The 72,089-nt window shown below is 40.9% G+C and overlaps 1 protein-coding gene across 8 annotated transcripts; it reads right to left on the bottom strand.

Moving 5' to 3' along the window:
* Window positions 1–16,641: 16,641 nt before the first annotated feature.
* On the bottom strand, window positions 16,642–70,477 carry SAMD13 (sterile alpha motif domain containing 13). Of its 8 annotated transcripts, none has more exons than XM_007524729.2 (4): window positions 70,364–70,477; window positions 64,731–64,815; window positions 45,116–45,227; window positions 16,642–17,896 (listed from the first exon to the last, which is right to left on the bottom strand). In XM_007524729.2, the coding sequence occupies exons 1-4, from the start codon at window positions 70,371–70,373 to the stop codon at window positions 17,753–17,755; spliced, it is 351 nt and encodes a 116-aa protein (XP_007524791.1). In that variant the 5' UTR covers window positions 70,374–70,477; the 3' UTR covers window positions 16,642–17,752. The 8 variants fall into 8 exon arrangements, with proteins under 8 accessions (XP_007524791.1, XP_060058237.1, XP_060058240.1 ...); XM_060202254.1 differs by lacking the exon at window positions 70,364–70,477 and adding an exon at window positions 69,820–70,350; XM_060202257.1 differs by lacking the exon at window positions 70,364–70,477 and adding an exon at window positions 67,608–67,735.
* Between the last annotated feature and the right edge of the window lie 1,612 nt (window positions 70,478–72,089).

Genomic DNA, 72,089 nt, shown 5'->3' with positions numbered 1-72,089 from the left:
GTGTGTGTGTGTGTGTGTGTGCGCAAAATACCTTGTAAAGATGCTGGTACACACCACTCAGCACACCAATGCCAGAAGTGTCAGCCTATGACGGCTTTTAGTTGTTTTTCTGTGCTAGAGGAAGCTGTCTTTCCCAGATTTACGCTTTCTTTTTAGAAGCAGCTCAGAGTCTATGGCAGTCAGTGTGGAGAATGAAATCCTAGTCTCCTTGCCTCACTTGCAGTCCTTACCTCTGCAGGGCCATTCCAGTTCTAGGGTTGCTGATGGACTGAGGCTGCTGTTATAACTATATCATGGTCCAACTCCTCCCTCTCCCCAGTTCTTCTCTTATTCCTCACAGGCATTGTTCTAGAAAATACTCTTAATAGACCCTGAGTATGAAAATGTCAGGGCCTCACTGTATGTTTCTGGAGGAAGCCAACCTGTCACACCAAGAATGGTTCTAGGGAGGATTTTTTTTTTTTTTTTTTTGGTGCTAGCTGACCCACCAACCAACAAAGAGCAACTGGAAGTTGTAATGCCATTGTTTAAACTTTCTTGTTTTTAATTTTTGTTTATTTATTAGAGACAGAGAGAAATTGAGAAGGGAAGGGGAGATGGAGAGGAGGAGAGACAAAGAGACACCTGTAGCCCTACTTTACCACTCGTGATGCTTTCCCCCTGCAGGTGGGGACCAGGGACTTGAACCTGAGTCCTTGTACACTTTAATGTGTGCACTTAACCAGGTGTTCCACCACTCAGGCCCCTTGTTTAAATTTGCACCAGAAATGAATTGGAATAAAATACTAGAAACGGGAAATATATTGGCTGGGGCATGTTGGTATGCTTCTAATTCTGCTTCTAAAAACCTCTTCTGTTTCATTTGGTTTAATCCACCTGCTTAACACTATTCTATTTACATAACTAAGCACCGTCCTGCCTGCCTGGCATTGATTTAATCCCCACTGGTTCATGATGTCTTTTTGCTCCGCCCCCTCTCCTTGTCACACCCTGATTTGCACCAGTCACTTTTCTCTCCACCCTCTCTACATCACATCCTGTTTACACCCTACTTGGCAAGTATATTAGTTTAGTTTAGTCTAGCTCGGCTGAGATTGTGCTGTGTCCTGCATGAATAAAGAGATACTGTGTACAGCTCAACCATGAGTCCCGGGTCATCTGTCTCCCATCAGTGAAGCTCAGCCCGACGTGCACACCAGATGTTCAGATTTTATGAATGGCTTGTCTATTTTTTTTCTTTCCAAACTCATGGGTTTCAATTCTCTGTATTCCACATGAGTGAAAACATGTAGTACTTATTTTCTATTTATTTATTTATTTATTTATTGTGTCCGGGGTGGATCACTGGGCTTGGTGCCAGCACTATGAATCCACTGCTTCTGGCAGCCATTTTTTCCCCACTTTATCTGATAGGACAGACAGAAATGAAGAGGGGACGGGAGATAGAGAGGGAGAGAGAAACATAGCCATCTGCTGATTTTCTTTACCACTTGTGAAGCATCCCCCCCCCCAAGGTAGGGAGCCAGGGACTCGAACCCAGATCCTTGTGCAGGTCCTCATGCTTCATACTATGTGCACTTATATGGGTGTGCCACTGCCCGGCCCCCATTTGTCTTTTACTATATTAACTACTGAGTTGTTTGGGAGAAGTAATTACTCTGAGGATCGTGAAATTTGAATGCATATTGCTGGGGCCCATTAACACACTGAGAAAGGCAATAAAAGGACTAGTGAGAAGAGGGGTGGGAGGTGACCCACCTGGTTAAGTGTACACATTATTATGAGCAAGGGTCTGGGTTTGAGCCCCACTCCCCACCTGCATGGGGAAAGCTTCACGAGCATTGAAGCAGGGCTGCAGGTGTCTATCTTTCTCTTTCCCTCCCCTCTCAATTTCTCTAACTCTTATCTAATAAAATAGAATGAAAAGAAAAAAAAAACTACTGGGAGCAGTGGCACAAAGGCCACTGAGGGCACAAAGCTCCAGAGATAACCCTGGTGGCAACAATAAATAAATAAATAAATAAATGAAAGAATAAATAAATAAATAAACAGACTAATGAGATAGCACAGGTTGTTAAAGCATAGGATTTGCATGCCTGAGGCCTTTAGAGGACCCAGGTTCAGTCCCTGGTACTGCCATATACCAGAGTTGAGTAATGTTTCTCTCTTGTTCTCTAGATTCCAAATATATACATACAGAACGAGAGAGAAACATTTCCATATATATATGTATTTCTTTATATATAATATTATATATAATATATATTTCTCAATATATATATTGAAATACATATATATTTTTTACCAGTGCATTGTTCAACTCTGGCTTATGGTGGTGCAGGGGATTGAACATGGGACATTGTAGCCTCAGGCATGAGAGTCTCTTTACATAACCATTATGCTATCTACCCCTGCCCAAAAATAAATTTAAGAATAGAAGGAAAGACAATGAAAAGCTGAGGATGGTTAATAACCAATATAAGGCAAAGCTTGACTCTTTGTCAGCATAAAAAAAGGTTCTTCAAGCCAGATGGCAAATACATACACATATACATATGCAAAAAAAATCTTGGAGTTGGTCCCAGGACTTATTTATACAACTATTAGAGTTCCAAAGAAGATTAATATTTCAACTTTGATGGCCCTGACACTCCAAAGTTAAGATTCTTATTTATACCTGAAGTCATGAATAGTCAGATTTCCTGAATTCACTGAGCCTACAGAAGTACACTCCTCTTCCTTGTTAAAAACTACCACCATGGGGCTAGCTGTGGTGCACCTGGTTAAACACACATGCTACAACACACAAGAACCTGGGTTCGAGCCCACGGTGCCCTCTGCAGGAGGAAAGCTTTGTAAGTGGTGAAGCTGTGCTGCAGGTGTCTCTCTCTCTTCCTCTCTATCTCTCCTTTCCCTCTCAATTTCTGACTATCTTTATCTAATATTTATTAGATAATCAAAGACAATTGGAATTGTAAAGACAATCACTGAAAAAATTGTAAATAGATAAAAAAAAATACCACCACCTCCACCTGTAGCTTGAAGATAGTTCAGAAATTTCTGTCTAACAAAGAAGGAGTGCCACTTGACATCTATCCCCACGCACCTCTCTCCTGACTACCGAACTTATGATAGGATCAGGTCACATCATAAGCCGACCACAACCAGCATGCCAAGTCTACTAAGGGTGGCAAAGGACTACATGTCAAAAAGAGTGACAAAGACTCCATCATTATATACAGGAGGTAGGGTCCAGTCTGGAGTAGACTCCCCCACTTCCTGTATATAATGACTGAGTCTTTTTCACTCTTCTGCATCCTGTGGATGGCCCCCTTTCATGCAAAATAAAGGTGCTAAGTTCTTCTTTGAATGTTATTGAAACGGCTTCATGTTGTCAATTAGTTATCTTTATAACTTAAGGTCTGGACAAGTCAATGTGGCAATAGAAATTATATGTAAGGGAGTCGGGCAGTAATGCAGTGGGTTAAGTGCATGTCGTGCAAAGGGCAAGGACTGGCATAAGGATCCCGGTTTGAGCCCCCGGCTCCCCACATGCAGGGGGTTCGCTTCATAGGCGGTGAAGCAGGTCTGTAGGTGTTTATCTTTCTGTCCCCCTCTCTGTCTTCCCCTCCTCTCTCTATTTCTCTCTGTCCCATCTAACAATGACCACTACCACCACAACAATAATAACAACAACAACAATAAGGGCAACAAAAGGGAAAATAAATAAATTTTTTAAAAAAGGAATTATATGAGAAGAGCTTGGTGTTATCTATCTAGCAAAATGTATCCACCATGGAAACGACACTGATCAATTAAGTAAACACAATGGGGGGGGGGCACTGGGCTGGGCAGTGAAACGTGAGATTGAGAGCACACATTACTATTCACTAGGACCTGGGTCCACGGCCCCAGTCCCCACCTGAGGGGGAAGCTTAATGAGTGGTGAAGTAGTTCCGCAAGTGTCTTTCTCTTTCTCTCTGTCTCTATCTCACCCTTCCATCTAAATTTCTCTTATCCTATCAAACTAAAGAAAGGAGAAATGGCCAATAGGTTCAGTGGATTCGTTGTGCAGGCACCAAACCCCAGTGGTGGTAGTAAACAAAACAACAATAACCAAAAAAACAAAACAAAACAGCTTCATTACTCATGAAGCTTCTCCACTGCAAGTAGGGACCAGAGTCTTGAACCCTGATCCTTGTGCTTGCCATTGTGTGCACTCAACTAGATGTGACACCACCCAGTCCCAAGAAGAAAGTAGACATAGTGATTTGACCAGTTGATGTTAGTTTCTGTCACTAGCAATCCTGGTTTTTGGCATAATACATCAGCATCAGTAGAGGCCGTACATAGAGCCCAAAACATGGGATCCTGCTTTTCATTAGTTGTTATAGCTATAGTAACAAGTGCTTCCTTGCTAGAAGTCGAGACCAATATCAAGTGTGAGTGTGTCTGTGTATGTGTAATTAGAGCCTCACATATGTGTGATTATACTGCTCTGGGCTGTTTTCTCATTCAGTTAAAGGAACAAAGATAGAGACCGAGAGACAACAAAACACCACAGCACCGGAGCTTTCTCTGGGGCTCTAGTTTTCCCAGTGTGGTGTTGGGACCCAAGCCTAATGGGTGAACTATCTCTTTGGCACTCAAGTGAAATGATGTAGCACTAATCCTCTTGAAGACTAACCAGCTAGTTGACAGCAAGGTGAATACATTTCTCTCTGAAAATGACTCTGTTGCAGGTTCAAGGCTCAGAGTCAGCCGATGGAGTCAGCAAGGTGGAACTTTCTTTATGTTAAAAAGGTCACAGGAAGAGGTAGTGCTCTTAAAGAATTCTAGGCCCCAAACAAAGGGAAGGTATAGCTCTTACAGGGGGGCTGGGCTACAGGACTGAGGGCAGAGAGCATGCTCACAGAAGCAGAGGCTGCTAGGCTGAGGGGGTGGGACTTGTACCCATTGCTCAGGGTCTGTTTGCCTTAGTGACAGTATGGTTACTGTTATCTTTCCCTGCATAGCTGTGTCTGGGGAAATTTCAATCTCAGGACTTAGAAGCTTCATGACTTATCAGGACAAGATACACCACTGGGGTGGGGGGGGCTTTCCAAGGTCTCTGGTTATCTGGGGTTTCTCTTCTTCCTACAGTTTGGTGAGTTGACTCTTTCTTTGCCTTGACATTCCCGTTTCTATTTCAACCCATCTTAGCTAGAGCTACCACAGATCAGCTATCGCTGATTGTTTGGAGCAGGGAGGCCATCAAAAGAATTTGACAGTTGAGTGGAGAGCTAGAACCAAGCAATAGAAGATGTCTCATCCCCTCCCCTGGGAGTGTGTCTCACGACCTTGCTGTTGATTTCCAACCTTAGTCTTTCTGTGTTTGTGGAACACACTTCAACTTAGTTATTTTCAATAGAAGTGCCTGTTTTATACTCTAGCAACACATGATCTATTTTGGAGAGTGATCTGTGTGCCCTTGAAAAGTCTGTGTTATGTTTTGAGGTCATGTGGGCACATTCTGTTCACACATAGAAGCCTCTGCTAAATTAACCCTGCAAAGCTCAAGTGATAGCCTGCCTTTACCGAAACATTTTAAATGAGAAAAGCTGTCCTGAAAAATAAAATGACCTTGGGCATTATTACTGCCTGGCAGTGAAGCATCTGTGCCATTATCCAGAGAGAACTTTATGTGTTCATACCTGATGAATCGGCTAATATATCATCTTTATTGAACACCTGAGGCTATGACAAATGCCATAAGTGAGTCTATCTCCAGCCTAGAGGAATTAGTAGTTCTGTGGTTAGAATCATGAAACTCTTGGTAGAAACGCCATTGCTAGGGGGTTGGGGGTGGTGCACCTGATTAAGTGCACTTAGCATTCTGCACAAGGATCCAGGTTCAATCCTGGATATCCACCTGCAGGGTGGATGTTTTAGGAGCAGTGAAGCAGGCCTGTAGGTATGTCTCTTTCTCTCTCCTTCTCTATCTCTCCTCCTTTCTCAGTTTTTCTCTGTCCTGTCAGATAACATGGGGGAAAAATGAAATCCTGGAGCAGTGGATTCGTAGTGCTGGCACTGAACCCAAGCAATAACCCTGGTGACAGAAAGAGAGGAAGAAAGAAAGAAAGAAAGAAAGAAAGAAAGAAAGAAAGAAAGAAGCCATTGTTGATTTTTTAAAGAATCACTCTCTGACCCTGTTTTCTCTTGCATGTGTCTGTATTATTTGCCATGAATTGCAGACTCCAGCCTCCAAATAAGCAACCTCCATGCCAATAAAGCCCCTTGAGGGATGCGCAAGGCTCATGACACAGGAGTCTGTGTATGAGATTTCAAGAGCTGAGCACGAGGAGTGGAATTTGGGGGACGGTAATAAAAACAAAGTGACCAACTGTTGGGATAAGAAGTGGGCCCAGATCACTTTCCCATATGCCTCTCCCAATCCATATCAAATAATATTGCATCTGCTGATCACAACCTAACCAACACAACGATTGCCACCTCAACATGCTTCACTTCAGACTGTGCCCAGAGACTACACGTGTGGAATGACAGCCCTTCAGCTTCATTACTCGGGTGAGACCTTTCCTTTCATAGTATACTCTAATTCCATCTCAGGTGGTTCACTTTCTAACAAAGTCCCAAAACCTAGATATACACCAGTTTCTGTGAGAGAGAGCATATGTTCACACGTATCCGTAAACTACTGCAAAATATATACCTGAAAGCAGAAGTACACTAGAGTTTGCAGTGAATATCCCTCTAACACTTCCTCTCCACTATTCCAAGCTTTGGGTCCATGATTGCTCAACAATTTGTTTGGCTTCGTATGTTAACTCTCTTTTCAGTCACCAGGTTCCAGATGTCATCAGGATGCCGGCCAGGCTTCCCTGGACTGAAGACTCCATCAATGTGTCCTGGAGCTCCGCTTCCCCAGAGACCCACCCTACTAGGGAAAGAGAGAGGCAGACTGGGAGTATGGACAGACCAGTCAACGCCCATGTTCAGCGGGGAAGCAATTACAGAAGCCAGACCTTCCACCTTCTGCAACCCTCAATGACCCTGGGTCCATGCTCCCAGAGGGATAGAGAATGGGAAAGCTATCAGGGGAGGGGGTGGGATATGGAGAATGGGTGGTGGGAATTGTGTGGAATTGTACCCCTCCTACCCTATGGTTTTGTTAATTAATACTTTCTTAAATAAAAAAAATAAATAAATAAAATAAAAAATAAAAAGAAGTGGGCCCAGATAACTGGAGGCTTCTCATCTCCCTCTTTTGGGATGTGTGTTATATGCAATTTTGCTCCTTGGAATCATAATGAGACTGAAATCTTGCAACATTCATGCAGAAGAAATGGCATTGTGGAACACGACAATGCAGTGAGTTTTAATTGAATAGTGGAGTGGAGCGATAACATAACTAAAACTGGATTCTTGGGAAATCATGGAAATCAAGTGCTGAAATAAACTTCTACTTTAAATTCATTGTACATGGGAGGCAGTTGAAGTGAAGGGAGATAAGGGACTTAGAACAGGTCTTACAGATAAGCCAGTAGCTGATCTGGGACCAAAGCCTGCTTCTTTTGGCCTCTGTCCCTTACTCCTCAACCACAGAATCACTGCTTCAGTTGTCCTTTAAACTCTGTGTGGATTAGGCCAAGGACAACTTATTCTGCATTCTGCATGTGCACCCAGGAAGCTGATGAACGACCTACAGACTTCCTGGGGACTGGAGAAATCACCCTAACATTAAAAATTCATTATGGAGTCTGCCACAACTGATAATTAAATAGACTGATGTCAGCCTACTCACCTCAAATTAATAAATGTAGATCTACTGAGATTTAAAATTTTTTATTATTATTTTTTTTTTTACTGTTTGTTGCTGACCCACACATTCCTTCATTAAAATCATGAAAGAATCAGAGGTCTCCCTTTCATCAATCTCACAAAACTATTTTGCCTGGCACTGGGTGTTCACTATGGACTAAGGGCAGAATGTAATGTGCTAAAAGCCTCATACTAGCATCTCGAGGTCTTTGGGGACCAATAATACAAACTTTTATGCACTTTCCTGGCACATTCCTCTTAACTCAGCATAACAACTTTTCATGGAGCTAAAATAATGTATTTTTCCCCCTTTATGGGTCCTTTTGAAGATAAAGGACCAATACTACTTTGTGTCTAAGGACCTACAAAAGTGATTCTATGTACTTTACTAATTTACTTATTTTTCTTGTCAAAAGGATTATCACTGGGGCTCTGTGCTTGCAAGATCCCTCTTCTCCATAGGGACACTTTTTTTTTTTATTTTAGAGGGACTGAGAGGCACACACAGAGAGAGAAATAGTTACAGAGAGACAGGAGATACTGTAGTCCCACTATACTGATAGTGAAGCTTTCCCCATGCAAGTGCTCCCACATGATGACATTGGGCTCAAACCTTGATCCTTGTGTATGGTAAGGTGTGCACTCTACTGAATGAGCCATTTCCCAAGCCCTCTATACTCTGCTGATTTAATAGCAATATTAGAATTCATTCAATGAGTAGCATTTGAGTTCACATATTGGTTAATTCAGCTGAGTTCAAAATGAAGATCACTGTAATAAAACCATATACATTAATACTTCATTTATTTTTTATTAGAGATTTAATAATAATTAAATAAAGATGGTAAGATAGCAGGGGTATAAGTCCACACAGTTCCCACCACCAGAGTTCTGTGTCCCATCCCCTCCATTGGAAGTTTCTCTATTCTTTATCCATCTGGGTGTATGACCCAACATTCCTTATGTGGTGCAGAAATGGAAGGTCTGGCTTCTGTAACTGCTTCTCCACTGACCATGGACATTGACAGGTTGGTCCATACCCCCAGCCTGTTTCTATCTTTTCCTAGTGGGGTAGGACACTGGAGAGGTGAGGTTCCAGGAGACATTGGTAGGATAGTCTGTCTGGGATGATCAGGGTGGCATGATAATATATGCAACATGGTGGCTGAAAGGTGGTAAGATATAAAGCAAATTGTTCAATAAACAGGAACTCAAAGGTAGGAATAGAGCAAATGAAACTAGGGATCTTCATGTGGAAAGAAGCTAGGAAGTCTATTTTAGGTATGTTTCATGCGGCCCATGACTTTAGTAGTTTTTGCAGGTGTCTGTCTCTTTACCTCTCTATCTCTCCCTCACCTCTCAATTTCTCTCTGTCTCTATATAATTATATATATATATGTATATATATAGTATATATATATATATACATATATATGTGGATAAAGAAAGAGACTTGGGTTTATGGTTGGAATAATGTGCAGACACCTATCACGGGGGAGATAAGAAATTGTATATAAACCATTATTTCCTCAGTAAAATGATTTGGGGGTAAAGAGTGATAAAATTTTCAGTGCTGTATATAATTTCTCATTAAAGATGCTCCTTTAAAAAAAAAATAGTGTTGGGGAGAATCACCTGAGAACACAACAAGACCAGGATCTCTTCAAAAACCCACCAAGTCACAGAAGGAAAACAAAATAGAGTTGACATAATTCTGGCCCATCCATGATGGGCTAGAGATTGACCCTAGGGCTCCAGGACCTCAGGCGCCTTAGACATGCAAGTCCCATGTACCAGCACCACACTATTCCCCGGTCCTTTATCTCTCTTTCTTCTTGACTGGAATACAACTGTGAGTACTCAATCTTTTTTTTAAATATGTATTTATTTATGCCCTTTTGTTGCCCTTGTTGTTTTATTGTTGTAGTTATTGTTGTTGCTATTAATGTCGTCATTGTTGGATAGGACAGAGAAAAATGGAGAGAGGAGGAGAAAACAGAGAGGGGGAGAGAAAGATAGACACCTGCAGATCTGCTTCACCACTTGTGAAGCGACTCCCCTGCATGTGGGGAACCAGGGGCTCGAACTGGGATCCTTATGCTGGTCCTCGTGCTTCATGCACTTAACCCGCTGAGCTACCACTCAACCCCTTGCCTTATACTTTTTGACATGAGACCTCTCAAGTTTTAATTATGTGTATGACACACATTACATTTTATTTGCACTGTTACAGATTAATGCTGCCTTTCTCTGTCTTAATACTTCATTGAGAGAGAGATGAGATATCCAAAGCTGAAAGGACTCACAGTTTCAGACTAATTAAATGACAGGGCTGGGCTCATCTTCCAATCTAGCTGCTGAAACCCTGGTTTCTGCCACCCATCGCCCTGCAGTATCTCTCAGCTGGTGTCGATCAACAGGCTTTGCAGAAGATGTTAGCGAGTATTCCTGTGTCTGCAATATTCTGGAAGAGCTTGAGGAGAGTAGGTAGTAGCTCCTCCTTAAAAGTGTTGTAGAGGGAGTCGGGCGGTGGCGCAGTGGGTTAAGCGCACGTGGCGCAAAGCGCAGGGACCGGCGTAAGGATCCCGGTTCGAGCCCCCGGCTCCCCACCTGCAGGGGAGTCGCTTCACGGGCGGTGAAGCAGGTCTGCAGGTGTCTATCTTTCTCTCCCCTGTCTCTGTCTTCCCCTCCTCTCTCCATTTCTCTCTGTCCTATCCAACAACAAAGCAACGTCAACAATGGCAATAATAACCGCAACGAGGCTGCAACAACTAGGGCAACAAAAAGGGGAAAAAATGGCCTCCAGGAGCGGTGGATTCATGGTGCAGGCACCGAGCCCAGCAATAACCCTGGAGGAAATTAAAAAAAAAAAAGTGTTGTAGAATTCATCTGTAAAACCATCTGGGCCCAAACTTTTGTTGTTGGAGAGGTTTTTAATTACTATTTTAATTTCATTGATTGTAGTTGTACTATTCATGTTTTCTGCTTCCTCCGGGTTTAGTCTTGGGAGGGTGTATGCTTCCAAAAATTTATCCTTCTCTTAATTGTTCTTTAGCCTCATGGCATATTGTGTTCATAGAAACCTCACATGATACTTTAGATTTCTATGGTGTCACCCCTTTCATTTATGATTTTATCTTATTTGATACAAACAGAATTGAGAGGGAAGCTGGAAAGAGAGAAGGATAGAGACAGAGACATATATAGCACTACTTGACAGCTTGTGAAATTTCCTTCCTGCAAGCGAGGACCTGAAACTGAGTCCTTATACATGGCAGCATGTGCTTTCCACCTGGAGTGTCACTGCTGGCCCCATTATTATTATTATTTTTTAAGACAATAAGTCAACAGAGGGGCCAGACAGCGGTACACCAGGTTAAGCACACACAGAATGAAGCTCAAGGACTCCTGCAAGGATCCTGGTTTGAGCCCCTGGGTCCCCACCTGCAGGGGTTAGGGTGGAGCGTTTCACAAACAGTGAAGCAGGTCTGCAGTTGTCTATCTCCCTTTCTCTCTCTCTCTCCCACTCCCTTCTCAATTTCTGTCTTATTCAGTTAAAAAAAAATGGTAAAGATGGCCACCAAGAGCAGTGGATTTGTAGTGCTCTCACTAAGCCCCAACAGCAACTCTGGAGGCAGAGAGAGAGAAGAAAAGAGTCAATAGGAAAAAGAAAATTCTGTTTTACCTACCTTCCATAGATGACTGAGCCAGAAGAATTTGTAGATCTTTTCCTTGAACCTTGGTAAAGCATTCCAGCTACTGACTTATCTAGAAAATTAAGAGCTCTGAGTGGCGTGACCTAGGATTTTTATGGGTGGCGCCAAGCTGACAGCATGTGCTGGGATGTCTTATTGTTTACAGATCTGTGTAGATATGTTTATAAATATGTCCCGTAGATAAAGCATGCTCAGTATTATTTACATTGTACTCACCGACTCTTCCCCACCTCTGCTAGGATAAAGGTAGCAGGCTTGTCTACATACTTCTTCTATATGTGGAAGAGGGGCATGTGCTTTATTTGGAGATTTCCTGGCATCCCACAGCATTCCTGATTTCTCCCTAACTACCCTTCTGAACTGAGGTGATGAGACACCAACCTGACTTACTGTGTTCAAGAAGCCAATAACTTCTCTTTCATCATAGGGTTCTGCTCCAGTACCCGGCTGGGCACAACTCTTTTAAGGTTCACAAAAATAAGGCTGCCAGACTGACCAAAGAATTTAGATGTGATCATTTTAGTCTGTCTCTCTGCCTGACGTGACCGTTGTTAGCCTAAGCTGCTGAACCGCCTATGGAGCTACAGCAAGAAGCTAGTAAGCTGCTCATTACTGCATCCTCTGCTCTCCCCCTCCTTCCTGTGGCTTCAGACCCTGGTTGAGAGGCAAAATTAACAAGTTTTGTCCTAAGGGGCATATCAGTCCTGCAGCAGTCAGTTCTTTGAACATTTAACTTCACCCTCCAGATCATTCCAGAAAACACTTAATGGCTCTGCACCCAGACCTGACCCCTGCAGATCCCATTTGCAATGACTGTCAAAGACAGATGGATCACCACCATTAAGTACACTTTGCATTTGGCTTCCAAATCTGTGAGCAATTGGGCAACCCTGGCTCATAGTAGATGCTTCCAAATCAAATTCCTTCAAAGATGTATTTCACTGACGCCATGGAAGAACACTGTGCATCTGATAGTGTACTCATAGTTCACAGGGACAGAATGTCTTCTTAGGCAGGGATTTTGTTAAAGACAGGAGGAGGACACAGCCAGCAATTTCTCTCTTGTCCTTCATATTCATCTCATCCACTAGTATCAACAATGATGCTTATAACTACTGTTCATACCTGTGTGAATATGCTGGCTAACTTTCTTTTCAGTAAAGATCTATTTGCAGCCTCCAGTTCCCGAATTAACTTACCTTATGGAGGTTTTGTCTGTTTTTGTTTGTTTGTTTCTTGTGATTTAGGTCAGGAAACTAAATTTCAAATACTTTCAGGGTCTGGACAGCTAATATGAAAGTGTAAAGTTGCTGGTTCTGTGACATCAGGCAATGAAACAGGCTATAAGAAATTGGGAGCTTTCTGCTTGATCTAGAAGAATGCAAATGTAGACACACACACACACACACACACACACACACACACACACACACACACTATTGCACTGGCCAAAGAAAAACACGTCTGGTTAGATCCTACTGAAATGCACCAGTGTGTGACCTTGTCTTTGAATCAATTTATTAAATCTTTGGAGAGTCAGAGTCAGAGGATCAAAGGTGAGGTGGAGAGAGGAGGTAGACCAGCAATTACTTTCTTTATAGCCCTTCATGCTTTGGGTGTCCTGACTACCCATCTGTTTGAAAACAATCAGATTCAACATGAAGCCATTCTCACATCAAATATATTGGCTCAGGATGTGCTCATTCCTACTTACACTCATGAAGTATTTTCCCACCTGGATCATGTATATGCTACTAGGTGTAGACCCAGATCACATTCATAGAAATAGTGTGATCTGAAAAGGAAATCAGACTGCTCTGGCTTTTCTGCTGTCTGAAGACAAAGGCTGCCTACCTGCTGAATTTCAAGTAATTCCAGCTTCTCCCTATGGCCTATTTTGATGACATTTCTTTTCCCCTGGATTTTGAAGGGAGGGGAAAGAATGAAAGAATCTTTTGCTATAAGCAAGGCTCACTCTCAGGCCTACTTGTCATAGGCCTTTTTACTCTGGGTTTAGGAAAGGCAAACCTTTTCATTTTAAACAAATTAAAAGGCAAATCTTTTAATTTGTTAATTTTGCCTGAACAATGCCAACAGAGGCTAAGGAATGATTTCTTTTGGCTTTGTTTTAGTAAGATATTTTTCTTTTTCCCCTAGCAAATGCTTATAAAGCATTCTGGGTCCGAAGTTTGTTATAGGAAGTGATTTTGATTAAAAAAAAAAATCAGAGATTAAAAGGAGTGTGAGTTCAAGTTCAAATTTATAGAACAATACAAATAATGCTTAAAAGTATTCAATGAGGGGGCCAGGTGGTGGCTCACCTGGTTAAGTGCACACAATACGATGTGCAAGGAAGGACCCAGGTTCAAGCCCCTGATCCACCCACAGTGGGGAAGCTTCACCAGTGAACAGTGCTGCAGGTGTCTTTCTCTCTTCCTCTCAATCTTCCTTTCCCCTGTAAATTTCTGTCTCTAATAAATGAATAAATAAAATATAGAAGAAAAAAGTGTTCAATGAACAGTTAACAGTGGTGACAACAAGTTGTTCCCCAATATCCCTTTTTGGCCATCTATATAAGACTTCTGATTTTTTAATATTTATTTATTTTATTCCCTTTTGTTGCCCTTTTGTTTTATTGATGTTGTTGCTGTTGGATAGGAAAGAGAGAAATGGAGAGAGGAGGGGAACATAGAGAGGGGGAGAGAAAGATAGGCAGACACCTGCAGACTAGCTTCACTGCTTGTGAAGTGACTCCCTTTGTGCCACCTGTGCTTAACCTACTGTGCTACCATCTGACTCCCTAAGACTTCTGAATTTTAATGGCATCCATAGCCTCTTTGAAAAAGAGTACTTCAAGCTACTCTTGCAGCTTAAATAGAGTCATGTGACTGAATTCTGGACAGAAAGATATAAGAGAAAGTCTTAGGCATTTTTTTTTTTTTGATTTCTCCTTAAAGAAAGGAGGTGGTATATTCCTTTGACTTCTCCCTACAGTTTGGAATTCAAGTGATGGTAGTGATAAAGATGGACATAGCCAAGCTGAGCAACAGAATGACCCTGAGAATATCGTGCATGGAGGAGTCAAAAAGATAAGCAGAACCCATGTCCCTAACATCATGGAAAATCATCTTGGGACATTTACATGAAGATAAGTCTCTTCCTTTCTATGGTTTCCTGATATGCCAGAGATGAGTGCAGGGGTGAGGTTTATAGTCACTCGTAGTAAAATATTTCGATCCAATACAAAAAGTGCTAGATGGATTCATAGAAGCATGGTTTGGGTCTCCCTTGTGCTATTTTTGAGGTCAGGAAGGTACAAACATCATCACTCTTTCACTTGGGAGAAATTCTTTCAGAGAGGTTGATGTACTTCTTCATTCCTCTCCTTTCTCTTCTCCTAAATCACCTGTCCCTTCTTCCCTACCTATGTTTTCAAGCAGTCCTCAGCTTGTATCATGATCATTCCACATGGTACTTAAGTACTTTCTGCATTTTACTCTTAGATGTTTTGTGTTTGCTGCCTCATGCAGACTGTGAGAACTTGAGAACAGAAACTATCTTTTGCAACCCCTCTCCCACTTACTCTGCAAACCAAAGCATTACTTAAATATCACACACTCTATAAAATTCGTAATTAAATTAATTTGAAACATTTTTTTGAAATTTAATCATTATAACACTTCCTTTTTTTTTTTTGCCCTCTTATCTTTAGACTTTCTGTTCTTTAGAGAAATGATCTCCACAGGGTACTAAATTGTAACACTTAGTAAAAACAGTGACTCGGTTTGAGGAAGGAAGAGAAGAGACATCAGGAAGTTCATTATCTACAAAGCTTTGTTCCTCAATATGAATTTTTGTTTACAGGAAAGGACAGTAACTTTTATCAGAATAAAAAGAAAAGAACCCAAACAAACAACAACAAAACTTCAACTGAGCAACTATGAATAAAGAATCTCTCTTGAAATAATACCGAAAATTGGACTGGGTATGATGTATTTAGTTAAAGTACGGGGGTGAGAGTTTTGCAGAAAACTGAGAAAGTTTATGCAGGTACCAACAATTGTATTTACTGTAAGCCCTTAAACCCCCCCCCCAATAAATATATTAAATTACACAGAATATGAGCTCAGACCTACAGGGATGCAGAGGTTACATAGGCTCCTATGCTGAATATGGGCACCAGATCAAATCGATGGGGTTTACAGTCAACAATATTTATACACTTCTCCCATATCTGGGAGCTACTCTCTTCCTTGCTCCAGTTTTCTAGCCCTTTTTCTATCCATGACATCATCTCCCTAGACAATAACTTGGGTCCACCTGCATATCAGATGTCAGGCTTAGGAAAAAACTAGTAAAGTCATGGGCCCTTTGGAATATACCTAAAATAGACCAACTAGCTTTTTCCAAAATGGAGACCCCAATCTTCATCTGTAATATTCTTGCCTTTAGATTCATGATTACTCAACAATTTGTTTGGCTTTATATATTAACTCTTTTTTCAGCCACCAGGTTCCAGATGCTACCATGATGCCAACTGGACTTCCCAGAGTAGACGACCCCACGAATGTGTCCTGAAGCCTGGCTTCCCCAGAGCCCTGCCAGAGCCCCTCCCCACTAGGGAAAGAGAGAAACAGGCTGGGACCATGGATCGACCTGCCAAATCCCATGTTCAGCAGGGAAGCAATTAAAGAAGCCACACCTTCCACCTTCTGCTCCCCATAATGACCCTGGGTCCATACTCCCAGAGGGTTAAAGAATAGGAAAGCTATCAGGGGAGGGGATGGGATATGGAGTTCTGGCTGTGGGAACTGTGTGGAGTTGTACCCCTCTTATCCCATGGTTTTTGTCAGTGTTTCCATTTTATAAATAAACAAGTAGATAAAATGCTAAAAATATTAAATTAATAAAACGAAACTGGTTGTTGGATGGAGTAGGATAAGGAGACTTACTTAATGAAGATAAATCCTCATAAAAATACATATTTTTTCTATATCTGTTTTTGTTGTTTTTTTTTTAGATTTTGTTTTCTACCAATGATTTCAAAGTAAAACAGAGTTCCAACTGAAGTAACCAACAGAGACAATCGAAGATACACTGGTAATAAATTGAAACAATGCTTTATTGCAACCACAAAGCACCAATTCAACAAGGCATTGACACATGGAGATTGAACAAATGTCTCTTTGAACAGAGATATGGCAAGCCCACTTTTTTTTTTTCCAGTTCTTAAGAACAAGTACTCAAACCAATCAGAGCATCAGAATACTTTAAAAAATATTATACCTTTCATGAAGGAATATATATATAAAAATATTCTTTACTAATAACAGGGCTTTTGATCTATAACTCTTGGCAAATTTCTTGAGAAACAGATTACTATAAATACTAACCAGAACGTGAATAGACGCTTTCTTCAGAAACAAAGAACAAATTTTAAAAGCCCATCTATGCAGAAAATACCATTAGCCCGCAGTGGAAGCTAGTTGAATAAGTATGGATATCCCCAATACACAAGAATTTCTCTTTTCAGAGCTACAGTTCTGCTTCTGAATGGGGCCACTCTGCATGTTCATTTCAAACATTGCAGCATATCCCAGTGAAACCTTAATAAGGTCAAGTGGAGGACCCTCTTTAAAAAAAGGGTGTCGGCAATCCCATCGAAGTTACACAAGCACTAAGGTACAGAGGAATTCAAAGGAGACAGCAATGTCTTTCTCTTTCCACCCTCTCCCCAAATTTTCTTGTTCTTAAACTTCCCTACATCTAGATTTGAAAGCTGCCCCTTCCATTAAATTCTATTTTTCTTTCTTCCCCCCCTCCTTCCTTCCTTTTCTTTCTTCCTTCCTTTCTTCTTTTTCCTTTCTATTTATCTTTTTAAAAATGTATTTAAAGACTCTAGGCAAACAGTGTAGGAAGGAATGAAGAAAACCCTTATGATTTCAAAGCCTTTCTAAGGAGGGGTATCTAATCATGTCTAATCATGATCACTTAATTTGACAAATTCCACAAAGTTCACATGCTATCTTTGCTCCTCTTGGCTGAATTCAGGTCAGCTGATGGATTGCCTAAGTCTATCCAATAGGATAACATTTCATTTGATTGAAATTCTTTACATATACACATGTATGTGTTCTGTTTACAAAGTTTCATCACATGAAACTAAATTATGTCATTCTGTATTTTTTGAGGTCTAAGACCCCAATGTGACTATACTACGAAGAGTTGTTCTTTAAATGCTTTGTCTGCAGAGGTTTTACATGGTACTCGTAGATTTTCAGAGCAGGCCCCAATTTTAACTGAAGTCCTGTCAATACATCATTTCTTGTCATCAAAAGCAGGGATTTTCCATCAATTTCCTATAATGGAAGCAGAGAGTAAAGCCAACATGTAAGTCTAAAAGTTCAAGGATCATGAAGGGAAAGGGAAACTCATAGGGAAAAGTTACATCTAACATGTGTTTAAAAAATACCATACATTTGGGGGGCTGGGACGGTTGTGCACCTAGTTAAATGCACATAATACTAAGTGCAAGGACCTGTGCGAGGTTCTGGGCTCCCTACCTGCTGGAGGGACTCTTCACAGGCAGCAAAGCAGGTCTGCAGGTGTCTATCTTTCCCCCTCCCTCTCTGCCTCCCCCACCACCCCCAATTCCTCTCTGTCTTATCGAATAAAAGGAAAAAGGACAAAAGAAGAAAATGGCTGCTAGGAGCTGTGGCTTTGTAGTGCCAGCAACATGCCCCAGTGATAATCCTGAAGGAAAAAAAAATGCATTTTCATTTGTGCCTAAATGGAAAAATGGATCAAGGACAATTTCCAGGATAGTTTCACTTCTGTGCAATTTTTGTGTACGTCATTTCCAAAACGTCTCTACATAGTAAGGATGGACAAGAATCACTTTCTTGTAAGTCAGTGCCTCCATCGTGAACAAAGTTTACCATATCCAAGTTGCCACCTTTGAAATTTATTCAGTAAGAGAGACAGATGGGGGTGACATTATAGTACTATAGCTTCTGCCTGATGTTGTGACACGCCAATGTGCTGTCAGGACTCAAACTTGGACCCTGTCTGGTGAGCTATCATCTCACTGTCCCAGGGGATTATCTCAACAGGCAGACAGAAAATCACAACAAGAAGTTAACCTGCCCAAGAGGTTAGCCAAAGATGGTAATGAACTGAACTCTCCTCTGCCTATAGCAAAGACTGGGGCATTAGAAAAAGGAACATCTTTGCTGGTTTCAGTCAGCAAATCAATCTCTCATGCTAAGGACACTGCCATACACTTTCTCTGAAGAGGCCCTTGAGACTTGCAACTGGGAGCTGAGGTGCAGGATTCCACCTACTGCAATTCCCTCCTCTGCAATGCTCAGCATCTGCTCTGCATGCCCTTCAGGTACCTAATTGGTTACAACTCACCTAGAGGTGCCCTGGAGACTGCAAAGCTTCAGGCTGAAAGAAACACGACTTGTCTTAAGAGGGATAAGGACCTCAAATATGGACATTTGAAAGGTTGGAGATGGAAACACTGAGAATGCCAAAGACCTCATTAAACGTTACTGTGAATTGTGGGAAGAACTAAGCTTGGTTCCTAGGGGACCTGGAACCAGGAGGTAGAGCAGTTGTGCATACATGGTAAGTCCCAGCATCTCCATTAAGTCTACCTGCCTCCAGCAAATACATAGAATTGTGATCCCCTCTTCCATTTCAAACAGACCATTTCTCATGTATTTTGTCAGGCCATCAGGGATATGCACTCTGTCTGAGCTCAGAAGAGGAGGGATGACACTGGGCTAGGTGACTGAAAAAAACACCCACTTGTAGACCTTTGACAAGTACCCTCCTCCTCTGTACAGTTGACTGGTAACACGAGGAAATTGCAGACTGACAGGATTCCACACTTGCAAATGCTCTCTGAGCAGTAAGTCACACAATCACTTGTCTTTCTTTATTCTTTGACACAACTATGAAATTTATCTCATGATAAAGCCGAACAAGGAATCACTTCTCATTTGTCTGTGGTGTTTTGCTGTTGTTTAATTTTTTTTTTTTTTTAAGTTTTGGAAGTCTTTATTGTGTCAACAACTAGAAAATACAATGTCCCAAAACTAGAATATACAAAATCCAAAAAAAACATTCAAAGCACATTTTAAAAAAATCCATTGGTTGATGAATAAGGGGGAAATTATTGAAGAACATAGAAAGTAACTTTCTAATCCTTAAGTTGTCTTTTCCTATTCAGGCAGTTAATAATTTCAACAATTGTCGCATCACTAAGACTTGCCAAGTAGAGTCAGCTTTTGACACCTGGGAAGCACTGTAGCCCTTCTGAAGGCATTGTGAGGTCACAGGAATCTGAATTATGGGTGCCTTCAAAGCCCAGCGTTTCATCCAACACACTTGAAATGAATACTGACTCACTGGAGTGCTCTTTCAAGAAACAAAAACTCCCTGCCTGGTCTTTCTCTTTCCTTTGCTGTTGTTTGCTCATGCTTAATTTACTACACAGTGTAAACAGACATCAGGAAGACAAGACATACAAAAGGAAGACTTCCTTGACTGTATTTTTATTTCTGTCTTTACTGGCAAAAAAGAAAAAAAAAAAAAGTCCTTCCACAACTCAGCATTTTCATCAAAAGCCAAGTAAGTCTGGAAAAAGTGCTGAATTTTGTAATTTACCTAAAACAAAAGGGCAACTCATGTTTCATATTCCGACTTGGTTTCCTTTTTGTTCAGTAGCCATACTTCACCTCAGACAAGGGTAAGAAAAAAAAAAAAAGACAGAAGGAAAGAAAGAAAAAAACTCCATTTGGAAATTCTTAAATTTTTCAAAATGAAAATAAAATTCATACACACAACGTTTTGTTAAGCTACAACTACAACAGCTCAAAAGAATGGGAGTGGAATTGAGCACAATAAAAATGTGAGGAGCTCTCAGGTTAAAAAAAAATAAAAATAAAAACTTTCTGTGTGATGCCGGGCAAATGATTTACTTTCTCTTGAGTCTCGGATTTCCTCTCACATAAAATAGAACTAGACCTCTAATGCAATTTGGAGACTGGAAACGATTCCTGTAAGGCATCTAGCCTAGCACCTGACTTGTAGAAGGTTCTCAGTGACTCCCAAGCAGAGAATGAAAGGAGTTGAAAGAAACGGGATGTGTTCCAATTTCATCTTCTGCTTCCCTTCTGGAAGTGTGCTTGTGCCCTGCCTGAAAGCTACTCTTTGCCAGAGGGAAGCAGGATTATTCCTGATTAGAAAATGAATTGAGATTTAAAAAAAAAAAAATCGGTCTCATAAAAATCACACAGGAAATTTCCTTGATTAAGAAAGCCAATTATTTGTTATGTAACTTCTAAAAAAGCTCTGGATGCAAATAAAAGTCAAGTTTTGTCAGTCAGCATGCATACTAGAATGAACATGAGACAGGAAATTGGATGGCAGCAGTTCTACCACAGACTATCAGTAACTTTCCACAAGGACCAACTCCTGTGGACACCGTCTCTTTCCTGATTTAAATGAAGAGGGTTACAGTGTAGCCAGTGCCAGTTAAATAAACAAAACCTCACGGTTTTGCTTGTACATCATGATTAAAATTAAAACAGAAAGATAATTCATATGTTAAAAGGATAATCACTGGTTTGTTGCAGTAAGACTTTTTACACTAATTTTGTCTTCTTAACAATAACCAAGGGTGGGGTAGATAGCATAATGGTTATGCAAAGAGACTCTCAGGCCTGTGGCTCCAAAGACCCAGGTTCAATCCTCCCACACCACCATAAACCAGAGCTGAACAGTGCTCTGGTAAAACAAAGAAAATTGTTTCTATAATCATTAAAAAACAAAAACAAAGTTCATGTTAGGTAACAATATTCAAAATGTTTGCATGCTTAAGTTTCAACAAGTACTTATGCAGTCAAAGTTTAAAGATGACAGGAATATATATATGTACATATATATATATATATATATATATATATAATTTTATTTTAACGAGAGAGAAACACACTGAAAGACACACAGAGAAACACTGCTCAGCAGTGGCTTGTGGTGGTAGAATTGAACCAGGGTCACTGAAGCCTCAGGCATAAGTCTTTCGCATAACCATTATGCTGACAGGAAGATAATTTCAACGAAGGCAAGACATTAGATCTAAAAATAATTTAGGAAGACCCATCAAGGTGATAGCTCAGTGAACAATCATGAGTTTTAGAGCAAGATACTATTTTACTGCTTATTAGGAGGGGCCTGGGGCAAGTTATTTAATCTCTCTAGCCCTTGCTTCTTTATCTATATTTACAGGGTAGAGTTACTTCTGTATTTCCCAGCTTGAAAGGATTACTGAGAACACCCAAAAAGGACAACTCCTGATAAACATCAGACTCAGCTGCCTCTAAGGAAAGTCTCCATGTGAAAGAACATAGCAACAACTCCTTACCGATGATGAGGAGGAGAGATCTGATGAAACAGGCTTTCTTTTTCCACTTCAGTCTTGCCCTTCACATTTCGAATTTTCTGTGTAACAACTCTCTTGCCATGCACTATCAGGCTACATGTGGTGACCAGTCTGAAGTTTCCCATTCCACTGCTTACAAAGGGGACAAATGCTTCAGAGGAAGAAGAATTTCGTTTGGAGCATGGGGATACAAAAGTGGAAAATCCTGTGTCCAAGATGGGGGTCACATCAAAGAAGGAAGAGTGTAAATTCCTGGTCCTACCCACATAGCGGCCAGTGGAACAATTATCTCCTTTGAGGTGGTCTTCAGCTTCAAAGTCATTCTGAAAGTCACAGTGTGACTTTTGAGACCACCATTCTTCCTTCAAGCGTTTTTGATTTCCTCTCTTGGCCTTTTTGATTCCTTTCTCTCTGGAACAATCATAGTTGTTGCGTTTCTTAGCATCATGCAAGACGTCATAGGCTTCTGCTATTTGTTTGAATTTCTTCTCAGCTGCTTCCCTATTTCCTGGGTTCTTGTCTGGGTGTACCTGAAGAGCTAACTGGTGGTAAGCTTTTTTAATAACCGAGGCAGATGCATTTTGAGGCACTCCTAAAACTTTGTAGTAATCCAGCATGGTTTTGTTTGTTTGTTTGTTTTGTTTTGTTCTGTTGTTTTGATTTAAGGGCCTTTCGTCAGTCATCATGCCAAAGAGTTTACTTCCTGAAGAATTTCCATATAATTTTGGATAGGTAGATGGTAAGTCACCCAAGTCTACGCCAAAATCAGTAGTATATTGTCACATGGTTCCTGGGACAAAGCTTCTTCTCAGGAGAAATTCCTCTTTGTTGTAGTTATTCTCCATATGGCCTCCACACCCCCTTTACCCTTTGAAGCACATTGTGGGTGGAGTGACTATGAGCTCAACATGATCAACCAATGATTCTCAGCTGAGCCTCTGCTTGCTTTGTATTCCCATTGGTGGAAAATTTGAGTTGCATAATATACATACTGGGAAGACCTCCCCATGTTAAAAACAAACAAACAAACACAAGACACTGAGAAGCTTGTTAACAGAAACTACTTTTGAGTTTTTTTTTGGGGAAAAAGCCCTAAAAAATATGGAGGTATTACACTTCCCAATTTCAGTTTATACTACAAAGCAACAGTAATTAGAACAGCATGGTACTGAAATAAAAAGGCACACTTGGATCAATGGAGCAGAATCAAAAGCCCATAAATGAGCCCACACATACACAACCACTTAATATATGACAAAGGGACCAAAAGCATGTAATGGGGCAAATGGTGCTGGGAAAATTGGACTTCCACATGTAAAAAAGTGAAATTAGACCATCACCTAATGCCATACACCAAAGTCAAATCAAAACGGATGAAAGATCTGGATATTAGATCAAACACTCTAAAATTTATAAGAGAAAACTAGGGGGTGAGGTGGCACACATGGTTAAGTACACATAGTACTGTGTGCAAGGCTACTAGCTGTTCCCCACTCGTAGGGCTGGGGGGGGACACTTCATGAGCAGTGAAGCAGGTCAGCAGGTGCCTTTCTCTCTCCCTCTATAACTCCTCTTATCTCTCAATTTTTCTCTGTTCTATCAAATAAAATGAAAAAAAAGGAACAAATGGCCACCAGGAGTGATGGATTCATAGTCACTGGCACCAAGCCCCAGTTTTAAGAACTCTGGTAGCAATGAGAGAGAGAGAGAGAGAGAAAGAGAGAGAGAGAGAGATCTTCAGTGAAATTTTACATCAAAGATATATTTGGAGATTCAACCCCATGAGAAATGAAAACAAGGGTAAATAAGTAGGACTACATGAAATGTAAAAGGTCTACATACCAAAAGTAAAATACACAAAGCGATCCAGACAACTCCGTAAATTAACACATCACACACTGAACAAGAGACTAATAGCAAACATCTGTACAGAATTGGTATAGATCTGCAAAAGAAGCAAACGTAACCCAATAAAAAAAAAGTGGGCCAAAGAAACAATTTTCTAAAGAAGCGATACACATGGCTCACATATATTTGAAGAAATACTCCGCTTCATTTATCATTACAGAAATACAAATTTAGGCTACACTGAGATTTCATCTCACACCTGTGAGAATGGCCTACATTAACAAAACAGGAAATAACAGGTGTTGGTGAGATTGGAGAGCAAAAGAATCTCTGGTCCACTGCTGATAGGAATGCAAACTGATGCAGCCCTTTTGGAAGACTGTATGGAGAGTCCTTAAATAAATAAACATGGAAATACTTTATGATCCAGCAATATCACTCTTAGGCATTTATCCAGTGGACACTCAAAACACTAATTAGAAGGGTCATATGTACCCCTAGGTTAATAGCTGCATTATTCACATAGCCAAAGAGTGAAAGCAGCCTAAATGCAGCCAGATGACTGGCCAGAGAAGTTATGGAATATATATTCCATGGAATGTTTTTCTGTGATCAAAGAAGTTGATGATGTGTCAATTGGGACAAAATGGATGGAACTGGAGGTGACTATGCTTAGTGAAATAAGAGATGAAAGACAACTACCAGATGGTCTCACTCATATATGGGATCTAAAGAATCAATACACATGGATCTGGGGGGAGGGGAAATAACAGAAGCAAACAAACAGTTTCAAAGACTTTGTGAGAACTATGGTGGTTACCTTTGGGAAGTGGGGACACAGATTTTTTTTGGTAGGTGTGGTGTAGAACTATACATTGTAATCTTACAATTTTTTAAATTTATTCATGAGAAATGGTAGAGGAGAGAGAGAGAGAGAGAGATGGAACCAGACATCATTCTGGGACATGTGCCAGGGGACTGCCAGAGACTGAACTTGAGATACCAAAGACTTATCCACTATGCCACCTCCCCAGACCACTAATCTTACAATCTTGTAACCCACTATTAATTACAAATTTTTTTTTTTTAAAGCTACACAATTTTAAAGTAACAATCAAAAGTAAAATTGGGGGCAGGGGAAATGGCATAATGGTTATGCAAACATATTCTCATGCCTGAGGCTCTTAGATCTCAGGTTCAATCCCCGGCACCACCACAAACCAGGGCTGAGTAGTGCTCTGTTGTCTCTGTCTCTCTCTCTGCATCTCTCTCAAAAATATAATAAATGAAAATATTTTTTAAAAAAAGTAAAATGGGTCTTGTACATAAAGCAGACAAAAAAAGTTCAATTTTGTTTATTATGAGTGATGGGATGGTTATTGCCGTGTGTGTGTGTGTGTGTGTGTGTGTGTGTGTGTGTGTCCTGGTCCTCCTTGCACATGCACAGTTTTGCTGCTCCCAGGCTGATTTTTACATTTTGTTTAATATCAGAAAGAGAGCCAGAGAAAGTGGAGAGACAGCACAGTACTGCTCCACCATCCACGGAGTCTCCTGATGTGTTATCCATGGTGCTACTGTGTGTTGCCAGGCCTTGAGCCCAGGAGTTTGTGTGTAAGGCACGTGCTCTACCAAGTGAGCTATGTCTTGATTTTTCTCTGTGTTATTTAATATTTACACCTGACACAAACAAAATAGGTCACAAGGGCACTCTATTACAACAACAACAACAACAAATACCTTGTACACATTTACTTTAGAGGAAATAGGAACAAAATTCACTTCATCAAACAATGAAACTGGGCAAGACAACTGTTGGTTGAAAATTTAAAAAGCAAATTTAGGGAACAGAAAGAGAAGTGAAGGTTCCCACCCATGTTCAGAAAAAGCTTTTTTCAGTTCATCTTCTAATATGTGTCTTTTTGAAAAAAAGTTCTGTGGACTAAAGAATCAAATGAAATAATAGAATCAAAATAGCAGGTACTTTTAAAACCCAGTTTTAAAGCTCAGGCAGAGCTGTGGCTGCTGATCAGCCCGTTCTCCAAGATGTACAGATGCACATTTCCCAGACTCCTGTGCAAGCTGGTGTGGTCATGTGGCTTGCGCCCCTTTCAGGCTCTGTATCTTTACATAAACTAGACACTGAAGCCAAGAAGACACTGAACCTTGTTAGTGAAGATGTAGCCTCGATCAATCTTAAATAACAGTGAAGTGGAACACCTCCACAAGCCACCTTCGACTTTAACTATTAAAAACTATTTATCCAAGCGCAGGGACTGGCGTAAGGATCCCGGTTCGAGCCCCCGGCTCCCCACCTGCAGGGGAGTCACTTCACAGGCGGTGAAGCAGGTCTGCAGGTGTCTATCTTTCTCTCCCCTTCTCTGTCTTCCCCTCCTCTCTCCATTTCTCTCTGTCCTATCCAACAACGAATTGCGTCAACAAGGGCAATAATAATAATAACCACAACGAAGCTACAACAAGGGCAACAAAAGGGAGAAAAAAAAATGGCCTCCAGGAGCGGTGGATTCATGGTGCAGGCACCGAGCCCAGCAATAACCCTGGAGGGAAAAAAAAAAAACTATTTATCCATCACTCTCACATATCAACCATTTCTACAATGTCACTTTCCCTTTTAGAAGCTATTCCTAGAAGGCCACCAGCCAGAGTCATACCTCTGCAATACTAAAAATCAAATAGCCCATTCTACCATTCATTCTCATTACACCAGCTATTTTTTAATGTTTATTTATTTTCCCTTTTGTTGCCCTTGTTGTTTTTAATTGTTGTTGTAGTTATTATGGTGGTTGTGATTGATGTCATCGTTGTTAGATAGGACAGAGAGAAATGGAGAGAGGAGGGGAAGACAGAGAGGGGGAGAGAAAGATAAGACACCTGCAGACCTACTCCACCAGCTGTGAAGCGACTCCCCTGCAATTGGGGAGCTGGGGGCTTAAACCGGGATCCTTCCACCTATCCTTGCGCTTTGCCACGTGCGCTTATTTATTTATTCCCTTTTGTTGCCCTTTTGTTGTTTTATTGTTGTTGTCATTGTTAGATAGGACAGAGAGAAATGGAGAGAGGAGGGGAAGACATAGAGGGGGAGAGAAAGATAAACACCTGCAGATCTGCTTGTGAAGCGACTCCCCTGCACCGGGATTCTTAATGCCGGTCCTTGTGCTTTGCGCCACAGCCTCATGCGCTTAACCCACGGCGCTACCGCTTGACTCCCAGCTTTTTTCATTTTAAGTGGACTTTAAAAAATTTTTTTTTAATATTTATTTAATTATTCCCTTTTGTTGTTCTTGTTGTTTTATTGTTGTAGTTATTATTGATGTTGTCTTTGTTGGATAGGACAGAGAGAAATGGAGAGAGGAGGGGAAGACAGAGAGGGGGAAAGACACCTGCAGACCTGCTTCACCGCCGGTGAAGGGACCCCCCCTGCAGGTGGGGAGCCAGGGCCTTGAACCAGGATCCTTATATTAGTCCTTGCTTTGTGCCATGTGCGCTTAACCCGCTGTGCTACCTACCTCCCGGCTCCCTTAAGTGGACTTTTTCCAGGGTTACAAGTGACCTTCAGACTTGTCTTTTGTGCAAAGTCTGAGCCCTCTGACTAGTCCTGGGAACCATTCTGTTGATACACGCTTCCTCAAATAGCTCTCTAGGTTGGTCTTCCTCTGTGCCTCAACCATGTTTAACCTCATCCAGGAGCAGTCTGGCAAATAGCTTCTGTGACGCTAATACTTGGTGCAGGTGGGGATTAGAAAAAACAAGAAACAGTGAAGATGAAACTCTAATCACCTGTAGTGCACCAGTCTCTGCTGGGTCTGTAGAAAACCTCAGGTTCTTTTATTTATCTATAGGCAGCTCCCTCTCCCATTCCCTTTGGTAGCCTTTCTTAGCTTTCACTGCTCTTTGCTCTCCTCTAGTTTCTTATTAAAATTACACCCACCTCTCTGCACCCCAAGCAAAAGAGTTTGCCCCTTGATTAACAAGGAAGCTGTGGCTGTTTAATGCCCTTGAGAACAGGGATAATCTTGGCTATACCTGCACACATCCTTAGCAAAGAGGAAGGTAATTAATCCTGTGTTGCTCACAAGTATTTTTATATTCATTTTTTAAAAAAACAGTTGAGTGTTTTATTGTCCAAATTTAACTATCATCATGTTATAATTGGCTTTAAATTATTTTTTTCTTTTTTATCAGAGCACTGCTTAGCTCTGGTTTTGTTTTTTAATTTTTTTATTATCTTTATTTATTTATTGGATAGAGTCAGCCAGAAATCAAGAGGGAAGGGAGGACAGAGAGGAAGAGAGACACACCTGCAGCACTGCTTTGTCACTTGTGAAGCTTTCCCCCTGCAGGTGAGGACTGGAGACTCGAACCTGGGTCTTTACACATTCTAACATGTGCCCTCAACCAGGTGTGCCACCACCCATCCCCTGGTTTTTGTTTTTCTTTGTTTTTACATTAAAATTTTTTATTGTGGAAATATATATGTGACATGCATATATATATGTATATATATGACATGTAATAGACATACATATATATATATATATATATATATATGACATGTAATAGACTATCACAACCATCTTTACACAAATAGTTCAGTGGCAATAATTACTTGCCATGCAATTATCACCTATATTTTTAGACTCATCCTTTTGCTCAAAAGAAACTGTGCCCATTAAGCAACATTTATTCAAGTTTCCCTTTCCTCATCTTCAGTAACCTCTAATCTATGTCTCCATAAATGTTCCAGTTTTAGATATTTCCTATAAACAGAATCATATAAATCTCTTACTTCACTTAGCATGCCTTCAAGAATCATATATATTTCTATGTCATATATTTTATCCACCCATTTGTTCATAAGCAGAGTAGTTTCCATTTTTTGGTCACTGAGAATAATGCTACAATAAAATTGGTGTACAGATATCTATTTGAGTCCCTCTTTTCAATTTTCTGGGTTGTAATTATTGGGTTCATGGTATTTTTTTGTTGTTGTTCCTGGGGCTTCATTGCTCCAGGTTAACTTTTTCAGATAAAAAAACAGAGAATAGTAGAGAAGACACTAGAGCACTAAAGCCTCCTCCAATATGGTGGGTACTTGGTTCAAACCTGGGTCAAGGGCATGATAAAGCAAGCCTGCTATCAAGGTGAGTTATGTTGCCAGTCCCACATGAGACTTCTATGTCTAGCATTTTAAAGAACTATTTATACAGCAGGTGCACCATTTTATATTTCTACCAATAATGTACAAAAGCCACAGATTCTCCATATCCTAGACCCCCCTCCATCCTCTTTTGATATTCCTCTTTCTTTATACTCAGGGAATTTGCTTCATTTTTCTATTCATAATCTAATTCAACTTTAACTTTTCCAATGCTTTTGGCTACTTTCCTGAATGTAAATAATTTTGACTTTCTTCTCCTAGAAAAGAACTCTCATGTCTATAGGACCCTCCATCTACTGGTTTCTGTCTCCTCCCTCTCCCTCTCTCTATTAATCTATCTCCCCTGCATACTCTAATATGGAAAGGGATCTTTGACCTTACAGTCGTTCCCCTAAAAACTCCACCATGATTCACAGACTACACTGAGCTTCACTTTTGAAAAGTATTTGATCATGATGATTTAATTTTCAATTGTTAGGAAAGATTTGGTGTCAAAGAACTTTCAACATTTTCAGTCTCTGGTGTTACTAGATGCTGATAAAGTAATAAATGTTACTTCCAATCTGTGTGGTTTTAATTTGTATAGTGCAAGGCTGGATTTCTTTATTGGGAGAATAAATGGTTTATAGCAGACAGCAAAATACAATAGTTCATACATGCATAATATTTTCCAGTTTTCCACATAACAATTTAACTCCCACCAGGTCTTCCTCTGCCTTCATGCTCCAGGACCCAAACCCTCCACCCCTCACCTGAGAGTCTTATTTTGGTGCAATATACCAACTCCAGTCCAAGTTCTGCTCAGTGTGATTTTTTTGTAAACCTGCCCCATTCACTGATTTCTATAAAACCTAATTCTCACTATACTTCTCTGTCAGGAAATTGTGAGGATGTGCTTGAGCTTGGCAGGGCTTGACTTGAGGGGACATCCATCCTCTCGTTTTATCAGACTTATTATCTACACAGTCATTGTTTTGCCTGAAAGATCCCCACCCATTCCATTCCTTTGATCTATCTTCTTTCTACCCTCAAGACCCTCCGTGCCTGCAGGGTATTATGAATCCTACCAGTTAAAACCCTCACAACTGTTGCTAAGGAAGTTCCTACTTTTCCAGCCCCTTTTGCCTTTCTCCGCCCCTTTCCTAGCCATTTCTGTTTCCAACTTGCCACTTCCAGGTATACCCTTTAAAAGCCTTGGCTCTGATTAATAAAGAATTGAATTGTCTCACCACTATGAGTCTGTTCCTGAGTCATCTCCCTCGCATCACTGAGTAGCAGCCCAGGCTGGCTCCAGTCGAGTTCTCTCCAACCCAGAGAGTACGCACCCAGGAAGAGACATCCCCATGCTAGCCCGGCACTTCTCTAAGTTTTCTTTTTTAATTGCTTTTGCTGAATGTTTTTCTTCAAAAAAAAATTAATCTTTGTTCTCCAGAGTTCTGTCTTTGTTCTTTTCTCTCTCTTCCTTATGACTCTCTCATTCTCACTTAACTCCTATGACTTTCATCATCTTGTCTCCATTTCCAGACCTCAATTCCCCTGGTAGTCCTTATCTACTTAGATATGCTATGGGCTCTCACATTTACTGTGCTCTCTTTAACAACTTAATTTCCACAAACTTCCTGTTGAATAATAATAATAATAAATACATGGAGAGAGAGAGAGAGAGTGAGAGAGAGAGAGAGAGAGAGAGAGATATGCTCTAGTCCTGCTCTATTCCAGTATATAGGCTAGGGATCAAACCCCACATTAAGTCTTGTGCCGTACCTGATAAGGCACCTCCCCAACTACTAACAGTATGATTCTACAGCTATTGCATCTGGAAGCCTGGTAGTCTCCCAAATCTCTTTCCACTCTGGCCTAAGAGTCCTGCTACAGTAGAGGACCCAAATGAATATTCAGCCCCTACTGCTAGTGACCTACGAAATTCTCTAGATCCTCTATCCCCAGATTTTCCAGTCTATTCCTTTCCACTACCATCAGAACTTTTATAAGCAGCTTTTCTACCTTCAGTCTCCATGTCCTCTGGGCCATTCTCTATAGAGCCAGTAGATCAGTTTTTCAAAAATACAACATCTTGTCATGACACTCCCAATTTATGTCCTTTCCTGGCTTCCTACTGCATCTCAGGTGAAGTCTCTCCTCTGCCAGGAAAGCCAGCTGTTATCTGGAAACTTATTTATCTTCTATTTTGATCCATTGGCATTCTCTGCACCACACCTCTTACTGCAAGCTAAATGGAATTCTCGAGATGAATTGTATTGTATGGTGTCGCCATGCTTTGGTCTATGGTCCTTTCCCTACCTACAATTTTCTGAATTTCCTTCCAGTGATTCTCATGTTTACAGTGGTTTCAGTTGGCTTTATTAAACTTTCTTTTTTATTATTTCTTTATTGGGGGATTAATGTTTTACAGTCCATAGTAAATACAATAGTTTGTACATGCATAACATTTCTGTTTTTCACACAACAATACAACCCCCAGTAGGTTCTCTGCCATTAAACTTTCATACTTTGATACATCTGTATTTATTTTAATGAGAATTAGAAAAAGTTATAATGATAGCAGAGAACCTAGTGGGCGTTGTATTGTTATGTGGAAAACTGGGAAATGTTATGCATGTATAAACTATTGCATTTACTGTTGACTGTAAAACATTAGTCCTCCAATAAGAAATAAAAATTTATAATAACTATGGAAATGAATAAACAATGATCCAAAGGTAGACCACACTCACACAGCTACATTACTATATAACTGCTCTCATTTTAAATGACAATTGATGAGATTTGGGGTTTATATAAATCTGTTTGATTTCAAATAAAAAAAAAAACTTAAAGGCTCATATCAATCCTTTCAATTCTTTTGGCTATCATTTTTAGCTTTGCCCATTTATTTTTCCATTTTATTTCTTCTGAATTTTTGTGGGCTTCCAAGACACATCAGCAGACTTTGAGTTGCCACTTCTCCTGCTCAGTAGGCTATAAAATATTTTAACTACTTCAGAAGGCTTCCATTGTTAGAAAAGACTTGGTGTGAAAGAACTTTAAATATTTTCAGTCTTTGGTGTTATCAGATGCTGATAAAGTATTAAATGTTACTTCTAAATCTGTGGAGTTTTAACTTGTATAATGCAAAGCTGGATTTACTACAAAGGTAATGAAGTTTCAGGTTTTCCTTAGCACAGAAAAAAAAAAAAAAAAGCACTGGCAAGGATCTGGGAGAAAAGAAACACTTCTACACTATTGGTGGAAATGTAGGTTGGTTCAGCAACTATGGAAAACATTTTGGAGAGTCCTCAAAATATAAAAAATGGACCTATCATATGATCCAGCAGTTATTTACCTAGATATTTATCCAAAGGATGCAAAATACTTTCCCAAAGAGGTTGGTGCATAGCTATTAATTGTAGGGCTTCTTGTAATAGCCAGAATTTGGGAGGGAAAACCCAAGTTATAAGAAATAAGTTATCAAAGAAGTTATGGATATATGCATAATGGAATACTACTCAACTGTAAGAAATGATTAAGTCATCTCTTTTGCTACAATTTGTGTGGAACTTGAAGGAATCATGTTAAGTGAAATAAGCCAGAAGGAGAAGGCCAGAAATCGGAGGATCTCACTCATACATTGGAAAAGGGAAATAGAGAAAGAAGTGGGGGGGAGAAACTACAGTGTGAAACTTTAATTAGCTATGGTCTGCTGCAGAAGATCCAAGAACTCTAGTGGGAAGGAAAACAAGAAGAGGTCAAAAGGAGGGTAGGAACCCAGTGTCCTATGGTGGAGGAAGATGGCAAGTTGGTGAAAGATGTGTCATGATGATACAAAACTATGCATCTCTGACAAAATACCCTTGTATATCAACATTTGCTCAATAAAGTAATATGATTCCTAAGAAATTTTGTGTACAAGATTTTGAAAAATAATTCCACACAGAAGGCTCTTAAAATTGTATTAACCAGGCTGGAGACAGCATAGTGGTTATGCAAAAGACTTTCATGTCTGAGGCTCTGAGGACCCAGGTTTAATCTCTAGTACCACCATAAACCAGAGCTGAGCAGTGTATTATGATATCTCTCTCTTTCTAAATATATATATATATTTCTTATTAAAATGAAGTAAAATATTTTTAAATAATTGTATTAACACAAATAATTGACTTACCCCAGGTCTAATAAAAATATTTAACTATCCCCACACCTATGAACATGTAATTTTTGACAAGGGGGGGTCTCAAAATAATAAATGGAGAGATGTCTTCAACAGATGGTGCTAGGAAAATTGGGTTGAAACATACAGAAGAATAAAACTGAACCACTACATTTTACCACATACAAAAGTAAACTACAAATGGATCAAGGACTTGGGTGTTGGACCAGAAACTACTACTTAAAGAAAAATATTGGGGGGCTGGGCGGTAGCACAGTGGGTTAAGCACACATGGCACAGAGCGCAAGGACCCCGGTTCCAGCCCCCGGCTCCCCAGCTGCAGGGGGTTTGCTTCACAGGCAGTGAAGCAGGTGTGCAAGTGTCTATCTTTCTCTCTCCTTCTCTGTCTTCCCCTCCTCTCTCCATTTCTCTCTGTTCTATCCAACAAAACAACAACAGCTATAACAACAATAACAATAACAACCACAACAAGGGCAACAAAATGGGAAAAATAGCCTCCAGGAGCAGTGGATTCGTAGTGCTGGCACTGAGTCCAAGTGATAACCCAGGAGGCAAAAAAAAATTATATATATATATATATATATATATATGCAGAACTCTCCTATCAAAGTTTTTTAGGTATCTTCAATGAATCAAGTCCAATTACAAGGAAGACAAAAACAAACCAATGGGTCTACATCAAATTGAAAAGCTTCTGCACAGCAAAAGAAACCACCACCACCAAAAAGAGACTCCTTACAGAATGGTAGATCTTTACATGCCATGCATCAGACAAAAGCCTAATAACCAAAATATATTAAGAGCTCATCAAACCCAGCAATTAAAAAAAAAATGACGCCATCCAAAAGTAAGGAGAGGAGGGGCTGGGTGGAGGCGCACCTGATTGAGTGCACATGTTACAATGCACAAGGACCCGGGTACAAGCCCCTGGTCCCCACTTGCAGAGGGAAAACTTCACTAGTGAAGCAGTGTAGCAGGTCTCTCTTTCTTTCTCTCTCTCTCTCTATCTGTCTATCTCCCCCTTCATCTAAATTTCTGGCTGTCTCTCTCCAATAAATAAATAAAAATAACTAAAAGTAAATAAATAAATCTTGAAAACAAACAAACAAAAGTAGGGAGAGGATATGGACAGAATATTCAACAAAGGAGAGATCCAAAAGGTTAACAGACATATGAAAAAAATGCTCCAAGTCATTGATTGTCAAAGAAATGCATATAGAGACAATAATAAGATATCATTTCACCCGTCAGAATGTCATACATCAGAAAGGATTGTAACAACAAATTCTGGAGAGGTTGCAGGGGTAAAGGAACCCTCCTGCACTGCTGGTGGGAATGTAAATTGGCTCAACATCTGTGGAAAATAGTCTGAAAAACTCTCAGAAGGCCAAAAACGGACATACCCTATGACCCTGCAATTCCAATCCTGGGGATATATCCTAAGGAATAAAACTCATCTGAAGAGATATGTAATATGTATTCACAGTAGCAAATTTGTAATAGTCCAAACTTGGAAGCAACAAAAGTGTCCAACAACAGTTGAATGGCTAAGAAGGGTGTGGTATATATACAAAATGGAATACTACTCAGCTATTAAGAATGATGAATTCACCTTCTTCACCTCATCTTGGATGGACCATGAAGGAATTCTGTTAAGTAAGATAAGCCAGAAAGAAAAGGAGGAATATGAGATATTCGTCCCTCATGGATAGAAGCTGAGAAATAAAAACAGAAACGGGAAACACAAAGTGGAACTTAAGACTGGGTTTAGTGTATTACACTAAAGCAAAGGACTTGGGGACAGGGGGTTTTCAGGTCTTGGTACATGATGATACAGAAGGACGTAGGTGGTGTGTGTGTGTGTGTGTGTGTGTGTGTGTGTGTCAGTATTTTGCAGAAAACTGATAAATTTTACTCATGTATTAACAACTGTATTTACTATAAACCATTAATATCCACCCGCCCCAAATATTCACCTAATTCACTATAGTTGAGTTTCATGTGCTCATGATTTAGGATGCTATACTCTGGATGCTCTGATGATTGTCCCTTTTGTATTCCATTGAGGTAGTTTAGGAAGGTACTTGGTAAGTGGAAGCAGTAAATTTTATTTTATTTTATTTATTAAGTTGATGACCTCAGACACCTATCAAAATTAACCACCTGACAGGCAATGCATTTCATGGCCACAGGGAGCAATGGATTCCTCAAGAAGGCACTGAGCCCCAGCAATAATCCTGATGACTATACGTTAAATAACTAAATATATACTTTATAGTACCGGGGGGGGATGCACTTCGAATAAATGACTTAAACACCCAATTGGGCATTTCGGAGTAAAAATACTATTATTAATCAGGTGGTGTGGAGAAAGTGGAGCATCAATAGAGCAAAATTAACTTGTCACCATGTGCTATGTATTATCAAGACACTGTGAAAAGAGATGATCTCAGAGACATGGAGTTTTCTAGAAACAAAATCACTAATGGCATCCATTCTCAAGGACAATAAAAAATATGAATTACATGGCACTCATTAAATGGTAGGCCACTGTCATATGTATTCTGAATATTGTGAGTCAAACAGAGGAAAACACAGGAATGAGGTACCTATGCTACAAGGGGCAGAAATGTTTTTGTGTTCTCCAATCGTGGTCTACTTTAAGAGGCGAAGTTGCTGATAGTGGACTGTCAGAATTCCTTGACTGGTAAGAAAAGGTTCTGCCAATAGAGTTGACTTTACACCAGAAAATGGTACTTCTTCAGCTTCCAGAAACCGACAATGAAAATCTTGTCCTAAATGTTCTATGTGATGAAGGTGGAGGTGTCTTTTAAGTGAGGTTAGTCCCAAAGGTGCTCTCTGTAAACATAAAGCTAGGGTGGAGGAGATGATATAATAGTTATGCAAAAGGATTTCTTGCCTGCTCAGCAGCACCCCGGGCACCCCCCCTCCTCCAGTCAGAGGTGAATAGTGGTGTTGTTAAAAAAAATCAAATCAATCATCAGTCAATCAAATTCTTAGGAACTTAAATTCCAGAAGTTACTTTTGACACTTAAAAATCAGGCAACCTATTTTTTATCAGCATGTGCCAATTTTTTTTTTTAATCATATAGTTACAAAAATTCAACTGAATATGTACAGTCCCTCAAGAAGCTTTGTGCCCTAAGCTGTGTACCAAAATCATACCTGACAGAGGCTAGTACCATGGTAACATCTGACTCTTAAAGTAGGAACTTGAGCAACATTCTGCTTGTTTGGGCCAACATTTACTTGACAGAAACTTGAGTCCTTGAAAGACAAATGCTTCAGCTTCATCCAGTGAGCAAATCACTCAGGAGTAATGAACCAGGATAAATGATTCTTGGCTCAGGTTCTTCACCGCAACCTATAAAAGTTCTGTCTGCTAGGGAAACTTAAGAGCCACTGCCCCATGATGTCAGTGGCAAGAGAGATTGGCAAAGCAGCAATCACTGCAGTCTCTAGAAGGGCTCCCACTGCCTCCAGGTCTAGTGAACCCGTGAAGCCTCTGCAATACCATGTTAATGAGGCCAGTGGGCTAGAATCCACACCTGGTGAACAGGTGCAGCCCTGGTGACATAAACTCAAAAGGAAGTGACACCATTGGTTGTGAAAGGGGACCAATCAGCAGACGTAATACAAACAGGAAAAAAAAATGCACCCACTATTGACACTGGGTTATAGGCAGGGTGAGGGTAGCGAAGGGGGTCTGGACAGAGACTTGGGCTTTCCCTCTTGAGAGTTCTTTTGGCATGTGGTTGTGGCTCCTGAAGAGACTCACCAGAAGAAAACTTAATGGAGATAACTGCACCGGAGAGAAACTTAATAGAGATCACTGTAGGGCCAGGCAGTGGTGCACCTAGTTAAGCACACGCATTACACAGCGTAAGGACCCAGGTTCAAGTCCCTGGTCCCCACCTGTGGGGGAGGAAGCTTCATGAATGGTGAAGCAAGGCCTGCAGGTATCTCTCTACCTCTCTCCCTCTCTATTTGCCTCCTCTTGATTTCTCTCTGTCTTTATCCAATAAATAAATAAATGAGACAATATAAAAAGTTTTAAAAAAATTTTTAAGAGATTATTGTCATGTGGTCGTTTGCCTGCACAGGGAAAGAGAGCTTCTGCAGGGGCCGAGTGGTAGTGCAGCGGGTTAAGTGCACATGGCGAGAGCTTCTGCAGAGATGCCAGCTTAATCCAGCTGCCTCTCCACAGTACAGGAACGTGGGACCCATCCCCTTCGTTTTGGATAAATCTTGCTTCACAGATGGGCATCTTCAAAGGGTGGGGGGAACTGCTAGAGATTGAGCGTTTTTAGGGTGGCAGGACCGTAGACACCAAAAGCAAAAGCAAGAGCGTGTTCAGTTACATACTGAGACCAGCCATGAAGATGGATGATCCCCTACAAGTCCGTTCCCCTGAGGGCTGATGACTGGGGCATCTGTGTCGGTGCTGGTTCTGTAAGCTCAGTTTGCTGTAGTGAAATACCATAGGATGGGACTTCAACAAGAGGTTTTTTTTTTTTTTTCCCTCACGGTTCTGGAAGCTGCAATCCATATAGTTGAGTTCTTGGTATAAAGACCATCTTTCTGGTTTGCAGATTGTTTGTCCTCATGAGAGAAAAGGAAAAGACAAGATCTCTGGTTCCTTCCTCTTGGGGGAAAAAATCTCATCATGAGGACTCTACCACCCTTATATCATCATCTAAATCTAGTCATCTTCCAAATGTTCCTGGCTGTGCAATCCAGGGAGTTAGGATTTCCATGTACAAATGTGCGAGAGGACTTAAACGTGCAGTCCTACAATAGTCAAGAAAATACTTCACTGGTAGCCATGCTACCCTTTGTTGCTTATTATTATTATTATTATTATTATTATTATTATTATTTTATTAGATAGGACAGAGATAAATTGAGAGAGAGCAGGGAGACAGAAAAAGAGAGAAAGACATCTACAAACCCACTTTACCACTCATGAAGTGCCCCCCACCCCCCCAACCCTGCAGGTAAGGAGCGAGTGGGAGCTCAAAGGCTTCATTCTTCTTCTAGCGTTTGACCTTCTTCCGTAGCCAGTCAGCAGCGTCAGGTTGAGCCTGATGTAAAGTTTCGAGACCTCCTTTGAATCTGGAGAGGTGGCAGTCGTTGACTATGTGGGTCATAGTCTGTCTGGAGCCGTAGGGGCAGTTCGGGTCATCTCTGGCTCCCCAGTGATGGAACATAGCGGCGCACCGGCCATGACCTGTTCGATAGCGATTGAGGAGGACCCAATCATAACATGCTAGATCAAAGCCGGGTTGATGCTTGCAGGGGTCTGTGATGAGGTGTTTGTTCTTTACCTCAGCTGACTGCCAGCTCTGTTTCCAAGAGTCTGGAACAGAGAAGTTCAGTGTAGGCGTAGGGGACCAGATTGGGTGACGAGACGTCAAGCGTTGGACAGGGTGGGCGAAGATATCCGAGTATATTGGCAGGTCCGGTCGAGCGTAGACATGGGAAATGAACTTAGATGATGCCGCATCCCGACGAATATCTGGCGGGGCGATGTTGCTAAGAACTGGCAGCCATGGAACCGGGGTGGAACGGATGGTTTCAGAAATGATCCTCATGGAGGAATATAATTTGGAATCGACCAAGTGGACATGGGGGCTACGGAACCATACCGGGGCACATTGATTGGCAGGGAAAAGCCTACCATTAGAAGGTTTAAGTTGTGTGCTTCATGTTGCTTCTCAGCTGGTGAGATCTAGAAGATACACCCTGTTTGGATGAGGGTGGTTCCCACCTGGGATACACGTCGTGAGTGACTGTTAACTGCTTGAAGTTCAATGCCAGGAAGATCCTAGAAGGTAAAACACTGCAGGTTTTTGAAGCATAGCGGTGGGAAAGATGCTGAGACCCAATCTTATTTGGACCGTCCTGAAAAATCACTGCAGCTAATTGTTTTATCATTCTGAGTCGGACCACCGATTCCCTACTCACCCTCTATCTCCTTTATTTTTTTTTAATTTTAATTATATATATATATATATATTGTTGGACAGAAAAAGAGGGAAATTGAGAGGAGAGGAGAAGGTAGAGAGAGAAAGATATAAAGAGACACCTGCAGCCCTGCTTCACCACTTGAGAAGCTTTTCCCCCGAAGGTGGGGGCCAGGGGATTGAACCTGGGTCCTTGAGCACTATAATGTATGCGCTTAACTAGATGTGCCACCGCCTGGCCCCTCACCCTCTAACCCTTTGAGGAAAGAAAGAAAAGAATTTTATACAGGAGAAAGATGTGGAATACTTCTGGAGAATAGTGAAGACAGATTCTTGCTCCCAGCCACCAACCTACCATTAAAATGAAGTTACTTGAAGTTCTAGACTATGCTTGAAAACTCCAGTTCCCTATACCTAAAACAGACTTCCTTAGTTTCTTCCCACACAAAGACCCCTAGTTTCGTTTGCTCTATCCCTACCTTTGGGTTCCTGTTTATTGAACAATTTACTTTAAATCTTACCACCTTTCAGCCACCATGTTGCAGACACTACCATGACTCCATACTGACCTCCCCAGGCAGACGACCTCATCAGTGTGTCCTGGAACCTCACCTCTCCAGAGCCCTACCCCACCATAAAAGGAAACAGGCTGGGGGTATGGATTAACCTGCCAATGTCCACATTCAGCAGAGAAGCAGTTACATAGCCAGACCTTCCTCCTCTGGCTCCCCATTAAAGACTTCTGGCTCATACTTCCAGAGAGGGATAAAGAATAGAGACACTTCCTGTGGAGAATATGGGACACAAGATTCTGGTGATGGGAACTGTGTGGAATTGTACTCCTGTTATCTTACAATCTTGTTAATCATTATTAAATCACTAATATAATTTTTTTAAAAAAAAAAAAAAGGAAAAGAAAAACTCTAGTTCCTTATAAAATGAATTAGTGCAGCCAGCTCTGGTGTCGAATGGCTCAACACAGTATGAAGATACTTTCTGAAAGGATTTCTTCAGAAAAGTTTTTGGGAGAGTTTGTTCCTTTTCACTTCAGAAGGTCCTAATGCCAGAATGATATTAACCCTGGATGAAGGGCTGCTGCTGAGCAGCTCTGCTTCTGAGGTTCTGCACAGAATGCAGGTGGCTCAAGGAAAAGTCCGCTCCCCCACACCACTGCATCTCCTCAGAGCAACCCTGTCTGAAGAATGCCTTTGGGCGTCTGGGAAGCTGGCCAAGGAACCTTTTAGCTAAGCCTTTTTTTTTTTTTTTTTTTTTTTTTGGTCATTGTTGTTGTTAACCTTTCACGATAATATTTACATTTAATTTCCTAAGTGAGTGACTCAACTGCAATAACACAAACAGGCATTAGACAATTAAATACCAAAATAAAACATGTTCCATCGATTAGACTTTCACTTTCCAAACTAAGCTATTTTTCCTCCACAAATTTATTGTAAAAAATTTTCAGGGATGGAGAGATTGCTTACCAGGTAGTACCATGCTATGCATATATATATATCCAAGGTTCAAGAGCCAGTATCACATTGGGAGCCCAACAGCATACAAGGAGATGTTCCAGTGATGTGGCATCTCTCCCTCTCTATATCTTTACCACTCTTTCTAGTCAAAAAAATAAAAAAGCAGTTGGGGGAGGGAGGAGTTGAGTGGTGGCTCAGCGGGTTAAGCACACATAGTACTAAGCACAAGGACCAGTGTAAGTGCAGTGCTGAAGCAGGTCTGCAGGTGTCTATCTTTCTCCCTCTCTATTTCCCCCTCCCCTCTCAATTTCTCTCTGTCCTATCCAATAAAATGAAGGAAAAAAAAAGAAAAGAAAGAAAGAAAAAAAAAAAGGCCGCCAGGAGCTGTGGATTTGTAGTACAGTCACCCAGCCCCAATAATAACCCTGGAGGCAAAAACAAACACACACAAACAAACAAAAAACTGTGAAATGATGCTTGCAAGAGGTCCCAGTTCAGCAAAAACACTTATCAATTTGTAAGACTGTTACAATGAACATCTACATTCTCATGACCTAGGTTCCTTTTTTTTTTTTTTTTTGAAGTATTTCTCTTTCATAGACTCTATAATACACAGTACCAGGTGCGGAGTAATAGCTCATTGGGTTGAGCACACACATACCCATGTCCAAGGACCTGGGTTCAAGCCTCTGGTTTCCATCTGCAGGGGTGGCGGAGCTTCACAAGTGGTGACGCAGTACTGCAGGTGTGTCTCTCTTTCTTTCCCTCTATATCTCCCTTCCCCTTTCCATTTCTCTGTCCTCTCAAGTAAAAACAAAAAGAAAAAAAGAAAGAAAAAATGGCCACCAGTAGCAGTGGATTCATAGTTCAGCCACCGAATAATTAGCCTGGTAACAAAATAAAACAGAAACACAGTTCCTATGATATTTTGTCATAAACCTCTCTACTTACACCCCTGCCCAATAGTCAATCCAGATTTTGACCCAGTTCAGAGTTAGTAGCATGTGGCAGTTTACTTCTCCCAGCAATACGTTGATATTAGCTGTCTATTAATTTTCAGTTCTTTTCCTTAAGAGGTTAAAATGTATAGGTTATGCAGTGTACAAGTAAGCACTGCTGCAAACACTTGGCATATACAGAAGTCAGTGTATATACTCGGAACTCAACCCCTATCGAGACAGAATATTACCACCATCACCAGAAAGTCCTTTCGGTCCCCTTTCCCAGTCATTTTCTTTGCTCCCACCTAGCCATATGCAGACATTGTTCCGATTTTCAGTACCATTGATGCATTTTTCCCCCCTTCTTTATATTTTATCTATTTGCTGGAGACAGATAAATTGAGGGGGAGGAGATAGGGTGAGAGAGAGAGAACAGCTGTATAGCTTCACAAGCTTCCCCCCAGAAGGTGGGGTACTTGAGTCCAGGTTCTTATACCTTATAACATATACACTCTTAACGGATACACCAGGATGCATTTTCTTTATTCCTCCCTCCCTCTGTCTCACACACACACACACACACACACACACACACACACACACACACACACTTTCTTTCTCTTATGTACCAGGCCCAGTCACTGCCAGCTGCTCACATAGCAAAAAAAATTGTTCCTGAAATCCTTTGATGTCAATTCCCTAAGCTGCCCTACATGTGCTACTCATAACAGAATCATTTTTTTTGGTGTATTTTTCTCTTAATCTTTTCCTATATGGAATTCCTATGGTCTGAATGCTTTAGTTCTATAAAACTTAAACATTGAACCTTTAGCCCACTTGCATGTTAGTTGTCAGACTCAGGAAAAAATTAGTCAAGTCATGGACCCCTTAGAATCTACCTAAAATAGACTTAACTAGCTTTTTCCAAAACAGAGACCCCAAATCTCATCCGCTATATTCTTATCTTTGGGTTTCCTTATTATTAAACAATTTCTTCTACTTTATATCTTTTTTTTTTTTTAACCAGATCTCTGTTCAGCTCTGGCTTGTGGTGGGGCGGGGGATTGAATCTGGGACTTTGGAGCCTCAGGCATGAGAGTCTGTTTGCATAACTGTTATGCTATCTACCCTCTGCTCTACTTTATATCTTAATGCTTTTCAGCCACCAAGATGCAGATGCTACCATAGTATCAATCTGAATTCTCTGGGCAGAGCACCTCACCAATGTGTCCTGGAGCCCCACCACCGCAGTGCCCTGCCCCACTAGGGAAAGATAGAAACAGGCTGGGAGTATGGATCCACCTGCCAATACCCATGTCCAGCTGAGAAGTAATTACAGAAGCCAGACCTTCTACCTTCTCACTTCATGATGATCCTGGGTCCATACTCCCAGAGGGATAAACAATAGGCAAACTTCCAATGGAGGGGATGGGATGTGGAATTGTGTGGAATTACACTCCTCTTACCCTACCATCCTGTTGATTATTATTAAATCAATATAAATAAATAAATAAATAAATAAAACTCATACATTGAAACCGAACTCCTAAGGAATGTCAAAGTCCTTTGGGATCTGGTTATGTCATGAGGCTGAGGTATTATGGATGGAATTAGTGCAAAAAGATAAAAAAAAAAAGGGGGGGGCAGTTTAAGGAAGTTCTTGTCATCTCTTTGTCCAGGTGGAAAACACAATTGTTGAGGGAGTGGGTCTTTGCCTGACATCCAGTAGGCTAATGCTTTAATTTTAGAGCTTCCAGATCTGTAAGAAGTAACTTCTTTTGTTGTTTAAGGTATGTTTGGTTACAGAAAGCCAAACAAATGAAGACAGACACAGTTCAGTATGAGCTTTCTCATGCGTAACTTCTCTCAGCGTGTTTTAAGACTCATCCAACTTGTGTACATGTCAGTGTTTCTTTGGGTGACTACACCACAGTTTGTGTAGTCATTCTCCTATTGATGTACATCTTGGCTTCCAGTTTTGAATAGATAAAGCTGCTAAGAATAAAGCTACTGAGAACAGTTTTGTACAAATATTTCACGGACATATGCTTCACTTCCTTTGGGTAGACATTATGGAATGAAATTGCTGGATCATGGAGGGAGATATCTGAGTGTTTATCTTACACTGCCATCAACAATGTAGGAGAGTGTGTTCGCTCCACAGTTTGATGAACATTTGGATTTATGAGTCTTTCTAATTTTAGTGACTATGGTGGGTGTGAATCGATTTATGTTGCTATTTTTGGCTTCCTCCGCCCAAATTTACAAGCATATATGTACAAGGATCAGGCGGAAGGAAATACGAGTTGAAGTGAGCTGGAGACTGGTATTTATAGTACTAGAAAAATTCTCCTAACCAAACCCAACTTGAGAGAATAAGAAATGGTTCAAGGGATGTAGATAACCCAGCCAGACAATAGTCCTTCAGTTTATCATTATCTCAATTATATCATGATATTTTTGTTTCTTTTTTTTATTATTATCTTTACTTATTCATTGGAATAGAGACAGCCAGAAATCAAGAGGGAAGGGGGTGACAGAGAAGGAGAAAGAGAGAGAGAGAGAAACCTGTAACACTGTTTCATCACTCACAAAGCTTTCCCCCTGCAGGTGTGGATGGGGGCTCAAACGTGGGCCCTTGAGCATTATAACATGTGCACTCAACCAAGTGTGCCACCACCCAACCTTAATTATAATGTTTTATTATATATATATATATATATATATATATATATATATATATATTCAGATTATAGCCTTCCTTGTTAGAAAGACAGAAACTCTGTGATTTTCTACAGAGCTGCTCTGGTATGGACCACAATGTGTGTCCTCATGGTCCAAGCTCGTTGAAGCCCCATCCCTACAGAGCAGACTCAGTCTGGAAAATGGAGTCAGGCATCACCCATATAGTGGGGAGGAACCCCTGATCTTCCCTTCTCTTTTTTTCCATACCAACCCTATACCTGAGGGAGGGGGTGAACAGATAGGAAAGAGGGTACCAACACTGTGCCAGGACCTAGCCCATGTCTCAAGTAATCAATGCACCTCAATCCTCGCAATAACATCATCCTGTCAAGCTAGACACTGACAGCCTCAGGTTGTAAATATGAGACCACGACTCAGAGAGATGGGGTAACTTGGCTGCAGTCACAGTTAGAAGAATCTGGCTTTGATTCTTTCCCCTTTGCTCTTTCTACACTACTTTGCAAAGGATCTGGAAGGTAAATTGGAGGAGGCTTAATAGCTCAGGTGGCATCAAGTTCCATAGCAGGTGGCATTGCACATTTCAGAAAGGCTTGCCCATTTTATTTTGTCCTCCCTGCCCCTTATCTGTTTTTCTTCTCCTCGGTGTGTTTGTGTTGAAGACAGGGCTGTTTCATCTTTCAGATGATACGGATTTAAATGAGCTCCAGTCCTCCTTCCTGTAGCTGTGACTTAGTCTCTGGTTCTCTTCCTCCTCGCTCCCTACTACCCACACCTCAGGGAAGGGAACAGTGCTCATCATTTGTTTCTCTGCACCGTGGTGTTACCTGTTCCTGGAAAACATTAGCTTGCTCCTCGAATCCTGCTGTGCGGAAATAATTGACAACATCCATTACAGCCCAGTCTGCTGGATCAGGCGGCCTCCCATTTTCCATGGAACTGAAAAACACAAATCCAGATGGCTGTCATGACCAAGCCTGGGTCAGCTTGATGGAACCCAGACCTCTCTCCCCTCAGACCCCCGTTCCTCTTTCAGAGCCATGATCACTATTATGTCTCTTGGATTTAGAAGATATCACTGCCCCAGTGATTGCTTTCCTGATGCGACCATCAGACATTTAATAAAAAAAGGTTTCTGCATGTACTCTTCATCATCTTTATTTATTTATTTTTTGGTCATAACCTGGTTTTTGCTATTCCTGGCCAACTTTTTTCAGACAGAGAGAGTATCAGAGATTCCCTTAGTGCAGTGGGGGGTCATACCTGAATCTGGATCACATACATGACAAAAAAGGCATCCTCCCATGTAAGATGTCTTGCTGGCCCTCGTGTACTCTTAAACCTCGTGTACTCTTAAATCCAGAGATATTAAGAGTGGTCCAGTGGCCCACAGTATGATAAGCAGCTGGACCCAAGTACCTCTCTTTTCTCATCTCCTCCCACCTTCCCTTCTGCTCACCTCTACACTACTATTCCTCTGTCACAGATGGAGTCTTTTACAGACATTGACCCATTTTAATGCGATGACTAGATAGAAAGATAGGGAAAGATGTAGAAAAATTGTGAGGAGATGGTGGAGCCTGGCAGAGCTTAACCTATGAGATGAGTCCCTCCAGGTAAGTCTCTCTCTCTACAGAGGGGTTGAGCACAGGGAGGACACATAAATCTCACAAGGTTGGCAGCTATGTAAGTCTTCCCTCCCCCACAGAAACATCCAGAGCTTGGCATTCCTTAAAAACAACAACAAAAAACAAACAAACAAAAAAACATTTAAGCCTGCTCCACTCTAAAATTCCTATACTGTGGCCGTTAGATAAAAGGAAAGCGGGAGATGTTGGGAAATTGTGCAGATGCGGTCACATCCACCATGTTGTCCCCTCAGGGTATTGTCAATTCCTGCAAGAGTTGAAATTCTATTCCTGGAGTGCTTTGTTCCACCATGTTGTCCCCTCAGGGTATTGTCAGTTCCCGCAAGAAACTCTATTCCCGGAGTGCCTTGTTTCCTAGCCAATCCTGTCCCGACTTGTCACTTCTGGAATTTCTCCTATAAAATCTCTTCTGCTTCTTCCCCTCTCTCTCTCTTGCCCACTTTTCACCTCAGTGATGGGACGCAGAGAAGGGTTGCTGCGCGTAGCGGGAGGCGACCATTTTGCCCGAACTGCTGCGCTCTCACCCAACTCTGAGGTGTCCGTGTGAATAAAGATTTGTGTTTCTTCTCCGATCCAATCCCTTCTCTCTCCCCTGCAATGCAGCCCAACAGTTCTGGACCTTTGCAAGCCCTGTTCCAGTCACTTACAAAGCACCCTCATTAGTCTCTACCTGACAAAACTGTCCCTTTCTTTCACGTTCCAGTGCCAATTCCAATGTGATACATTTTCTGGCTCCATCAGCTATGTAGTTTAGTTGTGATTTCCCCTGAATCTGAGAAGTCCATGCAGGTTTTCATAGCAGCACTTTCCACTCTGGATTAAACTGTTTATTGAACTGTCTCTGGATCATCCAGGATATTTTACTGACTCTCTCTACACCTCACCCAAGGTGATTCACCTCACTCCTCCATTTTAAATGTCTTCAAAGGTTCTCGATTGCCTAGAAGATAGATTCCCGAAGACCTGGCTGGACTAAGGGATTTCTTCAGGACAAAGTCTCAATTAACCTTTCCGCTAGGAATGAATAAATACATTGGTGATCAAACCAGACATGGCAATTACTCTTTGCAGCTACATTCCTGTGGGGTTAGACAGCAGTAATCATACAACTGAAAACACAGCTGCACATCCTGTCAGTTCTATGAAGGACAGAACTCTCTACTGTGATGGTTTGGGGTAAGAGGAGGTTTTCAGTGGAAGTTTACTTTGAGGTGAAGGAAGCCAGAAGTTGATTGTATGACGTCAGGTGAAGCTTATTGTCACCTCTGTGGCAGGAATAATATAGCCAAGAGCCATGGAGGTCATTTTAAGGATTCTGAATTTTTATCTGTGAACAATGAAGATATAAGTTAAGTGATTATATGTGAAGATGGTAAGCATATCAGATTGATTTTTTTTTTAAGAAAAGACAGAGAAGTGAAGAACAGTCTTGGGACTTGAACCATTGCAGATATAGCATCTCTCTCTCTCTCTCTTTAGGTCTTTTTATTTATTGGATAGAGAATAAAGGGGGAATATATATATATATATATATATATATATATATATGATAACTAATCGTCTGGGAGGTGGCTCAGCGGTAGAATTTATGAGTTCACACATGTGGCCCTGTGATCAGTCTCTGGAACATAACAAAACTGTGAGATGGCAGGCAGTGATCACAGGACTTTGGTGGTGAGTGTGCTAAATTACATACACACACCTGTGAATGTGAAAAATATATCCTTAAAATCTGAGAATCTTGCAAATCACTGTTAAGTTACTACTAATGAAGACGAATGATTTTTTAAATGTCAGAGGGTAACAAACTTTGGGAGAGAAGAAAAGAATTGGGTGTAGAACTAAGTTTGGGGAGCTTCAGCATTTTGTGATAGTTGAATACTTTCATTTTACTTTTAATAAAAATCATATTGCCTAGACTTTGGGGATTTCTTATAGTCTACAAACATTCAAATGTCAAGAGTCTAACTATATTGTGTTATATCCCCAGCCTGATGCTTTGCTCCTAGAAGGAATTAATATATTGGGCTAGACAGACACTACAGGATGATGCCATCCTGACTTCCCTGGGCAAAGGGCCTCACCAACGTGTCCTGGAACCTCACCTCTCCAGAGTTCTGCTTCACTAGGGAAAGATAGAAACAGGCTGGGAGTGTGGATTGACCTGCCCGTGTCCATGTCCAGCTGAGAAGCAATTACAGAAGACAGATCTTCCACTTTCTGCTCTCCATAAAGAATTTTCATCCACACTCCTAGAGGGATAAAAAAGAATAGGGAACCTTCCAATGGAGGGGACGGGATATAGAGCTCTTGGAGGTGGGAATTATATGGAATTGCACTCCTCTTATCCTACAATCTTGTTAATTATTATTAAATCACCAACACAGTGCTTATTTGCAAATAATTAGAGTGAATACTTCACTGGGTACAAGTGTTTTCTTTTGGGGGATAACAGATGGTGAATTTATAAGCACTGTATGCCCACAGGCACATGCACTTGTATACATGAGTGCCCCCCCACACACCTCTTCCTACCACTTAACTAGCAATATGCATTGGGAAAAATACATTTTTTAACCCTAACACTGTCACACATTAGCTATGTTCTTAAAATAAGAAATGATTAATAAAATCAGAAATAAATTTCAAAATATCTACATGGCAGGACTTTACATCATCCTACCAACATAAGAATCTTTAACTTTTTAAAATTTATTAGTGATTTCATAATTATTAGCAAGATGGTAAGGTAACAGGAGGATCCATACAGTTCCCACCACCAGTGTTCAGTATCCCATCCCCTTCATTGGAAGCTTCCCTATGCTTTATCCCTCTGGGAGTATGGACTTAAGGGTCTTTTTTTTTTTTTTTTTTTGCTTGTTTGTTTTGTTTTTTAAAAAAGGAAACACTGACAAAACCATAGGATAAGAGGGGTACAACTCCACATAATTCCCACCACCAGAACTCTGTATCCCATCCCCTCTCTTGATAGCTTTCCTATTCTTTATCCCTCTGGGAGTATGGACCCAAGGTCATTGTGGGATGCAGAAGATGGAAGGTCTGGCTTCTGTAATTGCTTCCTCAGTGAACATGGGCATTGACATGTCAATCCATACTCCCAACCTCTCTCTCTCTCTTTCCCTAGTGGGAAGGGCTCTGGGAAAGCAGGGCTCCAGAACACATTGGTAGGCTTGTCTGTCCAGGGAAGTCTGGTTGGCATCATGCTAGCATCTGGAACCTGGTGGCTGAAAAGAGAGTTAACATACAAAGCCAAACAAACTGATGACTTATCATGATCCTAAAGGCTGGAATAGTGCAGATTAATAGGGTGCAGAAGGTAGAAGGTCTCGCTTCTGTTCATTGCTTCTCTGCTAGACACGGACTTGGCTGTCGATTCATACTCCCAGCCTGTTTCTATCTTTCCCTAATGGGGCAGGGCTGGGAAAGGTCAGACTAATGGTTTAATAATGTTTTTGTAAAGACTAAGATTACAGGATTACAATTCCATGCTGCACTGACCACAGTTCTGTGTACCCCTAAGAGTCTTCATAATTAGCAATCTTGATTAGATTCTCTTTTGACTATGGTGGACTTGAAGGATGCTTGGGAAGTAATTCATTGTTAAAATGTTGAAGACAAAAAGTGTTTTGTGCTGGGAGATCCAGCAGAGCACATACTTTCTCATGCACGTGGCCAGCACCACACTCGAAAACCAAAACACGAGGGGGTTGACTCTGAATGGAGCAGTGCTGTGACATCTTTCCCTCTCTGTGTCTCTCTCTCTCTGCCTCTCTCTCTGTCTCTCTGTCTTTCACTTTATCTGAAATAAAGAATTGGGGGGGGAAGGCTTGGAAACAGTGGAAATGTGCATATATAAGATCCCGAAAACACATATGAAAAACAAACAAAACCCCCCAGAACTTTAACATTTTCTAATCATTTCACTCCTGGCCACAGGTCAGAATTCATTATCCCTATCACTGACTAGACTGAGCTGAGTTTCTTCATAAAACTGCTACCCTCCCAGGAATAGTTTTTTTTTTTTTTTTTAAGACTAGTCATCCCAGTTGTAAGAGCAAAGTATGTCAAAGAATCGTTTCATTTATCTATTTACTTACTTATTTATGTACCTATGTATTTATTACTATCAGTGTTGAGAGATCTAACCTCACAAATGAGCAACATGTGTCTGTCACTTAGCTACCTTCTTGGCCCAATGTTTTATTTATTTTAGTTTACCTTTATTATCATTATTTTTACTGGAGCACTGATCAGATCTGGCTTAGAGGATTTCCTGGAATTGAACCTGGAACCTTGGAGCCTCAGGCATAAAAGCCATTTTTTGCATAGCATTTATTATTTACTTACTTACTTTTATTATTTACTTACTTACTTACTTACTTAATTTTATGATAGTGAGAGAGTGGATGTGTAAAAAACAAAGATCAGTGTACCACTCAGTTATCCGAGAGAGAGAGAGAGACACCACAGCACTGAAGCCTCCTTCAGTGCAATGGAGTCGGGGCTCAACCTTAAGTCATATGCATGACAAAGCAGTAGCACACTATCCAAATAAGCTCTTCTCCCAATCCTCTGCTACTTTTTGTGTGTGACACCATGCACAGAAACCGGGGTGTCATGTGGAAGGTTCATGCTCTACCTCCTAGTGACCTCCCTGGCCCATTCTGTTACCATAGGACTCTTATTTTGCTGGCATGTTATACCATCACTCCAATAATTCTGAAATCCTGAATACTAGCAACACAGTTAAAGACAAAGCCTACAAAACTATGGGCACGACATCGTGAAGAATAGAAGCACTGTGGGCTGGAGACTCTCTTGTAGTTAGGGTGAGGGGATGCACACAAAAGAAACAAGAGGTTAGAGACCATTCAGCTCATTTAATGCCAGTGCCATATACTTCCAAGTCAGAAACACAAAATGACTTAGAAGGAGATCATGATGTTAGACTCCTCATAGTCTAAGAGAAGAAACAAAAAGAAATTGGTCTATCTTTTTCATATCTGAAGTTGTCCAGCATCTAGCACAGGACTGACTAATGCATAGTCTGCACACACACACACACACACACACACACACACACACACACACAGAGTATATTTTTTGCATTTTGTTTTATATCAGCCTCCAACCTCATTACTTGACTACGTGTAGCCTGGTTTTAGGAGACTAAGACTTACAAAGGTAGTAGATAAAGTCAGGATTGGGTCCCAATCTATACATCTGCTTCCCAAACTCTGTTTTTCCTACTCTCCATACCAATATATAGGTATTTCCTAAGATCCTGCTTTCTGGGTGCTATGCTCGATGAGAATTACAAGAATAGACAAGGATGTCCTTGTTCTCAAAGGGCTGGCAATCTGGTGAGGAGAGCTGACAATCCACAGCTAGTTCTAAATCATGTTGGAAATGAGGTGAGAACAAGTGCTACTAAGGATGGTTCTATATGACTAAAATGCTTCAAGATTTACACACATAGTACTAAGTGGTGGCACAACCGGTTAAGCACACATAGTACTAAACACAAGGACACACACAAGGATCTGAGTTCAAGCCTCCAGCTCCCCACCTGCAGGACGGATGCTTCACAATCTATCCATCTATCCATATATCGATATATCAATCTCCCCCTCTCCTCTCTATCTCTCTCTGTCTGGTCCAATAAAATAGAAAAAATGGCCACCAGTGGATTCATATTGTTTTCACCGAGCCCCAGTGACAACCCTAGAGGAAAAAAAAAAATTGAAAGGTATCTATTACTCTAAACACACCCTGGGCTGGAATGGGCTGGGCTGGGCTTGCAAAAATCTGATACATACAGAAACACTGTCACTTCTAGCTGCGTGCATTCAGGTGTGATAGATTCCTTCTCTGAACCCTTCCAGCAGTTATAGCAGGTGTCACTGTTGTTTTGGTTTTGACCAGAGCACCACTCTGGCTATTGGCAGTGCTGGAGATGGGACTTGGGGCTTCTCAAATGCAAACCCTGTGTCCTAACACTGTAGGGCTCAGCAACAGTCTTAAGGAAAAGTTAGAGCTGATCCAAGGCAACATGACGCTGGGCAGGGAAAGGTGTTAGTGTCATGACTGGGGAACACTTGACATGAGGACATTTTAGAGGATGGATGGATTTTCCCACTAAGAAAGTCAGCTGTCTCCTCAAGTATTACTATTTGTGGACAAATTGAGAAATATTATTCCCTGAGAAGTAGATTATTTTCTCCAAATCTTTCCCTAGCACATGCACACCAAATTCCAGAAGGAGTTTCAACAGCTCTATTTAAAACACCACCCAGGAGGTGGCTCCCATTATGGACACTAATTTTGCACTGATGAAATGAGATGGAAGATATACAAGTTTCATTATTATTTGATATTTATTGTTCACTATAACCATAGCAAAACTTTCTGAGATATAATGTATTTTTTTTTAAAATTATTAGCTTAATTTATTGAATAGAAACAGCCAGAAATTGAGAGGGTAGATAGGGTGAGATAGAGAGGGAGAGATAAAGTGAGACGCCTGCAGCACTGCTTCATTTGTGAAGCTCCCCCCCCCCCCCCCGCAGGTGGGGACCAGGGATTGAACCTGGGTCCTTGCAAATTGTAGCACGTGTGCTCATCCAGGTGCATCACCATTCAGCCCCAAGATATAACGTATAAAAATAACAGACAAATGTTTCTTCAAGTATGGAGTCTTTAAATAAATTAGTATACGTGTGTGTTTTACCTTCTGAAAAATACTTAACCAGAAAAGGCAGGTAGAATGTTTCTGTAATCCTATCAATGAATCAAATTAATGCTTCCATTCAACCAAGTCACCTTTTAGTCCTTGTGAATATAGTTAAGTACATCATGTATTGACAGAAACCTTATCAGGCATGAGTAACTTATACTGGGCAACAATTATCCCTTAATTAAATCATCACCTCACTTTTATAGAATGCTAGAGAGATACAATAAATAAATTTTGCAGGTGCACACAGATTGAGACCACCTTCCTATGGTCATTCTCACGTTGGCGCGCTATCATTTTAAGAATCAACATAAAAGCCTCCATTTTCCATTTTTACATTAGTGAAGGCAAGGAGAAAATAGTTAAGAAAAGAAAAGAAAAGAAAAGAAAAGAAAAGAAAAGAAAAGAAAAGAATTCCTTTTCTGGCTCTAACACATCTGCATCTTACATCTACATCTTATGACTTAGCAGATAAAGAAGATTGAGCAATCCAAGAAAATGCTCTGTATAAGTGAAATCAACATCTGATTTAAAACACCCACTATTCTCATTAATATCCTTTCTGCTTCAGAGTTCTGAGCAGAAGTTATTTTTGACACTGGTTAGCATACTATGGTGATACCACATTCCTCCTTTAATAAAGCCAATTATCAGTGGTACTTATGTATCTAACATTTTTTTTTAATTCCAGAGCACTGTTCAGCTCTGGTTTGTGGTGGTGCAGGGAACTGAACCTGGGACTTTGGGGCCTCAGGCATGAGAGACTCTTTGCAGAAACATAATACTATCTACCCTCACCCTTGAAACTGTACTCTAACCTTGTGCTGCCATAACCTTTAGAATTTATTTTCAAAATTAAATTAATGTAATTTTTGCCCACATCTTAAGCGATGTAGTTTTGAGTCTAGTACATTAATATTGATCATTTTGCCTCTCCCTTATCTATGAATGAAGTACCTACATTCCTCTTCTAATCTCTCTTCATCCCAACAAAGGCTATAAGACAGGCCCCAAAATGATGATTTAAAGATTTTTTTCTTAAGGAAGACTTTACTTTTTCTTTATATTTTATCATTATTTTTTTGTTTGCTAGGACAGAGAGAAATTGAGAAGGGAGCGGGAGACAGGAAAAGTAGCACTGCTTCACCACTAGTCTAACTTCCCACTGGGGCTCCATCTGGGTCCCGGCACAGGGTGATACGTGTGTTAAACTGGGTGTGCCACCACCCATCTCCCAATTTAGAGCTTCGTCACAGGTCGTTTTTTCATTTTCATTTTTTAAAAATATCCAGGTAAATAAAAGCAAAAGCAGACTGCAAGTAACTACAGCAAACCCAACCAGTGGAAATATTGAAAAAACAAGTGATTTCCCAGGACTTTTGAATACTACAGATTCTGAAGTATTACATTCAGGCATCTGATTCAAACACAGCTTTCCAGGTTTATTTATTTATTTATTTAATTTTATTTATTTATTTTCCCTCTTGTTGCCCTTGTTGTTTTTCATTGTTACTGTAGTTGTTATTGTTGTTGTTATTGATGCTATCATTGTTGGATAGAACAGAGAGAAATGGAGAGAGGAGAGGGGGACAGAGAGGGGAAGATAAAGACAGACACCTGCAGACCCGCTTCACCGCCTGTGAAGCGACTCCCCTGCAGGTGGGGAGCCGGGGGCTCGATCCGGTATCCTTATGCCTGTCCTTGTGCTTTGCGCCACCTGCGCTTAACCCGCTGCACTACCGCCTGACTCCCAGCTCCAGGTTTATTTCCCATGCCAAGTTTTATTAAAATCTATCTAGGCAATATCCAAGACAAGAGCTTTGCTCACTTCGCTCAAAATCCCGTCTGCTCAGTTTCCAAAAATTAGAGTCTCACTCATTTTTTTAAAAAAGGTATTGGCTAAATGATCCCTTATTAATCTCCCAAATAAATCTATTTTTTTAATTTCAATAACATTAATTTTAACCTCCCTACTAAGAGCTAGTCACCTGATGCACTGGGAACTTACTGTCTAGAGCAGAGGAAAATTTTCTGTCATCTAAATGTATATTTCCAACATTATTTCAAAAAGAGATCAAGGAGCAGGAAGAATAGATTAATGGCAAAAAGAGGGCATAGAAGTCATCGTGGCAGCATGAGCCAGGCTGTGCTAGACAGGAAGGTCAGAGGCTTGGAGCCCTTATTCAGCGGTAACACTAGGACTATGTTCCTGGGACAGGTGGACTCCTTTCTTTATTGTTTCTTTCTTTGGTGATAGAATATCTTTTCTCAGGCTGAAAATCTTCCTCTGAAATCTCCTGCCACTCTGTCAGGAATGTCCACCTAGCCCCCATCTGATCTTTCTTAATCCCTACTCCAATGTTTTTAAAACACATGACTCTGCAACTGTCTCCTTTCCCACGTGTTATTAGCTGCCAACTACTAGTTTTCTGAACCAGTACAAAGAAGAAATCTTTTACAAGGGCCTCACTGAATTTCCTTTCCTTGTTTATTATCAAATAATTTATACCATGATCCATGCTAACTACAAACATATGTTCCATACCCCATGAATTAAGGATACTGAATGTAATACTAATATGTAAAACTTAATGCTTCATACCCCAATCAATAATATCAAAGATAAACTGCTTAAAGACTACATGATGAAGAAAGGAAGGATTCTTGCTCTCAGTCACACACAACTATCACTGGTTTTGGGTGGTTTTTTTTTTTCTCTCTCTTTTCCCTCCTTCTGTCCTGCTCCTCCTAGGCTTCTTCCTCCTTTTCGTCTTCTCTTCTGCTTTCTTCTTCTCCTCCTTTTCTTGATTAGTGACTTAATAATGATTAACAAGATTGTAGGATAACGGAGGTACAACCATACACTTCCCACCATAAGAGTTCTGTATCCTGTCTTCTCCTGCTCTTTTTTTATTTTTTTTTTATTCATCCAGAACATGGCTCATCTCTGGCTTATGATGGTAACAGGAATTGAACCTGGGACCTCCCTTCAGGGCTGCCAATATATGTATAATATGTATGTAATGTATGTCTGTGAATTCTTCTGGCTGTGACGGAAACTCTTGTTGTTTTATACTTAAAACAATATACTTAGCTGACTTTGGAACTTTATACATATTACTCTTTCAAAGTATACATTTTTTTAAAAGACAGAGATTAGGGAAAGAGAGAGAGAGAGAGAGAGAGAGAGAGAGAGAGAGAGAGACTCCAGCACCATAACTTCCTTCAATGCTATAGAACCTGAGTCGTGCACATGACAAAGTAACACGCTATCCAAGTAGCTATTTCACAGGCCCAAAATATATACTTCTTTAAAGAAGCTAATTGTTGTGAAAAAAAAAAAATCAAGATAGTGAAAAGATTCAATTCTTAACACAAGTTGTCACTTAAGGAAAAACCCTATGAGAGGACTGGATGGTGTGTCCCTCACCTACTGTTCCCCTCCCCCTGATGTATATATCAAAGCCTTAGCCATGACACAATTGCATTTGGAGACAGAGATTCAAGAAGTTGGAAAATTAAAGTAAAATGAGGGAATAAGGCGGTGGTCCTAATATAGGATTGATGGCCTAATAAAAAGAGCCATCTGGTACTAGAGAGATAGCTCACTGGCAAAGCTCTCTCACTCTGTTTCTGTCAGTCTGCATGAAAAAAAAAAAAACAGCACAGGAGTAGTGAAACAGTGCATGCATGATGCCAAAGCCCTTGAAAAACACACACACACACACACATACACACACAGCCATGTGAAGATGTGAGATGTGGTGAGACAGCCATCTGCAAACAAGGAAGAGAGAGCCCTCACAGAAACTAGATTTATAAGCATTGTGCATTTCCCAGTGTCCAGAACTATGAGAAATAAATTTCTGTTTTTAAGTTAGCCAGTTCTTGGTGTTATATTATGGCATTGTGTTACAGGACCCAGAGTTGACAAACACATTATATATGAGAAACGAATAGAAAGATGGGCAGATCACATGAGAAAAGCAGGATGAAGAGGGAGTCGCTGGGAACTATCTGTCAAGCTCAATACAAGACCTCATTGCTTTCTGAGGACAAACATCTAAGGACTGCTCACTGCTGATGTGACATTACACAAGGACAAGATTAGAAGAAAATGAACAGAAGCTAAAGCTGTGTTCAGACACATAATTACTTCTACCAGTTTCTTCTCCCTCCCTTCCTAACAGTAATGTGATATTAGCACAACTATAAAGATATCAATGAAAAATAGTCCAGAAACAGATCTACACATATATTATCAATTCTTCTTCTTTTTCTCTTTTTTTGCCTCCAGAGTTATTGCTGGCAATATGAATCTACTGCTCCTGTGGGTTTTGGTTTTTTGTTTGTTTGTTTGTTTTGTGGATAGGACAGGGAGAAATTGAGAGGGGAGGGGAAGATAGAGAGGGAGAAAGACAGACACTTGCTGATCTGTTTCACCCCTTGTGATGCAACCCCCCTGCAGGTGGGGAGCCAGGGAGCTCAAACTGGTATCATTGAGCAGGGCCTTGCGCGTTGTATTTGTGCACTTAACCTGGTGCGTAAGTGCCCCACCTCCCTCAATTATTTTTCAATAAAGCTGAAAACACGAATTCAGGAAATGGTCTGGAACAATGATATACGTGGGTTAAAAAACTACCACCGGGATTCCGGCGGTAGCACAGCAGGTTAAGTGCACATGGCGCAAAGTGCAAGGACTGGAGTAAGGATCCCGGTTTGACCCCTTGGCTCCCCACGTGCAGGGGAGTCGATTCACAAGCGGTGAAGCAGGTCTGCAGGTGTCTGTCTGTCTCTCCACCTCTCTGTCTTCCCCTCTTCTCTCCATTTCTCTCTGTCCTACCCATCAACAACATCAACAATAACAACAATAACTACAACAATAAAACAGCAAGGGCAACAAAAGGGAATAAATATTAATAAAAAAAAAAACCTACCACCAACCACCACTACTACAATCAACAGGAATAATTAATCTCTGTCTTGTGCTACATACCAAATTAACTAAAACATATAGTCCTAAGTCTAAAGAAACATAGAATATTTTTATGACTTGGGGTTAAGTAAGTCTCTCCTAGCTATAACATTAAAATCACTATCCATAAAATTGAAAGCTGATAAGCTAGATTCTGAACTTCAGAAAGCATTATATTATGGGAAGATGCTCACAAATCATGTGTCCACTAGAAGACTTGCATCCAGAATGTATTAAAGCTCACTAGACAGTAACATGTAAAGCTTGTCCAATAAAAACATGAGAAAAAGGTCTGAATAATACTTTACTTGAGAAGAGAGGGACCCGGGCAGTGGCACATCTGGGCCCCGGCAGTGACACATCCGGCTGAGTACACATCACCATGCTTGCGGACCCAGGTTCAAGCCCTGCTTCCAATCTGCAGGGGGGGAAGCTTAATGAGCAGTGAAGCAGCAGGTCTGAAGATGAGACCATCTTTCTGTCTCCCTCCCTATCTCCCACTCCTCTCAATTTCTTTCTATCCTGTCAAATAAAATAGAAAGAAAGAGAAAAAAAAAGTTGCAAGGAGTGATCAATTCATAGTGCTGGCACCAAGCCCCAGCTATAATCCTGGTGGAAAAAAAGAGAAACAAAATACATATATGGATAGCAAGCAAGTAAGTACATTAAAATGGTTCAACAACTCTAGTCATTTAGGGTGATGAAGTTAAAATCACACCTAACGTAATAACGAATATGAAAAAGACAGATCATACTGAGTTCATGAGCATCAGAAAACTGAAGTGCTCAAGTACTGTTGGTGGGAATGTAAAATGAGACCAGTTTGGAAAACAGTTTGCTAGTCTCATCAAAAGTTAAACATGGACATACTGCTTAGTCTATCCATTCAATTCTTAGATATTCTTTATTAATTCTTGAATATTTATCCAAGAGAAATTAAACCATATGTCATGCAAAGACACAAATGGTCAGAGCAGCTTTAATTGTAATGGCTAAAAAAAAAAAAAAAAAAAAAAGAAGAAGAAGAATAACAATAAAAACTTTCACCTTCTTCACCTCATTTTGGATGGAGCTTGAAGGAATCATGTTAAGTGAAATAAACCAGAAAGAGAAGGATGAATATGGGATGATCGCACTCATAAACAGAAGTTGAAAAATAAAAACAGAAGGGAAAACACAAAGCAGAACTTGGACTGAGTTTGGTGTATTGCACCCAAGTAAAGGACTCTGAGGTGGGGTGTTTACATCCTGGAACATGATGGCCCAACAGAACCTAAGTGGGGGGTTAGAGTGTTATGTGGAAAACTGAGAAATGTTATACACGTACCAACAACTTTATTTTACTGTTGACTGTACTCCATTAATTCCTCCAATAAAGAGAAAAAAATACTATAAGTCTTAAAAATATGTCTATCAACGAGAGGTAGGTACACAATGACCAGATTCCACTCACTTGTTAATTGTCTACATTTAATATTGTGGGTAGGTTCTTGTAAACTGTAACTTTATTTGAAACAATGGCTAACAAACTAGGTGTTTGAACGATACAGTTTTGTGTTCAAAGCTGGCTAGGGCTGTTCGTTCCTTTTTTTTTTTTTATCAAAGTTATAACAAAATGACCTTGAGGACATGCTACATACCCATGCAACCAAGTATTACTCAATATAAAAAGTAGCAAACTATTTATTGACATATACTTTAACATGGATGAATCCTCAATTAATTCTTTGGGGAGAAAGAAACCAGGCCCCCAGGGATTGGCCAAATGCATTCTGAATACTTTCACGTATATAAAATTCTAGAAAAAAAGACTTTAATATTAAATAGCATAACAGTGGCTGCTTGGAGACATGGGCTAGGGAAGACCCAAGAGCGGAACAATCAAAAAGGCTATGAAGAAATTTTAGGGGGTGAGGAATATATAGTTGTACTAGTAGCAGTGGTTTCACTCACCTAGGCAAATGTCAAATTATATCAGATTTCATAATTTAAACACATGCAGCTTATTGCATGTCAATTTCATGTCAACAAAGCTGTTAAAGTCTTTGAAAAGATGTGTGTGTACTAACTTGTTTTATAATAAAAGCAAAGAGAGATGTCAAAGGTACACTCCAGCATATAATAGGCTGTTGGAAAAGTCATGATGCATTTTTGTATAGAAAAATATCGTATGAGTTCCAGGAGGTATGGCTATGGAGTAAGGGCGGACAGTTCAGAGTCTTCCTGAAAACAACAAATATCTACGACTATCTATTTTAACAAGCCTTACCAACTACAGCTGAGACACCCGCAGAAGCACAGCAGTCAAAAATAAATTGAATACTTCCAGTCCTCTAAGTGCCTAGATCATAGCTCTGAGTATACATATTTTCTTTGGTCTAAGTATTTAATGTCTCGGATGTGTAAGGTGATAAAATTCTGACACTGAGCTTAAATGTTATAAGCAGCTCTAAGAATATATTTATATATATACATATATATATACACACACATATATATATATATACCCAAATTACCTAAAACCTTAGATCAAAACCATCTGGCCCTGTCAGTATCTAAGATACTATTATTAGTAGGCTTCCTTAAACGTCAGAAAGCATAGTGAGATCAAGTATATTATAGTAAATCCTAACCACTGGATTTCCAAAGAAAAACAAGCTCCCAACTAACTTGGCTATAATAATAATTTGACTATTGTTATTTTAAACTCAAAGACTACAAGGAGCTCTTCTCATTCTCTTTGAAAGCCATATTTCTCCTAGTCCCAGAATCTGTGCTCATATTTCTTGATGTTTTTTGCTCTGATGCCTCACCCTGTTATACTGCCTCTATCAGCCGAAAGTAAATCAGCCCTATGAGTGCCGCCATGCCATGTTATGCTGCTACTGCCCTGTTACTGCAGATTGTCTCCGGAGATGCAAGGCCTGAGAGGTCAGTCTCCCAGTTCCTCTAATCTGCCACCATGTTCCAGACGCCACTATGACTCCATCTTGACTCCCCTGGGCAGACGACCAAATCAGTGCTTCCTGGAACTTCACCTCTCTAAAGCCCTGCCCCATTAGAAAGGGACAGAAACAGGCTGGGGGTATGGATCAACCTGGAAATGCCCTTACCTAGTGGAGAAGCAATTACAGAAATCAAAATTCCCATCTTCTGCACCCCAAAAATTGTTTTGATTCATACTCCCAGAGAGATAAACAGTAGAAAAGCTTCCAATGGAGGGGATAGGACATGGAACTCTAGTGGTGGGAACTGTATGGAGTCACACCCCTACTACAATTATGCCTTTTACAATCAGTTGGGTGATATAGCACAGCGGGTTAAGCACATGTGGCACAAAGTGCAAGGACAGGCATAAGGATCCCAGTTCAAGCCCCCGGCTCCCCACCTGCAGGGGAGTTGCTTCACATGCGGTGAAGCAGGTCTGCAGATGTCTGTCTTTCTCTCCCCCTCTCTGTCTTCCCCTTCTCTCTCCATTTCTCTCTGTCCTATCCAACAACAATGACAACAACAATAATAACTACAACAATAAAACAACAAGGATAACAAAAGGGAATAAATAAATATTTTTAAAAATCAGTATTAAATCACTAATAAAAAACAAACAAAACAGGGGGCAGGGTGGTGGTGCACAGGGTGAAGCACACATAGTAGGAAGCTCAAGGACACGAGAAAGGATCCTGGTTCAAGCCTCGGCTCCCTACCTGCAAAGGGGTTAGTTACTTCACAGGCGGTGAAGCAGGTCTGCAGGTATCTTTCTTTCTGTCTATCTTCCCCTCCCCTCCCAATTTCTCTCTGTCCTATCCAACAAACAATGGAAAAAAAAACTACAAACTATTGTATTTACTGTCGAATGTAAAACATTAATTCTCCGATAAAATTTTTTTTTTAAATGGAAAAAACATCCTCCAGGAGCGGTGCTGGCACCAAGCCCCAGTGATAGTGCTGGAGGCAAAACTAAATAAATAAAACATAAAAGGATACAAATACAAATAAAATAAAACCAAAGGAGAGAGAGGTAGAGAGAAAGAGAGAGAGAGAAGGAACAATCCCATGACTTTTCTGAAAACCCATAGGTATGATGCCAACACCCAGACACAAGACCTCAGGAGTACAAGGTCTGCACTTGGTTTTTGAGTTATCTCCTCTCCTACAAACTGTTAGTTTATTTTTTCTTTTTTTAAAATAGTGTATTTATTCATTGGCTAGGGACAGAGAAAAACTGATAGGGGAGGGGAAGATAGAGAGGAAGGGAGGGAGGGAGGGAGAGAGACAGACAGACAGACAGACACCTGCAGCACTGCTTCACCACTCATGAAGCTATTCCCCCGCAGGTGGGGATGGGAGGGGATGCACTTGGGTCCTTATGCAGTGTGACATGTGTGCTCAGCTGGTATGCCACTGCCCAGCCCCTAAACTGTCAATTTTTTTTAAAATAAGTATTTTCAAATTTTTTATTATCTATATTTGATACAGTCAAACACTGAGAAGGAAAGAGGAGATACAGAAGAAGAGCGACAGATACCTGCAGATGCTTCACCACTTGTGAAGCTTTCCCCATGCAGTTGGGGACTGGCGGCTTGTCGGTGCCTGCACCATGAATCCACCGCTCCTGGAGGCCATTTTCCCCCCTTTTGTTGCCCTTGTTGTTGTAGCCTCATTGTGGTCATTATTATTGCCATTGTTGATGTTGTTCGTTGTTGGATAGGACAGAGAGACATGGAGAGAGGAGGGGAAGACAGAGAGAGGGGGAGAGAAAGACAGACACCTGCAGACCTGCTTCACCGCCCGTGAAGCGACTCCCCTGCAGGTGGGGAGCCCGGGACTTAAACCGGGATCCTTATGCCGGTCCCTGCGCTTTGCGCCACATGCGCTTAACCCACTGCGCCACCGCCCGACCCCCAATTAAGTACTTGTTTAAAAAACATTATTTATAAAAAGCAAACACTGACAAAAACCATAGGATAAGAAGTGACAACTCCACACAATTCCCACCACCAGATCTCCGTATCCCCTCCCCTTCCCTGATAGCTTTCCTATTCTTTAACCCTCTGGGAGTATGGACCCAAGGTCATTGTGGGGTGCAGAAAAATGAAAGGTCTGGCTTCTGTAATTGCTTCCTCGTTGAACATGGGCGTTGGCAGGTCGATCCATACTCCCAGCCTGTCTCTCTCTTTCCCTAGTTGTGCGGGATTCTGGGTAGTGGGGGCTCCTATTATATATGACAGGAGGGGTAGTGGTTCATGGTACACTTGTTGACATGTGAGTACGATTTCTCTAGACAGGGAGTCTGGCGGTAGCGCAGTGGGTTAAGTGCACGTGGAGCAAAGCTGTGGCCCGGATGCTTAGCTGCTCCTTGCGTTTTGCATGGTTGAGCACATACATTCCAATGTGCAAGGACCTGGGTTTGAGCACCCAGTCCCCACCTGCAGTGGGAAAGCTTTCCCAGTTGTGAAGCAGTGTTACAGGTGTCTCTCATTCTCTTTCCCTTTCTATCTGCCCTTCCCTCTCGATTTTTGAGTTGTATTCAATAAATACAGATAATAACTTTTTTAATTTAAAAAAACAAAAAGCTAAACATACTTTTATTCTATTTTATAATGTCTTCTCATTTAAGTATTACAGTTTCTATGGATGACATTTAGTATCCTTAGCAGCTGTAGCTGAGGGGAATTTTATTTATTTAGTGTATTTATTTATTTATTTTCTCTTTTGTTGCCCTTGTTTTTTATTGTCGTTGTAGTTATAGTTATTGATGTTGTCGTTAGGACAGAGAGAAATGGAGAGAGGAGGGGAAGACAGAGAGGGGAAGAGAAGGATAGACACCAGCAGACCTGCTTCACCGCCTGTGAAGCGACGCCCCTGCAGGTGGGAAGACAGGGGTGGGGGGGTGGGGGGGCTCGAACCGGGATCCTTATGCCAGTCCTTGCGCTTCTTGCCACGTGAGCTTAACCGACTGCGCTACCACACGACCCCTGGGAATTTTAAACTAAATGACATTGAAAAAAATCAGTGGGTAAGAGTATCTTGTAACTTTCTCCTTAAAATCAAAGTTGCTATGGAAGTTTGCCTTTTTTAATTTTAAAGTTCATGTGTTTCTTTTCTTTTAATTAATTCATTTATTTATTATTGGATAGAGGCAGAGAGAAATTGAGAGGAGCTGAGGAGAGGGAGAGAAGGAAAGAGACAGAGACACTTGCAGACTTGTTTCACTACTCCTGAAACTTTTCCCCTGCTGGTGGGAATCAGGGGCTTGAACCCAGGTCCCTGCACATTATAATGTGTGCACTTAACCAGATGTGCTACCGCCTGGCTTCCTCAAAGTTGCTGTGACTTCAAGAGAGTTCCTAAATGGGATATATATTTTTTTCATATACTTACCGATATTTTATGAGCTACCTTAAAGGATATAGCAAGTTTGAAGATTTGCTACACATTGCTGATGAATTTTCCTATTTAAAAAGAATCAGGAATATAACTCACACCCAATATAACCAAAAAGTTTCAAATGTGAGAACAGATACTAAAACAGAACACTATGGGATGAACTGAACTATTTCACATTCATGAACAGTTCATAAAACCAGGCAAGAGGCATTAAACTTAGTATTTTTCAAGAAGCCTGCCCCCAGCCCCCCAGTCCTTCACTACAGCTCGAAGTTTCAAGAGGTGATTTTATTTTAAGACTCAAACTCCATTTCCTGCTCCCACCCTTGGACTCTATGGATTTGAAGGCACAGCCTATGTTTGCAGTGTTTTATTTTTTTCCAATATACAGAAAGCAGGGCTGAAATCTTCAACCATTTCTGTTCCAAAGCCTGATACACTAACCCTTTGTTGCACAGCTTGATGTCTGAGTCATCTCTATCTTACAAATGGAATTCAAAAAAAAAAAAGAAAGAAAGCAATTGGGGAGGGGTGGAGGCGAGGAGGAGGAGGATGGTTGGGGCCAAAACAACCCACAAACAGTGTACTGTAGTAGATAAGCAAGAAGTATAAAAATAGAAACCAACTCCCTCTGTTGTTTGTAGAAGCAGAACTCACAAGCCAGTTTCACTTACTTTTTTACACGAACAGAGCCATTTTCCTGGTTTTCCATGTCAACAGACAGCATGGGAAGGCTGCAGGGTTTCTTTACTTCAGCAACTAATCAATAAGGGAGAAAAGCTTGTGTTTAATTTTTAGAAAGTGAGAGAAGAATATATACTCTGAATCGGAAACATACTGGTCCCTTTTCCAGCGTCACACCAGTTCACGTATGTTTGTTTAAATCTCCAGTTCCCTCAGTGATTGGAGAGATGTGCTTAAAGCTAAATAACTGGAGGAGACGGACTGAGGTGCTTTCATCTGTACTGGCACTCCCTGTCTTGACAAGAAGCATTTGCAATCGAAATTGAATCCTCGTTCAAAACAAGTGCTGTGTGAACAGGCAACAGCTTCCTCTAGGTGCCAAGCTCTCACTTAAAAAACACTGCAACTCATAAATGAGTCAAAGTCAAGCAAACAATCTCTCTCTCTCTCTCATTCCCCCCCTTTTTTTTTCCTGCTTTCTCCCACCAGGGGCTGTGAATTCTTTTTTCCTATTGCATTTTCTTTTTTGCTGTCCACTCCCTCTGCTCCTATATTTTTCATTGCAATGCAGAAGAGCATTTAAAGCTTTTGTCAGCAAGTATCCCCCTACCTCATACACCTCAATGAAAGCCTCAAAACCCTCACTGTGAGGTAGCTATACTGGGATAAAGCTGGCCGGTCCTAAAAATGTCAGATGGCCCTTAGCACAGAGAGGTGCTGCTGGGGTATGTGAGTGTGAGTGTGTGTGTGTGTGTGTGTGTGTGTGTGTGTGTGTGTGTGTGTGTGTGTGTGTAAGAGAGAATAGGCAGCTTATTAGATTTATTTATGTAAAATTCACCAAAACATTTAAGAAGGTATACTAGCATCCATCACTTTGTTTGACAGGATGAGAACTGTGAAAAAATTTTTGAAAAAACAAATAAGAAAAAAAAACACCTTTTAATTAATATGCAAATTAGCAGGACAAAAAAGCCAAGAACAAAACTGCTTAAAAATAGTTCTGAAACACGCTTGTTCTTCTACAGCTGAAGCCATAAATTAAATACATTTCCTCTCAAATCACTTCATACTTCGGCACTTCTTCTCCAGGGATTATTCTGACAAGTGCATCATTTAGAATATTCACAAGATTTTATCACTGTTAGAGAAGTAGATGATTAACAAATAATACTGTGTGTGATAATCTTCACTCCACATACACACACACACACACACACACACACCCTTCCAGTTGTTAAGGCAGTTAGATCGTTCATAGAGAAACCCAGCATTTAATACACATTTAGATATTAACATACATTCACACACCGGTACAGAGTAGACAGAAGATAGCTGCTCCATGCCAAAAGAATGATTTCACTTCACTTGGAAACTGTTACACATTCACCATTTTCTAAGCATCTCAGAAACAAAAACAAAACAAAACAAACACAATGATAGTCTGCAACACCATACTACACTGCCTTATTATTATTTTCTCTCTCTCTCTCTCTCTCTCTCTCTCTCTCTCTCTCTCTCTTTGTGGAAGAGTGAAAAGAAAACCTACCTAGAAGCAACTAAAACATGTCATTTTTTTTATAGGCTTATCAAGAACAGCCAAAGAAACCCCAATGTTTTCTTTCACAAAGTAAGCTGGCAAAGGAATTCAATAAGGAGGTACAATTTGACACAGTGAAATAAAACCAGGCTGGCTCTCAGCCAACATGACGTTAAGAATCACACACAAGCTGCACCAACTGCCTTCTGGTTCATGGCTGACTTTTTAAAGCTACAGTGTGCCTGTTCACTTTTGCTAACTACCTTCAGCACAGTTAATGGAAGTGAATAAACCCCAAGAAACCAAACTGCAGAATTCTCTCCTTGGACCTTTCTTGTGCACAGAAAAAACAAACTGCATCAATACCCTCTTATTCTCTTCCCACAGCCTTCACTGTCTCTGCATGGGTTTATTTTTGCTGTTGTGTTGGGCATGAATGCCATGCCTTGAACTATTTTTTTCTCATGTGTGGGAAGAAGAAAGTAAGAGAAATAATTCAATGCTGCTAAAGCCTTAACCAGAGGGCACTAGAAGCTGCAGTTCTATGTGACTTTTTTTTCCCCCAATAGAGACTTGTAGACCAAGTTCCCAGAGCTTTTAAGTAATCTCTTTGTGAGAATCAAGAAAGCTATGCTCATCAGAGAATCCCTTTACTTTATTATGCAGAAAGTATCATAGTTTAGAGATGAGGCAAAGCAGATGACCAGATTTCCCAGGAATACTTAACATTATTTTATTTTGGCTTTCATTTTACTGGATGATGTCAGCAAAAATTTAAAATAAGATGCTTAAGCTTATTCTACAAAATGAAAACAATTTGTTTTGGGAGCTTCATTTTAGCTGTTTATCTCAGTTGTCCATAGTTCATCAAATTCTACTTTTTATTTATGAACACCTGGTACTATATTATATCATTATATAACATGCATGTTAAAAAGAATATTGTAGGCCTGGGAGATAGCATAATAGTTATACAAAGAAACTTTTATGCCTGAGGCTCCAAAGCCTGAGGTTCAGTCCCCCACACCACCCACAAGCCAGAGCTGAGCAGTGTTCTGGAAAAAACATATATAGATATAGATATTGTGTTGGACTATAGAGGTAGCATAATGGTTATGCAAAACACTTTCATGCCCAAGACTCTACAATCCCAGGTTCAATCCCCAGCACCACCATAAGACAAAGCTGAGTAGTGCTCTGGTCTCTCTTTGTATCTTTCTTTCTATATCCCATTCATTAAAATAAATAAAATATTCAAAAAATATATTGTGCAACCCCCAGAGACATAATGTTTCCCACCACCACTCTATTAATTCATTATTATTTTTACCACATTGTTCAGTTCTGTCTTATGGTGGTGTAAGGAAGTGGATCTAGGACCTTAATTCCTCAGGCATAAAAGTGTTTTCTTTTCTCATCTTTTCTTTCCTTTTCTCTTCTTTCCTTTCCTTTTGCTTTTTAACCATTATGCTATCTCAACCCCCCCCACCACCACCATTCTAAATTCCAGCTTAGAATATTGGGAGTTCAAGAAGCTGGTCAATTTTGTAATTGTCTTGGTTGGCTGGGAACCAATGCTCCAAGGACACATCAACACTCTACAATATACTGCATATACACTTGGAAACATATACAGTCGCCACTGAAATAAACACCAATCAATATTTGGACACTTTTAGGTCAAGGGGTCAATAAAAGCACTTAAAATAGGACAGAATATAGATAGAATCTAGATAGAATCCCAAAGGATTCTAGGAAAAGTCATTCACTGATGTAACAGAGTATTAGCTATTAGGCAGAACTGAGGAGAAAGCTGTTAGCTTCCCCTTTAAAATTTTTTTTTTCTTATTAATTTTAGGGGAACCAAAAGATCCTCAAATATCATCTAAATTGCAACCTCAATTTCAAATCAACATTTTCCTTTACTTATTCTAGAAATAATATGATGAATGTTTTATTTCTTAAAATGCCATTAATAAGAAATATCTCAACTACTCTCTATGTATTTATGCATTTATTTTTTGACAGAGATAGAGAGATATTGAGAGGGGTGGGGGAAATAGAGAGGGAGAGAGACAGAGAGACATCTGCAGCCCTGCTTTACCCCTGCAGGTGGGGACCAGGGGCTTGAACCTGCATCCTCGCACACAATAATGTGTGTGTTGAATCAGGTGCGCCACCGCCTAGCCCCTAAGTGCTCTCTCTGCCCATATTTGCCACTGCCCCCCTCAAAAAGACAGTAATTGAGGACAATGGGGAGAACAATGGTTTATGCAACAGACTTTCATGCTTGAAGCTCCAATGTCCCAGGCTCAGTCCCCAGCACCACTACAAGCCATAACTGATCAGTGCTCTGGTTAAAATAAACAACTAAATAAATATATAATTGGGGGATGAATTTTAAGTGTTCATATACTTTTGAGTGACTTTTTGTTTTTACTATAAGTCAAAAAGGTGGGTCTTTTTCCATTGCTGTGAAAATGACGAGCGCTTCTATGTATTGAGAACTCTGTTATCAAAAGATTTTGAGCCTAAACCTGAAGTTTCTGAACTAGTCTCCAATTCACGCACAAGTGACCTGGAGTATGAGTCCTGAGTGTCCAACAGCAGTTACCAGGCCACTCTCAGTACAAAGTGCAGTCCCCCACTGCTGAAAGAAGAGAGACAAAGAAAATCTAATTACACTCAACATTCTGGTATATACACTCAGAGAAGAAAGAAGTCTGTGAAGTTTCTCTTCTAATGTTTTCCTACATTAAAAAAACAAACAAACAAACAAAAAAGACACATCCTTTTCTCATTTGCCCACTGTGATCAAAAGCTTGCCTGTTAGACAAGGCTGAGGTTTTTCAGAAAGGTGTTGTAGGAAGTCCACTCTATTTTGTGTTGAAAAGAAAGGGGGCCATAAAGAAATTCTTAATTCTGACGACTGGAGCTTTCACTTATCAGCTGGTATCTACTGTAAGAATAAAATTGACGTTTGTGGATACAAGTGATATTAGTATGGTACTCAGTCTCTACAACGAACTGATATTAGCGCTGCGCTCTAAAAATAAGGTCTATATGTCTGTAGTTGCATGAGTGAAGTGTCTATGTGTGTGCTGAGTATAACGTGTGTTCAATGTAATGTGTGTATGTGTGCATTGCGTAAGGCAGCTCGAGAAATGTAAACAAGACCTCCTTAGCCAGGATGTTACAGAATGTGCTGAGATAACTTTGGAGATCTGGACTAGAACTTTTGGCCCCACTTCCGAATCAGTTCAGACTGCAGAGAAATTGGGTCAGAAAGGGTGGGAAAGTGATGATTCTAATAAGGTTCTCTCATTAATAAGCATTCATGGCCCAGAGAAAGCCATGAAGGAAAACTCCTGTCCCTGTCTCTGGTCCCTAAATCTTCCGCCCCCCTCCCAAGTGTCCCTTTGACCTGTGTGCACATGACTTGAGAAGTCGCCCAGAGGCAGGGTCAAGCTCAAAGCACCTCTAAGGGTGCCTTAGAGAGGAGAGAGGGGTTTGAGAAACCCCTAGGAGAATGAGACACTGACCTCAGGAGAAAGGGCATCATTCTTTTGAACCGACTGGGATGTCCTACTAGACAAACAAGTCATTTGCGGCACCAGCCGCAGAAGAGAGGAAGTTTCTGGCTAAGACCCGGCAAGAAGAAACTGTTCTTTGAATTTGGGAGTTTCCCGGGGAAAGCCAGTCTTTGGAAGGAGTGTGGGGGTGTGTCACCCAGTGAGCAATCCAGCCAAGCTTTGTTGGCACCGTTCTGTCCCATCTTTCAAACTCTGCCCCGCACCTCACCCCCCTCCGCCCCTCTAGCGAGTCCCAACTCTCCGCGGTGCGGTGCGGTGCGGTGCGGTGCGGTGCGGTGCGGTGCGGGCACGCTGCCGCCCCCCAGGTCCATCCAGGTTGACAGCTTCCACGCTCCTGAATGCAACAAGCTGCAGGACCAAGGGACGCACACGGCGGAGGCGAGGGAGGACAGGGCTGTTTTTATTGTGGGTTCTTTGGAGCTTTTCACTCTGCAGAAGGAAGAGGACGGACAGGTTCCCACTGCTCCCGCAGCAGCAAGAGCGGATCACTTACCTCCCCGCATGGACGGTGCTGGGAGGCTTCCCGCTGCACTGAGCTCCCGGGTCGCCACGCGCCCAGCCCCTGAGAAGCCAGCCCGGTGGGCGCGGGGCACGTCGGGACTTGTAGTTCTCTGCTGGATGACTGGCAGGGGGTCAGAGGGCTGGGGCCATCCGGAAAAAAAAAAAAAAAAAAAAAAAGAGACCAGATAGGGAAGGGACTTGAACATGGGCCTTGTAAATAGGGTGCAATTGGTAAGAACTTAGAACCTTCAGGGAGAGTGGGAGTGTGTGGTGGTGGTGAGGAGGAGGAGGGGGTGGTTGAGAAGGACTGCAAGTTGCTTTTTTTTTTTTTCCCCCTTCAGGCAAGTAATATTTTCTTCCTGTCTTACACATACATGGCTAAGGTGATGCAGTTTTTAGCTGAGTTTTTGGCAGTAATGGCGAAGTAGAAAGTTTTGAGTCAAGTTCATATTATTTTGGGCTTGAATCTCCACTCACCAAAACCACACAAGACATTATCTGCTTGGAACAACTTGCATCCTTTTGTTGACAGAATAGATCCACAAATGCCTCGGGCATGCAAAAACAATTGCACCTATGTTTGTAGAACACATTGCAATTTTCAAAGCATCAACTCCCTCCCAACACCTACACACATACACACACACACACACACACACACACACACACACACACACACACACCAGGGTTATTGCTCAGTCCAGTAGTGCCCTGAGCCTCAGCATCACCCCCCCATCACCCCAACACATGGCTTCATACCCCCTGAACTTTCTCCCTCCAGGTGGGCATATGGGGCTGGCTCACCACCCCACCTGTCAAAGTACTTTTATTCTTAACTGGTTAATTATATTAAAACTATGAAGCCATTGAGTTTAGCAGGGAGAAATTCGAGATGCAGAGAGTTTATTGGATTCAAAACCAGCCGAGATGGGTGTGATTCTAGAAGCCTTCTAGAGCCCTTCTAGAACCCTTCTCATTGCCCCTGAGAAAATGAATGTGACAAGAAGGACTGCTGATAGATGTTGTGGGTGCAGTGATACAAGAGGAACAGTTGCAAAGAATTTTCTTGAAATAACAAATAAATATTCATTAAAGAAGGAGATAGTATAGACAAAGAACTGCCTCTGGATAGAGAGAATGGGGAGGGAAGATAAAAAGTAGATGAGCTAGCCATCTTTTAGACACTCTCAAAGGTATTGGCCACTCAAGAGTCTAGATTACTGCACTAACTCAAATATTGCAAAGAAAATGAGTCATGAGGTTTTTGTTTTCTCAGGGTGTATAAATGCCACATGTAAATTGTAGCAAGGTCTATTAAGTGCACCACAGTATTGTGTTTTGAAACCAAAGAAAGACCCAACACTGGCTGCCAGCTATAGACCAATTTCTCTCCTCCCTGTGTGTTGCAAACTCCTTGAGAGGCTGCTTCTGTCACGTATTTCTCATCTTACAGAGAAATTCCTATCACCCGCCCAGGCTGGTTTCTGCCCAAGAAGATCTACCTGCGAACAAGCCCTGGCCCTCTCAACTTACATTGAAAATGGATTCCAGAAGAATTTAAAGACGGGTGCTGTCTTTGTTGATCTCACAGCAGCCTATGACACGGTCTGGCACCGTGGTTTCCTAGTCAAGATCTCAAGATGCCTGCCTCCATGGGTGGCCAACACTATATTGTTTCTTCTCCAAAACAGAAGATTCCGGGTACATCTGGGTGACAA

This window comes from Erinaceus europaeus, chromosome 11 (assembly GCF_950295315.1).
Source record: "Erinaceus europaeus chromosome 11, mEriEur2.1, whole genome shotgun sequence".
NCBI lineage: Eukaryota > Metazoa > Chordata > Mammalia > Eulipotyphla > Erinaceidae > Erinaceus > Erinaceus europaeus.
Note: the sequence above shows the minus strand (reverse complement) of the source record. Positions and strands in the feature narration are given on the sequence as shown.

Excerpts from the sequence above, each read along its gene's own strand:
- SAMD13 (XM_007524728.3), bottom strand. The coding sequence starts at position 22,676 with ATGATGACTGACGAAAGGCCCTTAAATCAAAACAACAGAACAAAACAA. Across the intron at positions 17,897-21,972 it reads ATCTCTCCTCCTCATCATCG|GAAATTGATGGAAAATCCCT; the intron begins GTAAGGAGTTGT and ends CTTCCATTATAG.